The following is a 72,089-nucleotide window of genomic DNA, read 5'->3' as shown; positions in this document are numbered from 1 at the left end:
AAACTGTTATATTGCTTATTACAGGCACCTTAACAACTAGCTACAAAAAGCTTGTGTTTGGGAGAAAGAGACCAGGTTAGGATAGAGGAGAGAAAAACTGGGTGAAAGTGCAACGGAATCCCATGTACTTCAGTGGTTTACGTCCGGTATCGACATCTGCAAACCGTTATTGTGTCGCGCTGAAGGGACCCTTATGTTAAAAACAAACAAACAAACAAAACATCGATTTGTTGCCTAAAGGAATATATAAGTATGGTTTTAAAACCCCAATAGTTCTATTCAAGACAACAAATTTCACTGACACGATTACGACCAGCTAACGCTAGATTGCCACCCGGACCAAATAACTGACGGACCCGTGTCTAATCCAACACATGGGACTAGAATTTACTTACAACAGCTTCATTAAACGTTAGCTGACTTGTGTCTAATATTACTCGTATAATGTACTACAAATGTACTAAATAAGTGAGTTACTTAGCGAAACACGGACTCAACATTTCTACTTCAATCTTAAAATTCCACACTGGCATCGGAGATAACAGGCATTCGTCGGAATTTGTATACAGAGCAGCAGATAGTACATGAAGCTTCTTACCTGTGTCTGAAGTTAACTACAGCAATGAAAAGAGTCACTACTTCGTAACTTGTTTCTATCCCAGCAGTACTTGTCACTCCGGTAAAGTGTATTTATATATGACGATGACAGAGCAGCGTACACCCTGCACTTCAGCACTTGGCTTCCTGTCCAATCACAGCTCACGGACGACATGCGGCGCTACCAAGTCCCGCAGGTTTATGGCCAATCGAAGATTTGGAATCACAACACGCGCCAGAGTTGTACCGGCGGTCCAATGGTGTGAGATGTACGATGTCTGGTGAGATAGTGGGAGCCAATCATAACAGGAAAGTAATTCCTGGCGCGGTAGACACTGCAGTGGCTAACGCTTGAATTACGGCACAGCGTGCCCATGGCAACAAGCACTCATTCATACAGTCAGGATGAGCAGGAGCACTACCCTGCCTTTTAAACAATTTTCATACAGTTTCCGGTGATGACCATCGGTGGCCAGTAACTAATACTTAAAGCACTCTATTCCCAAAATGAATTACTAAATACTATAAATAACCATACTATTATATAGAATTACATTTTATGTAAACCCTTATCGGTTGATTGCAGTTGCACACCTTGTGGATTATATTTAAGAAGCCCTATCTCTTGGTCTATTTATAATTTACATGTCAGGCCATTTAGAAACATTCAAAACAAACATCAACTTAAGTCATACACCTTTTACGCTAGTTCCCAAGTTATTTTAGTTCTACACATCTGTAAAATGTCACCCAGTACTTAAGTATTAGCTACAAAATATTATTTTTCATTATTGTTAAGTATCAATATTATATATATTATATTAATATCATTTATATTAAATTGCAGGATTCTAATGCATTACTGTATAATGTGTAGAACATTCACTACAGACAAAAATTAATACCAGTAGCAGGGTCTTCAGATGAGAAATCCTGAATACCAGCAGAATAATAGACTGTGAAATTTTGAAGTCTTTGGTTTGGTTTTGTGTTACCATAATGAGAGTGAGCCCTCAAATAAGTCTGGGATATTCTGTGCGTTGGTGGATTTTGTTTCCTCCAATGGAGTATTGACAGCTCTCCATGAGTATGCCACTGTTTATACAGGAATTTCAAAAACTGTGCAGAGTGAGATACTGGGTTGTATCTTGTCTGTTGTGAAGGAACACATTATCAAAGGATCCCAGAGCAGTTATTTTGTTACATTGTTACAGCACTAAAAGTGAGTGTCTTGCTGCCATTCTTCCTGAGGATCAGAAAAAGTAAGCTCATCTGCTAGTCATATGATAGAGCCAATGTGATGAGCGGTGCCACTGCAGGTGTTCAGAGGAAAATACAAGATGAGTACCCAAATGCTCACTACACCCACTGATACGCACGCCAGCTCAACCTTACAATGCAAAAGGCCACGTCCTACATATCCAAAGTGAGATTTTGTTTTCCAACCTTGATGGATTTGCCAGCTTTTTTTCCAGATCACCCAAGTGGACAGGTGTTCTTGATAAACTACTGGCCCACAGACATCAATACCGTGTTTGAGGACAGAGAGGACATTCATTCACTGTTTTGAGAGCACACAAGACTCAGGTGACTTTGACCTCAATATCGTCAGAGAAGCAGGAGCTCTCTCTATGCTACTGGAAGTTCAAGAGTTCTTTCTGCAGCTTTTTCAACACACCATGCCACGTGTGAACTCCCTCTATACCAAGCACCAGAAGAGGAAGATTCAATCCATTTCAGTGGGTGCATCCAGCAGTTCCAACAGGACATACAAAAGATGGGGGAAGATCTGTATTCCTGTTTTTGATATGATTCATTATCATTCACTTTCTCTCTTTTATTATTATGCTTCTCTTTCCTTTATTATTATACATTCTCTTTGTCCTTCACAGAAATTCTCTCCATTCCATGGTTGAGCAAAGCAGTGGCTCTCAACCAAAAAAGAGATGTCAGCCACTCAGTCCAGGAGACCACAAAATGATTGCAGCAGAGGTGAGTTCATGTGGTAGAAATCAGTCACAGTCTATGTTACACTAGAGTGTAGTATTTCTATTTCAATATCTGTGGAAGGATGTCTGACAATTTTTTACCTACTTTGTGTTCACTGTACACTGAGAAATTTGAACTGTAACCGCAAACAGTTGAAATCGCATGAATTTAGAGCTAAAAGCTGGACAGTGAAACATGAATATTGTCAGGGGTGCACATAACTTTTTTTAGTCAGGTACTCAGGTTGATTACTAGGAGACGGTATTTGGAAATTAGGTCATAAATAGTGTTGTCCCAATAAACACAATCTCCCTCACTATTTTTTTTTCTTTTTTGTGAGTGGGTGTAATATATTTATATATATATATACTTTTTTATTCTTTTATTCTTATCTCTGTAGGTCTGAGATACCATACTGAAAAACGCCAGGGACTGCTTTTTCCTTCACAAACCAACTTGTCAGTAGCCTCTTGCCGCAAGGGGGACAGATTTGAACAGTACAAGATGCAAGATTGAACTGAGCAACATCTTGAAAGGCAACCTAATGCTTTGCAAGTAGTTTTGTTGTACAAATGAGCAAGCAAGACAAAAAACACTCACAAACTGTTGAACAAAGTGAATTTTAAAAAAAATGGCTTGGTGTGCAATTGTTTATTAAGTGCAAACATTTCTGTGCAAATTATGCTGCACAAACAATGCCGTGCAAACTGTCCACTTAATCCGTACACAATATAAAGCAATGAATATTGGAGCACAAAACTGCAGTCCCTACAGGCAAGTTGGATCATGCAATTGCAAACAAATCACAGTTGACCCTTTTCATTAAAATTCTGTGGGATTGAGAAAGTCATTATGCTCACTAGAGGAGATGATGTTTTAAAGAAACTGGCCCAAAAAATAAATGTCTTGGATATACACACTCAATACAAAATGGACACCAAATGGACTGAATGATGACTTCATCTTAAATTGCATGTTAGGATCGCTTGTATCTTTTGAAACCCAGAAACTATGAATATACTGACCACTATAAAATACAGGATCATCCTTGGAAATCCCAGGAAATGAATGTATTTCATTCAAATGTCCCTTTACTGCCATTTAGTGTATGGTCCAGATAGTGAATCAATGATGGCTAGAAACAGTGTTTTGTGGAGCTTCATATTGTATGTAAAGGGATTTAAACTCACCTCACCACGTGGATGAACAAAGACAGGCCTGCATGTAAGACCAAAAGTCTGAACAAAGGCTCACAGGTAAAAAACAAAGCCTGATACAAAGAAAAAGAAATGGTGTTTTTGTTTTAGTTTGTTGCTTTGTCTGGGCAGAGACAGGTTAATGACAGTGTGTTGAGGTAACAGCTGGTTGTGAGGGTCAGTGCAGGATTCAACTCTTCACTGTTCACCTGATAAATGTGAAATGGTATTTTAAATGTTGGTATTTTAAGTGAACAGCCCTTTATCCTTACTATGTGCTGATAACAAACTTCACATCCCCCACTACTCATCTTAACAACTTAGCTGTAAAGGTGGTGGAGACTGTTTTGAAATTTAAGTTCTTGTTCTTCTTCAGACTGCTCCAGAAGACAAACAGAGTCTCAGCAGAGAAAGAATCATCCCTGCAGAAAAGTTGAATGGCCCTACCTCTTTCTTTGGTGTTGATATAAGTTTACTTTATATTTTGGTCAGTTCCCCAGAGTTGAGACGCTTCTATGGCTGTGTGATCTCCCCCTAGTACTCAATGACAAACATTATTTTTTGCACTAGTTCCTTGTGTGATATTTTGTTCAAGATTTCTGGCCTCACCCTGCATTCATAGCTGATAAGCACTTGTAGAAGCTTATCAAGACCAAGAGAGAAAAACGACCAGAAGCAGATTGAGGACAATCTGCTTTTGGCTGCACAAACTGAAGAAAGCTTGTGTTCAGGTTCTGAAATCCTTTCAGAAGAATTCTTTGTCAGACCACTACACCTTTCTACTCATTGTCAGAAAGCAGGCATCTAACTTTAAATGTTTCATTCAGAATCTCACAGTCAGAAAATGTCTCTGTCATTTCATGGAAGCTGTTGAGACCAGAGTTATTTCAGGCAAAATATGAAGCGGGCTTTGATGAATTCATCACATTTAATAGATCAGTGTTTCACTGAGCTCAGGGTAATAGGTATCTGCTTTTATTGCTTCAGACAAAGTGATGTGGTCACTGATTACATTGAGAAATGTGCTTACAACATGACATGAGCTTGCAGGGTTTTCTCTGGTTACTGAAGACTTGGTGCTGATTTCTTTTGATCACCTTTGGAACAGAGTTGTGAGGTTCATTTGACGAGTCTTGCTGATAATTTCTGCCCATTGTGAACTAATTTATTGACATTTCATCACGTAGCACTAAATCAGGCTCAGAGACAGTCATCACAGACAGGGTCATCATCATGCCCTTCACTTAGCACAGGTTTTGGTTGAGTTGTTATGAAGCACAAAATTGAGAGTTTGACAGTGTTGTATATGACTTCAAAAGAAACATCCTAGGGAGGAGGACTTTCGTGTCCAAGTTCAAAACATCAAATTCAAAATCAGATTAATGACCTTTACTAGATCCTCCTTCTGGAAAGAATAGGGCATTGTCTTGTTTTAGTATCTCATCAAATCCCACCTGAATCATAATTGTGGCTTTCCTTGTCAAGCAGAAATGTTCACTCAATAATAAAACAAAGTATTATATACCAACACATCAGCAGCTGGTTGCAGGTTGGTTGCTTTGTACTGTGGACAGTTTAGTCTGTTCTCAGTAATTAAAAAGATCAAACGTAGTTACAAAAACTGACCAGCAGGTGCTGCACTGTGTGAACCTCCTCATCATAGTACTGTATGTAGATTTATACACTCAAAGTAATTCTCCAGACTGGTTAGAGCTTCATTCTACCTGATATGGTATAGTAAAAAGAATCTCCTAGTTTTCATTTCTACTCAAGCAGATTGACTATGTTTGTACTTGGCCAAATCCCTGAGTATGAAAAACAAGGGACACTAGACCTTTGAAGCCCAGTGTATTATCAATTAGCCAATTAGGCCCGTAGCTACTACCCAAAAATTGTATTTAAACATGCATTGAAAAATACAATTGACACACATCTTCAAACAGTATTTTTAATTAATTCAAAGGTGAACGATGCTGAACACCCAACAGAAAAAAAACCAAAACAAAACATGAAAGCACCAAGCCTGTTGAAAATGACTGTTTGAGACCAGACCAAGGTGTGAGTAAATGTCAGAATGCATCATGCTCACCAGGGGCCTGTTGCACAAAACCCGGATAAGGGATTAAACCGGGATTTGTTGGTTATCCTGGATCAATTTATCCTTGATCTGGTTGTTAGTGGGTTAGTGGGATAGGGGGAAGTGGGGTATGTTTTGACATAAGTTACCATGTAGATATATTCTGTGGAGTTAGCCTGCTCCAGACCAGGCTAAATTCCAGGATCTATTTAATCTCATCCCTTATCTCAGTCAGCAGTTACCACAAATGGAAACCAATATTTATTCCACCTCCCACTACACATTCAACGAGACCCACTGTCATTATTGAAACATTTGTGATCATTAATTGCAATCATATATTATATATATATGCATATGCTATGCACACTATGCAAATAATGTGTAAAGCAAAGAATAACTTACTGCCAGGTAATGTTGAGAAACTGTTTTGTGATAGAGAGGGATGTTATAAATTAATGGGTGAGTTAAATTTTAAGATTCTTGTGTTATGATCTGTGGAGTAAAACTATGGAACAAATTGTGTGTAGAGATAAAATATCTAACATAATTACGTTTAAAAAAAGGTATAAAGAATTGATTCTTGCGAGATATAGTAATGACTAATAGGTATTTGGGTGTGTTTTGTGAATCACAACACTTTTTTCTATACATAATGTAACTGTCAGTGTCTGCATACTGTGCACGTTATTTATTGGTAATTGCTGAATATATGGATCATGTATAGGTTGAGGATGAATCAGGATGTTTCAGTCATGAGTTTTTTGATAAAAATGTAATAGTACTTAAGGAGTAGGGTTTAACAAGTTTACACTTCCTCCTACTCCCTTTCGCTCATGTAATCTGAGATCAGCATGAATTGAAGGTGACTTTTTTTTCTTCTTTATTTTTATTATTATCGCTTTTTGTCTGTTTGCTTTGTTTTTTTCATTACATGTTCAAAATAAAGGAATCAATATAAAAATACACATCATACAGTAACATGATGACATGACGTTCCTTAATTGAATAGGATAAATCAAAGCAAGTAATCCATCAGTTCCTTTCAAAAGTGAAGTCACACAGTGCTCTACAAGATAGAAAGCACAGAATCAAAGCAGATTATTCATCACAAGAATAAATACACATTTTCAAAGGTCTGTATATAAAACACCCTGCATGTCTGCACACTGGAATAAATCCATACTTACCAAATGAACAGACAAATGTCAGGCCTGTACACACACAGTACACAGCACAATAGGCCAAATGAATAGAAAATAACAAATTCCTCTGCTAGTGCAGGCCATATTCAACTTAAATGTTCAGAATGCACTTTAACTGAAATCATTTAAAACATATTGGTCTCTGATCAGCCGACCACTGCTGTCATCTGATGGCACTCTCCTTCCTCAGGCAGGCCACATTATGGAGGACAGAACAAGCCACAGTAATATCGCATGCTCTGTCTGGACTGACCCTCAGATGGTGCAGACATTGGAAGCGTGCCTTCAGGAGGCCAAAGGTCATCTGGATCCGAGCCCTTGTCCTGGCACGGGCATGGTTATATGCCTGCTGTGCTCCCAGAGGGTCTGCGTAAGGTGTGAGGCAAAAAGGCTCACAGGCATACCCTCAATCCCCCAGCAGCACACCAGAGAATTCACCTGTGAATTCAAAATGTCATCAATAGAGGGACAGTCATGACACAACCTGGATGTTAAAAGTGGCTGTTAATCGAGGTCATGTGGCTCACCTTGTGACAGGCGCCGATAGACTGCAGAGGCGCAAAAGATTCGGGAATCATGGACTGAGCCGGGCCACTTTGCCACAACATTGCTGATCAGGTAGTCAGCATTGCAGACCATCTGACAGTATAAGATGTAGACTATTAAACCAATCAATGCACATCACAAGCAATGTACAGTGTTCATTAATGTCATAAAGTCATGTTCACCTGAACATGAATGCTGTGAAAGGATTTCCTGTTCACAAAATCTCCCACATGGGCACCTGAGGGGTTAGGTCAGCTAGTGGTGACCCACCACCCGTGCCTTGCTTGTAGGTTGTTTTTTTTTTTTTTAATTGCTATAAGTACAGACAATATGTGAGCAGGCACCCTCTGGGTACAAAGTATGTACATGCATAATATTGGTCAGGGCACTTACCGTTCTGCAGGATGTTCTTGTACTTGATCTTGACTTGCTGCCAAGTTCGTCAGTCATGTTTAATCTGAAATTAATAAATTAAAAAAAATGAAGGACACACACACACATAATGAATGAAACAACAGAGGAGCATGAGCCTGAACTCCCCCAGGTGCCTGTTGCACAAAAGTAGGATTCAGACATCCAGGATAAGTTATTGAGCCTGGCTCAACCAATCCAAAACAACAGAGTTCAGGCTTAATTGGTTGCACAAATGCCAAGCCAGGATAAGTAGACACAGATTCATCAAGCCAGGTGAAACCAATCCTGGATTAGTTGCAACACACAGCTCCTCAAATAGGGCCCGCAATCAATCACAGATTCACTGATTCACCATGGCATCTCGTGCAGCTTACTTCTCCCCGTTGGAGCATGAGATAATTATGGAGGCATATGAAGAGGTGAAAGACCAAATTAAAAAAAAGGAAACACCGCCACTGCCGTAAAACAACGAGAGAAAGCGTGGCAAAGTATTGCAGATCGCTTGAATGCGTAAGTATTGCACAAACACACACTCACTACTCCACTGAAACCGTCACAATTACAATCCAAATAGTTTATCAACATCCCCAAAAACGTAGTTGTATTCTGATTATGAAACAGCTGGAACTGCCAGTGAAACTGACTGCAGATGTGAGTGAAATCATGTAAATGCAGCTCCGTATTTGCTCCTCAATTAATGATCACAAATGACAGTGGGTCTCATTGAATGTGATAAGAATGTGTAGTGGGAGGTTTGAATAAATATTGGTTTCCATTTGTGGTAACTGCTGACTGAGAAGTCCTTAACTCTGGTTTGAAAATGTCTTGGTTCATTGTTAACACCAATGTCAAGTTCATAAACGTCCAAATAATGCTATGCAAATTCTTGTTCAGATGTTGTCATGTGCTATACTATTATGGGTTTCTGCCAAACAGTGACACTCATGTCAAAGGGTATCTCACTTCCTGATCATAGCAGCCTCTGACAATAGATCAGCAGGCATTTATTTTGGGCATCCACCCAGAGCCAGATGATTGGTACATTTGCCTAAATAAAACAAGCAAATCAAATCGTCAGTGGCCATTATGTGTAACATAAATCATGCAATCAGACCTCACAGTGTCTTTAACAAATATTAGGTAATGTCTATTGCTGTATTTCATAACATAATGGTTTTGATAAAGAGGCACTAATAATTTCAAGGTGATAACCAAACGTGTGGGGTCAAATACAACCATTGCAACAGCCAAGTTTATCAGTTTAACGCAATGCAAACTCTACCAGAAAAGCTATTATATACAGCGCAACACATAATCGTCGGTAATGTTGTTAGATTCAGGACCCAAAATGCCACACTTTGACAGAGAGGACAGGAAATCAAAAAGGTTTAAAGCCATTAATAATGACTGATAACAGAAGCAGCAGTAGTAGGTCAGACAAGTGTAGATCCAATCCTTTCCAAAAACAGACAGACAGGGCATGGATGGAGACAGGCAAGGCACCACGTGGATAAACTGACGATTCAACGAATACTGAGTGGAGAGCCAGTGCTTATATACAGTGGGTGGATCTCATTTCTCAAAATTGTCGTTTCCTCGCTCCTCCATCCTCGCTCGAACCGGAAGTACTTCTGGTCCGCCATCTTGCCGGCCGTCCCAAAGTGAAAATTGCGGCTCTGAGGAGCGAGGATCGAGGAGCGATGAGGGCCCTCGGAGGAGCTATGAGCGAGGATACATCAGTGCATCCTACCCGGAAGTCTGTCAACTGAACGGTATGAAGACTCCGTCCCCACAGCTGGCACGTTTGAACGAGGTGGAGGAGAAAAGTGCGCTAGTGTAACTATCCTGCAGTGAATGGCTGTAATTCAGATGAGCCAAACAACGCTACATTCTCCAAAGAGCGATAATACAAGAACATGAGGATCCGTCATGTTTCAATCACGTAAGAGATGATGTATAGTGAGCAGGGACGATAGGAACCTGCTCACTATTATCCAGCTTAGAACTCTGCTCACTACTAAAGCATTCAATATAAAGTGACACAAAATAGTGATTAAAACATATTTTATTGATTTAAAATGAGCCTACTCTCGTCTGGCATCGCTGTCACTGCGCAGCGGCTCTGAAAGTAAACACGCACGTTGCGCAGCAACCGCCTCTGACAGTGCGCAGGCCGACAGGCAGGAAAACTTATTTTTTTACAGCTGTTCAGCCAAATCATGTCAAATGTGGAGAAGTGACGGGATATCCCAGACCTGAGAGAGACGTAGCTGGAGACAGAGTTTGGTTTACCGCTGCTATTTCTACTGATGGATAAAAGTCCCGCAGCAGCTGATTTCTGCGTTCAGCGTCAGACATTAAAACATCTGTCTCCAGTTTTGTCTCCACTCAGCAGTCTTTTATCTACAACCTGTTCTAACACTAACACATCAGCCTCTCATCACTTGTTCTGCGTGTTATCTGAGTGAAATAATGTGTTTCATGGCTCGTAGGTTTCTCTTCACTGACAGATCTGAAATGTGTCTCATTGAACAGGGACAGAAGACACAGCGAGGCTGATAAAGTTCAGGTCAGAAAATGACCACCGTTCACCTGGAAGAGACGTCCAGCCAAGAATGAACTCATTAATTCTCATGTGTGTTAATAAAAGTGCTTCATATTTATTTGCTAGTGCTGGAGACTTTTTTAAATAATGTAAATATAAGTATAAAATATAAATATATTGAGGGCGGGGGGTGGTGGGGGTGTGAATATAACGGTAAACGCAGCAGATCCAGCTGTGTCGCGTCATCAGAAACAGACGTCGCTTCACGTGACGCTTCAGAGGAAAGGACGTCTCAATTCTCATAAAACATATTTCCTCGTTTCTTCTCTCCTTGTGGGGTTTCCTTGCGTCCTCTCATGCATCCCCGGTGGGAGGGACTAAGACGCAAGGAAAAGACGCAAGTGAGGGAAACGAGGATGCAATTTTGAGAAATGGGATGTACCCAGTGGCAGTAGGTGAGTCTTGATTGCATGATTGAGTGCAGCTGCGCTGAAGGGAGGAGCAGGCCATGGAGCCTGTCAGCCACACCCTGGGTACATCTCAGTTCTCTTAATTGTCATTTCCTCCTCACTCCTCCCTCAAACTGGAAGTTCTTCTGGTCCACCATCTTGCAGGCCGTCCCAAAGCTCTTATTCATGTTCTGAGGAACGAGGAGTGAGGAGGGATCTCGGAGGAGCCATGAGCGAGGGTACGAGAGTGCATACTTCCTGGAAGTCTTTCATCTGTACTGCATAAAGACTCCACCCCCACAGCTGGCACATTTGAACGAGATGGCAGAGAAACTGCATCCTGCAATTAATGGCTGTAATTCAGATATGCCTAACTTAACGTCACGTTCTCTATAGAGCAATAATACAAGAATATGGGGATCCGTCATGGTTAATTTAAATTTATTTCATCCACATCCAATTTTGTTACGTTATAAATCTCACTAACAGCAGCCTCCGAGCATGTGTGGAACATGAGAGATGTCCTGTCCTCTGAAGCATCACGCAAAGCAATGTCTGTTTCTGATGACGCGACACAGCTGGATCTGCTGCATTTACCATTATATTCACACTGACAAAAACAACCCCCACCCCCCTCAATACTTCATTTAGACACATTTGCTTATATTTACATATTATTTATATTTACTTATATTCACCAGCACTAGCAAATAAGTATGTAACACTTTCATTAACGCACATGACAATTAATGACTTCAAAGCCCTCCGAACTGCCAGAGCAGCCTTTTACTTTTCGTTAATAGAGGAAAATAAAAACAATCCCAGGTTTCTCAGCACTGTAGCCAGGCTGACAGACAGTCATAATTCCATTGAACCACGTATTCCCTTAAGCCTCAGTAGTAACGACTTCATGAGTTTCTTTAATGAAAAAATTATAACTATTAGAGACAGATTTCAGCAACTACTGCCCTCAGTGGGATCTGATTTATCCACAAATACAGAAACCATAGCAGTAGCTGTTAAACCTGTCGTATTTTTAGACAGCTTCTCTCCTGTCAAGCTTTACAAACTTATTTCAACCATTTCCTCATCAAAATCATCAACCTGTATCTTATATCCCATCCCGACCAAGCTGTTTAAAGATGTTTTACCCTTAATTGGATCTTCTTTATTAGACATGATCAACCTGTCTCTCTCAACAGGTTATGTACCACAGTCCTTTAAAGTAGCTATAATAAAACCTCTCCTCAAAAAGCCTACTCTCAATCCAGGGGTTTTAGCCAACTATAGACCTATATCTAACCTACCCTTTCTCTCTAGAATTCTTGAGAAAGCAGTTGCTAGTCAGCTGTGCAACTACATAACAATAGTTTATTTGAAGATTTCCAGTCTGACAGACTCCTCTGTGTACACTAAAGCAAGTCACAGAGTTCCGCAGGGTTCTGTGCTTGGACCGATCCTTTTCACTCTTTTTATGCTTCCTCTAGGCAACATAATCAGGAAACATTCCATACATTTTCACTGTTATGCAGATGATACTCAGTTTTGTGTATCAATGAAGCCAGAGGAGATCAATCAATTGATTAAACTCCAAGTGTGTGAAATAAAGACCTGGATGACCTGCAATTTTCTGTTATTGAATTCAGACAAAACTGAAGCTATAGTATTTGGGCCTAAACACCTTAGAAACTTACTGCGAAGAGGGATTACTGCGAAGTTGTTTGTTTGGTCTTTGATATCTGTCACGATCGGTGCATCAGAAAGCAGTAAAGTATTGTCATGTTGCAACAAGCGCTGCCTGTGGATTATTGAAGAAGCAACTCAATCGCAGTACTCAAAGCGAAGCGCGTCGACCAGGTCACACCGGGGGAAGACATCTCAGGAGTTAGCATTGGGCTAACCCCTTCACAGACACTTCCTGTCTTAAAATGATGCAGAAAAGGTAGTCCACGCTTTGTTACTCCCAGGCTGGATTATTGCATTTCCTTACTATCAGGCTGTCCCAATTCGTTGCTAAATACTCTCCAACTAATCCAGAATGTTGCGGCACGTGTTCTGACAAAAGACAGGAAAAGAGACCATATTTCTCTGATATTAGCCACTCTACACTGGCTGCCTGTAAAATCTCGAATAGAATTTAAAATCCTTCTCCTTACCTACAAAGCATTAAATGGTAAGGCACCATCTTAAAGAACTTATAGTACCCTATTACCCCAGTAGAACATTGCGATCCCAGAATGCAGGCCTACTGGTGGTTCCTAAAGTCTCTAAAACCAGAATGGGAGCCAGAGCCTTTAGTTATCCAGCTCCTCTCCTGTGGAACCATCTTCCAGCCATTGTCTGGGAGGCAGACACCCTCTCTAAATTTAAGAGCAGGCTTAAAACTTTCCTCTTTGATAAAGTTTACATTTAGGGCTGGCTCAGGCTTGCCTTGAACCAGCCCCTAGCTATGCTGCCATAGGATTAGGCTGCAGAGGGACTGAAAAAAAACTCTGTTCTTCTCTCCCTCTCCATCTGTATGCGTTCCTGTCCTACCAACTTGGCTTCTTCCCAAGAGTCTTTGTGCTTTCTCAGTCCAAAGGGAGAGCGGCTGAGCCTGGACTACTGAGATCACCTGCCAGACATCCACTGCAACCTTCATTGTTATTAGCCATGCTACTTTGCTGCTTATTAGATCATTAGTGCCATACTATGTTCATATACTATCTGCTATTGATATGTTAATACAAAATATATCACATTGACTTTGTATACCTATAAATCTATTACAGCTGTCAAAATTGTGATTTCTGTCAAAGCCCAAACCTCTCTCTACATCTGTGTCTCTCTATCTCTTTCTTTCTCTCTCTCACCCACCCAACCAGTCGAAGCAGATGGCCGCCCACCCAGAGTCTGGTTCTGCTCGAAGTTTCTGCCTCCTAAAAGGAAGTTTTTCCTCGCCACTGTGGCCAAGTGCTTGCACATGAGGGAATTGTTGGTTTTCTGTAGACAAAGAGTTTGGTCTGTACCTGCTCTATATGTAAAGTGTCCTGAGACAACTTTGGTTGTGATTTGGCGCTATATAAATAAAACTGAATTGAATTGAATTGAATTCTTGGCTGGATGCCTCTTCCAGGTGAACAGGTGGTCATTTTCTGACCTGAACTTTATCAGCCTCACTGTGTCTTCTGTCCCTGTTCAATGAGAGATTTCAGAGCTGTCAGTAAAGGGAAACCTGCAAGCCATGAGACACATTATTTCACTCAGATAACACACAGAACAAGTGACAAGTGATATGGTTTAGTGTTTGGTTTATATATCGGTGACATTTCTGTAAACATAATATGGGTAGCCACGTGAAGGCTTGTAATCATAATATCATAAATAACAAAGTGCTGGAGTTTATATATGATCAAATGTGTTCCACACATGCTCAGAGGCTGCTGTTAGTGAGATTTATAACATAACAAAACTGGTTGTGGATAAAATAAATTTAACTGAAACATGACTGATCATCTTGTCTTATTGCTCTTTGGAGAATGTAACTTTAAGGTAGGCACGACTGAATTAATTGCTGGATACTTACACTGAAACAGTTTCTCCACCGTTCAAATGTGCCAGCTGTGGGGGCGAAGTCTTTATTCCATTCAGTTGAAAGACTTCTGGGAAGGATGCACTCGTGTATCGTCACTCATGGCTCCTCCGAGATGACTCCTCGCTCCACGGAGCCACAATATGCCCTTCGGTACGCCAGCAAGATGGCAGACCAGAAGTACTTCCGGTTTGAGTGAGGACATGACAGTTAAGAGAAATGTGATGCAGTTTTGCATTTATGTTTAGTGCAAAGGATGAATTGAGGACTCTCACAGCCTGAGGAAAGAAGCTGGTCTGTAGTCTTTTGGTACGGCAGCAGATACTTCTGCATCACTTGCCAGATGGCAGCAGGGTCAACAGTCTGTGGCTGGGGTGGTTTTGTGTTTTTGTATCATTTAGGCCCTGCACGGGCACCTCGCCTCACTGATGCTGATGCTCAGTCAGTTTGTAATGTTTTCAGTCAGGGTGCTTTCTATTGCTCTCTGTAAAAGTGAACAAGAACTTGGCACACGAATTTTGACTCTTTCAGTTTCCTTTTCCTTAAGAAATACAGTGACCTATCTTTTCTGGGGTGGAGATGTCTGATGACCATGTCTGGCTATCATAGAGCAGTACTGTAGAATCTATTATGGTCACAATATAAAGTAAGGTAATGCATGTTATGAATTTAATTTAATGTCATTGCTCCGATATTCAAGCCAATACAGGTCTGGTGTTTACTGCTGCTGCTGTTTCTGTCCCTTTCTGGTGGACACTGTATAAAGAGTTTTGGAACTCCTATGAAATCACATGAATGCTTAGCCTCTGCAGTTAAATCCAATGTGCTGGAGTACAGAGCCAACACCACATATAATGTGCCACTGTAGATGAAACATAGCCTATATGTTAGGAATACTAATTGTGTAAAAAATAATAATAGTAATAATAAGCAAAGCCTAAATACACCATAAATTATCAAATGGCCTGGAATGGATTATTAAACCACACAAAAATAGCCTGTCATCAGAATTCGTCTCTCTAAAAAATGTCAGATAAGCAGATGTCTGGAAATCAGATGCCACACACTGCAGCATGTCTGAAATAATTGTGTATTGTGCCAGCAAATACTGTATATTTTGCAGTGTCATCAAAGCAAGGAAGGGTGTGGCTACAGAGGGACAACTGTTCCCTGACCTTATCCTCTCAGGAGATATTCACTCATGTATGTTGTCAGTTCTTCAGCAGCTCTGGCAATCCCCAATCTGACCATAACCTCTGGCTAATCGTAACAACCCATAACCTAAATGATTTTATGGGTAAAGCTTTTTGCAAGAAAACACAAATTAAAGAGAATGTCATACCTGTAAGGATAACTCGGGGAAAAATCCTTACTTCACTCGCTACATGTTCAGCAACAGAACTTGGTATTTCAGCCGGGGGCGGTGTCTGTGATCTGAGTGATAATCCAGGGTGTTGTCCCCCGTCGAATATTGTCCCACTCCTGTCCGAATTACGTTTACTATGGTGCCACCCACCGACAGGTTAGGGCTAGGGATACGCTTGGATGCAGGATAAAGGTGGAAACATAGCTTGATAGGAAACAGACGTTGACACAACAAGATGGACTAAATTATGTCCAACAACAAAAATCTCCTCAGAGAACTGTATTTTCATATCAGACTCAGTTTCCATGTTGTAAATAGGTGTGAGAACAAACATCTAAATAAAGGAAAACATGAATATTATATTCCATATGCCTTCATACTTCACATGCATCTAAACTGATATCATATTGTATGCATCAATTATTCAGCCTATGTTGCCCAATATTTATATATCCAAGCTGAGAGAACAGAACTATTCTGTTCTTTATTGCTCAGTCCAACTTCTCAATGCCATCACACCAAAATAATTCGGGATTTTTGTCCGGCACTCTTACAAATGTGTACGGAGGTGATCATATAAAGTAGCCAACAATAAAACTCAATGCAATTTATTTTTCATAGTTTTCCAGGTCAACGACCAAGTATACTTCACCTCCTTTACTGACGACTGAGCACATCACGGAGCTCGCCGAAGCGTGCACGGCTCTGAAACCACGGTGAAACCACACCCATCCGGGTGAAATGCCAAGGTTTAAGGGAGCCCCATTGAGCACCAGGTGCATCAAGCTAGATGCAGTTACCGTAATTGTATGAGACCATATTTACTTCCATTTACCTTCATAATAAATTTGCCATTTATGTTTCGGTTGTTACTGTTACAGTTTAACATATAGATTCAAGGATGAGTAATCATGCTGGTTTTCAAATAATTGAACGTTTTAAATGAATACATTGTTTATATACGATATTCATTTAAAGCTGTACATTTTAGTGAATTTTAGTGCTAATCAGTGGTTAATTATAAAACTAATTATTAAAACAAATAATCAGGAATCATTAAGCACATTCCCCAAGCATACTGTCAAACAGCTTGCTGTTGAAAATTTGAAACTCAATACAATTAACACTTGATTTTAGAAAGCGACAGAGCAATGTCAGTGATATTGCTCTGTTGTCATGGAGATACAAAAACTGTCCACTGGATAAACTTCATCTGCTGAGCTTGTAAGTAGACCTTGAATTAACATTTGGTGTCATAATTATTTTTTCAAGACGATCTTTCACAACTCCAATGTTGTTAATGCACAAAATTAGTTTGACTGTCTGACAATATCTGACAGAATTTACAATTATAATTATACATGTAATATAAAGTATGCTGTACTTGCAGATACAGGGCAGTAAAAAAACAAAAACAGAACAAAAACAAAACAAAACAAAAATCCATTTGATTCAGGGTTCTGGAAAATTCACACAAATAAATTTTGATAGATGTGTATTTCATTGTTAAGCCATTTATCCAGTAAAACTATCAAACATTTGCTAGATATGGAACAAGGGAAGCATTTTAAGACCTTAGCTTGGGCTATAATGATGTGATGAGCATTTGTCTGTATTTTTATTGACTATTGATTATCACTAAAATTCACTAAAATGTAGTTTTAAATAAATATCGTGCTTTTATTTTGAAGACTGAGATCGGAAGTTGCATTGTACATCCTGTCTGACTTGACTCCTCTGAAATCAGCGGTCTATTGAGCTGCAGCAGTGTCGCAGTTTGATTCAGAACAATTTCGTAATTCATCGGCATCGTTAAAGAAGGAAGTGCAGCCATGGCGCAGGGGCTCAAAGACAGATTTGAAAAGTTTCTCCATGAAAAGAATCTAATGACAGATGTTCTGGCAAAAGTCGAGGCAAAAACTGGAGTAAGCAGGACGTACATCGCTCTTGGTGAGTGTTGACAGGGACGGGGATGGAAAAAAGCGAAAACAGACGGAGACCGAGTGTATCACGGAGGACAGGCTATGTAAAGGACGGATTTAGCGCGTGGCAGAGGCGGCTACATTTACATTTACTCACAATCCACTACAAGAAATGAGATATTGCTTTAATCAGTATATTTTAATCGGTGTTAGTGGTAGCTGTTTATTGCAATCAGCAGTGCAATATGTTCAGTATAGTATATTTGTGAAAAAAGCGTGAGAAACATGTGATTTTTTCCCCCCCAGCTGTCATCGGTGTCATCGCAGTTTACTTGGTCATTGGGTACGGAGCCTCCCTCCTTTGTAACCTCATCGGCTTTCTTTATCCAGCCTACATATCGTAAGTGTATTATTCTTAGAGCAGTTCCGTCAAGGAGGGGCCTGCCCAGCACCCCACCTAACACACACACACACACACACACACACACGCACACGCACACACAAGCACACAAGAAGGTTCCGTTTCCGATACTTTTGGGATACTACTCTTTCATTTCTTGGTGACTAACCTAACCATAACTCCCACTACTATCTAGTCCTACTCATAACCCTTACCCTAGCCTTAACCCAAGTCTTCATCCTAAAAATGTAATCATTTACATCGTGGGCACTTTCACTTTTTCCCCTTAAGTGTGATTTTGTAAAAAATATTCATGTCCCTACAACATGCATGTTATACATGTGTACACACACACACACACGCTCACAGAGTCAACTTGTTTAACTTACACATTTAAAATATGTATTTATATTGTTCATTATCACTGTTACATGCTATTTTAATCTCAAATGAAAGTGAGAAAGTAGTGAATGTAGGTAGCATGCTACTTTTGTTTGGAGTAGTCACTGATTTAAAGAATGGTTTTGAGCCATTATTTCAGTATAATACACGGTTTTCTTTTAATCACCACTTGCCTGTGTGTTCAACGTTCAAGCTCCTACGAATACATATACACTTCACATTTTTGCTGACTGTGTTTAAAGGAATGCTGTACAGTTTTAGGTTTTTGGATGATTTTTTCCCCACTGTTGCAGGCACTTTTTATCAGGATTGTCTTCTCAGACATGGTAAAGCTCCTCCAAAGCTGCAGAAGACATGATACAAATGTTTTTAAATGAAGAGTGGTAGCACCCATTACTGGTAAACTGATCCTCATGTATGAAATTTGTGAAAATTACATCGGATAAGCTTGTGATCATGACTTTATTATATCATTTTCTCAGATAACAATTTATTTCTGTTCTCATATAATCAAGACTAGTACAGAGAAAACAATCTCACCATCTTTACTTAAGTTATGACACATTTATCAGTGAGTGGTTCTCCATGTCGTCAACTCATAATCAAATGTGAGACGACTTCCGTTCTCCTCTGTCATTTTGGCTCTGTTTTCTTCTCAGACATCGGTTTGTCTCAAGAATGTGAGGAATGACTCCATGATGATCATCAGCTTTGATACTTTGATACTGTGATCACAAAAATAGAACACTGGGTGTCTTTGGGTTCGGGGTTGGACAGAAATCATAGTTTTGACAGCTGTAATAGATTTATAGGTGTATGAAGTGCATATGGCATAGTATGTGCCTATGTGATATATTTATGTATTAACATATTAATAGCAGATAGTATATGAACATAGTACAGCACTAATGATCTAATATAATGGTAGCATAGCTAATAACAATCAAAGTTGCAGTGGATGTCCGGCAGGGCCACGGCAGGAGATGCAGCTGTAATCAGTAGTCCAGGTTCAGCCGCTCTCCATTCTGACCTGCGAGACAAGAAAGCACAAAGACTCTGGGGAAGAAGCCAAGTCAGTAACATGCCTTGGTAGGACAGGAATGCATACAGATGGATCAATAACCACAATGTTTACTTCCATATTGATGCTGCCATGCTGTTTGAGTTTCAGAAATCACTGTTTCGCATACATTGAATTATTTGTGGTAGCCCACTGCTAAAATATTGATTTTTTTTTTACTATTCAAAATGGGTAAAATCTTATTTCAGTGTAGACCTGCCGTGTGCCTTGATTGATTTAACCATTCCTTGCCCCTCTCTCTCTCTCTCTAATATTTGATTATTCTTTCTAAAGCAAAAACATAGGTTCAACCCATTCAAATATCTATTTTTGTACACTAAGCCCATAAGAGCCCAAAATAATACAATGAGAGACATATTACTTATTACATGAAAGTGACATGTGCAGAGTTTCCAGTTGATGCCAGTCCACATGTCCTGGAACATTTGAGTGTCTTGGACTAATGGAAACAATTTTTGAAATTGGTTCAGTATTTAGCAGGTACACTGCAGCCGGCAGTCACAGAATCCCTCAGTTTGTGCACCATCAGTGTATGTTCAATTAAAGTGTTTGTTTTTGCCACTGACATGAACATATTGTTATTCTAGACATTACATTATGGAAAGGATCCCGAAGTGATACCTTTCTTAAGAAAAAGATCCTTTTTGTTTAACCGGAAACAGCCGGCATATTGTCACAGCCAAAGCCACCAGACTCATATTGCACAAAAATACAATTTATGTTTGTAAAACACTGTTGGAACAAACATGTTTTCTAGACCAACTGAGGCAGAGGTGAACACAGGTACATTTTTTAAATGAAGAAAGGCAGGCAAAAGGCGCAGGTGGTGGCGGCAAGAGACTGGCTGGCTTGGGAGCTTGGAACGATGTCTTATCTGGCAGCTTATCCAGCTGAACACAGGAAAAAACACTGGAGCACGGAGGCGCCCATGGCCGGCACCGGCAGCAAGGCACACACTGGAAAAAACATAAGAAGTGCTGGTAATATTTCAGGAGAAAACATGCATGAAGTAACACTAGAAGCTATGGCATTGGGAACGTGTGACTCTACCGTACGGGACGGAATTATCTGACACAGGAGTGGAGTCATGACCCGGGTTATATGCAATGTTGATTAGTGGGAATTGCAGTCAGGTGTGTCTTGCCTGCCGACTCTCAGGGAGAGAGTGAGTGCCAAACCAGCCTCGCCTCCTGCCACACACACCCTGCATGGAGAGAGAAAAATCAGAACAGGGAGAAGGAGAGAAACAGAAAAACCAAAACAAACCAAACACAAAACCCAGACCACAACAGTACCCTCCTTCTGATGTATGGCCGAAGCCCCCAGTGTAAGACAAAATTCCTTCCACAGGTGAACTGGGGACCTCTGTAAGAGACAATGTCCTAGGGAATACCATCTAACCGGAAAACGTCAGTTACAAGGAGATTGGCAGTTTCCAAGGCTAAAGGTAATTTTGGCAGGGAAATAAAATAGACTGACTTGGAGAATCTATCAACTATGGTTAGAATTGTAGTGTTACCTTCAGGTGGGGGTAGTCCAGTTACAAAGTCCACAGCTTTTTGTGAAAAATGGTTAAGGGAAGGAGGAGGCTAGATGATCCAGAGAGATCCAGCTTTGAGAAGATAAGAGTCATGCAGTGGGCCAAAAGCAGAGTCAATCAGAGGGAGAGGGTATTTGCTTTTCAGTTATTTCATTTATCCCCTGATAATCTATGCAAGGGCGCAGGGCATTATCCTTCTCAACACAGAAGAAACCGGACCCCACTGGAGAAGAGGAGGGATGAATGAGGTCAGCTGACAGACTCCTTAGTGTTGCTCTCCATAGCCTTCTTTTCCAGCTTGGAGACGTTGTAAAGTTTTTGAGTGGGCAGAGGGGCACCAGGCAGAAGTTCAATGGCGCAGTCATAGGGTCTGTGCGTAAACCATTACACCTCCAGCAGCAGCCTGAAAAGTTGATACAAGGCAGGATGGATCCATGCTTTCATGTTGTTGACGCCAAATTCTGAGCCTACCATCTGAATGTCGCAGCTGAAATCGAGACTCTTTAGACCAGGCAACATTTTTACAATCTTCCATTGTCCAATTTTGGTGAGCCTGTGCGAGTTGTAGCCTCAGTTTCCTGTTCTTAGCTTAGAGGAGTGGCACGCGGTGTGGTCTTCTGCTGCTGTAGCCCATTTGCCTCAAGGTTCGACGTGTTGTGCATTCAGAGATGCTCTTCTGCATACCTCGGTTGTAACGGTTGGTTATTTGAGTTACTGTTGCCTTTCTATCTGCTCAAACCAGTCTGGCCATTCTCCTCTGACCTCTGGCATCAACAAGGCATTTTCACCCACAGAACTGCCACTCACTAGATATTTTCTCTTTTTCGTACCATTCTCTGTAAACCCTAGAGATGATTGTGCGTGAAAATCCCAGTTTCCTTTCCTTTCCTCCCCATTCTGATGGGGACTGCAGCAGATTGTTTTAACCATGTCTACATGCCTAAATGCATTGAGTTGCTGCCATGTGTTTGGCTGATTAGAAATGTGTTAATGGGGGGGGGCGCTAGCGAGCAGCGACATGTGAGGACGTGTTTGTGCAGAGCTCCCGACCGGAGCGAACCCTTTTTTCAAAATAATTTCTTTATAAACAACTTCAGATGGACCATATCTGTCTCTGTCAACTGAATAACACCAGTGCATCATATCGATAGCCCCATCTTTTCACAATATTCAATTAAGCGACAAAATGCCCAAAGGAAAACGCCACAAGAAGGAGGCCTCTGCTAAAACCGCGGACTTAGCTGAAACCGCATCCGCGAATGAGGAATCATCAGATGAGGAGACTCCAGACCTATCTGCTGTCATGGCTGCCATTGCAAGCAGCGAAAGCAGGATTTTGGCACGTATAGACTCAAGTACAGCTGACTTGAACACTAAGATAGACGCGGTCTGGGAGGACATGGCGAAACAAGAGACCCGCCTGAACGAGTTGGAGTCTGGCCTGAATGCATACTCGGATAGGGCGGCTAGCACTGAAAACGAGGTCGCCATGTTAAAAGCGGAGGTCACATCGCTCCGCTGGAAAGTGGAAGAAATCGATGGGAGACAGCGCCTTCTCAATGCACGTCTGGTCGGGGTAAAAGAAGGTTTTGAATCTTGTGAGGGACAGCGGCCCACTGCGAGCATCGCTAAATTACTGCAGGAGCTGTTGAGCCTTAATTTCACCCCAACCCTGGATGCAGCATACTGTGGCGCCTGACGTGCTAACGAGGGGGGGGCCCCCAGAGTCATCGTGATCAGATTCCAATCAGATTCTGACCCTGCATGACAAGAGAGTGAGCTTATTCCCAGACTACACGGCGACAGTGGCGAAGAGGAGAGCCGCCTTTGCTGAGGCTAAACGTCTACTCCGGAGCTGCCATAATGTTAAGTTTGGTGTCCGGTTCCCCGCGGTGCTGCGCATCACCGACTCGACTTGCCAGGAGAGGCGGTTTGAGGATCCGGCGACGGCGGTGGAATATATTAAAAAGAACTTGAAGCCTAAGGACACTGTAAATTGATTTAGCCAATCGGACAACGCGGACTAAATGTTGATAACGAGCTGTTAAGCCCAGATGTGAAAGACTTTTTCACCCATTTGTTTATTCACTTTACCTTTTCCGAGGCTCCCAGGTAACATTTTATTTTTTTATGGACGCTTAGGGCCTGGTGTTTAAGTTTCAATACACAGACTTTATTCCTCTCTCCTATTTTATTTCTCTCTGTGTGCTCATATAGCCTTTGTGGGTATGTGGGAACACATATGCATACCATTTGAATACGAAGCCCTCTTACCCAAAATGTTTATTACTATTATTGTTACCATTGTTGTTATTATTACCATTATCATGTTTTTTCTTCTTCTTCTGGCGAAATTTAAAATCTGAAACCCTTAGGGAATCTTGCCACTCTAATCCAATGCCTGCTATATAGTGGTTTTTTTATTTTTTAAGCACACTCGAGTAAGTATTCATGGCCCTTTGTGCCTTCTAATTTATATTAGACACAGATATATAATAGAGGGTGAACGATTTAAAGGAGAGAGGAGGGGTACACAGAGGTATCTTGGTTTGTTTTCTGTTGTTGGCTATATGCAATTAATTTGCATTCTAAGTTCAATTAAATCTATATATATCGTGGTTCGCCCTGGTTGGGGCCTGTTAGGAGGATAGGTTAGATGGCCATCTGCAGTACAATGCTAGAAGAGGGGTGTGCGATCTCGACAGGTTTTGTAGATCAGCATAGGGATTTAAGGCTCAGTTTAAGTTTAAGTTTGGTAGTTAGACAGGGACTCAGTTTTGCTTTCTTATTTCTCTTATTTACTTTAGAAACACAATGTTTGATGTACAGAAGCCAGGCCATATTCGTTTTTTGAGCTGGAATATAAAGGGAATCCATAACCCAGTGAAGCGAAGTAGGGTGTTTACACATCTAAAAACATTAGGAGGTGATATTATGTTTCTACAGGAGACTCACTTACGATCAAGTGAATGTACTAAGTTAAAGAAAGCTTGGATAGGGCAATTATTCTGCTCAAAAAATGATGATAGAGCACGTGGTACAGCTATCTTGATCAGAAAGGGTGTTCCATTCACCTTATCACAGACTGTATGTGACCCCAGGGGTAGATTTGTCATTGTAACTGGTAAATTGTATGGTACTCAAGTAACATTAGCTAATGTATATGGACCCAATTGGGACGACCCCCTTTTTTTACTAAATTCATAGCAACATTACCAGATCTTGATAACAACCAATTGATACTGGGGGGTGACTTTAATTGTGTTCTACAACCAAAATTGGATAGATCAAACCCCAAACTTAATTGTAAGATTTCAAACTCTGGTACAGTTATTCAATCATTTATAGACACATATGTGCTTTTTGACCCTTGGCGGAGAGACAACCCGACCACTAGGCAGTACTCCTTCTTCTCCCCAGTTCACCACTCTTTTTCCAGGATTGACTTTTTCCTCGTGGATAGCAGAACCCTCTCTATGGTTAGGGATTGCCGGTATAACAGTATTGTTATTTCTGATCATGGCCCAGTACAGTTGGATATATGTTTTCCAGACTACGTCGTACATGGCGGTTTGATCCCCTGTTGTTGTGTAGAGACTCCTTCAAGAAATTCATTTCTCAACAAATTGATAGTTTTTTGGAATTCAATCTTACACCGGATATGCCACTAACCACAGTGTGGGAGGCCCTTAAGGCCTTTCTCAGGGGCCAGATAATATCTTATACAGCTTATGAGAGAAAGAAACGTAAACAACGCTTGAGCGACCTATCTCACAGTATAGCAGAGGTTGACCGTAAATATGCTGATGCTCCAACACCCGAGCTCTACAGAGAAAAATTATTATTGAAAACTGAATTTGATAATCTCTCCATTAAAAAAACAGAACAGTTATTTTTTAAGTCAAAACAAAAATTTTATGAGCACGGGGAGAAAACTGGAAAACTTTTAGCCCACCAAACTAGACAGTCCCCAGCGGCAAGCACTATTCCTGAAATCCGAACAGAACTGGGTGAGAAAACTACTAATCCTAATACAATAAACCAAGAGTTTAAAAAATTCTACATGGATCTTTACAGATCTGAACCACTGGACAACACATTGGACATAATTACTTTTTTGGAGGGACTGACCATTCCAATGGTCTCCCCGGACAGTTTGCAGTTAGACAGACAGATTACAACAGACGAAGTTATGCAGGCAATTAAATCAATGCAGAGCGGTAAGGCCCCGGGGCCTGACGGGTTTTCAATCGAGATATACAAGGAATTTGTTGATAAACTAGCACCAATACTTAGCCAACTGTATCAGGACATTTTTGAACAACAGAAATTGCCTCAAACTATGACCCAGGCCATAATCTCAGTACTGCTCAAAAAAGAGAAAGACCCTTTATTATGCAGCTCATACCGCCCAATAAGCCTTTTAAACTGTGACTATAAAATTCTTACAAAAATACTAGCCACCCGTATAAACAGTGTAATTCCAACAATTATTGATCCAGATCAAACAGGCTTCATTCCAGGCAGACAGTCATTTTATAATATGCGTAGATTATTCAATATCCTGTACACCCCGCACTCGGCATCCAGGGGGACCACAGAAGTGGTGATCTCCTTGGATGCCGAAAAAGCATTTGATCGCGTTGAATGGCAATACCTGTTTGCTGTCTTAGAAAAATTCGGCTTTGGTTCATCATTTCTAACATGGATTAAAATAATATATGACACACCCACTGCGGCTGTACGGACCAATAACAATATCTCTGACTACTTCCCCCTTCACAGGTCCTGTAGACAGGGCTGTGGCCTCTCCCCATATCTGTTTGATCTCGCGGTTGAACCTCTTGCTATAGCCCTTAGGGCAGAAGAGGCTATCGCCGGTATCTCTCTTGGCGGTAAAGCCCATAAGGTGGCACTATACGCGGATGACCTGCTTCTGTTTATATCCAACCCAACAGTATCGATTCCAAAACTATTGTTGATGCTAGAACACTTTAGACACCTCTCAGGTTACAAATTAAACTTTTCAAAGAGCCTGCTTTTCCCGATCGACCGCACAGACGGAGATTATTCCAAGTTTCCATTCAAACTAGAACACAATATGTTCACATATTTAGGAATTAAAGTTACCTGCAAGATAGAGGACTTGGAGAAACACAATTTTAATTCATTACTGGATCAAACAAAACAAGATTTTGGGAAATGGTCAACTTTACCAATTTCGTTAGCAGGCCGCATTAACATAGTTAAAATGACAGTCTTGCCCAGATTTCTTTGTGTTCCAGATGATTCCTATATTTATCCCTATGAAAACATTTAAACAGTTGGATAGATTGATTTCCTCATTTATATGGAACAATTCTAACCCTAGGATGAAGAAGACGTACCTGGAGGTTCCTAAGGACGCTGGTGGGTTGGGATTACCCAATTTTCTTTGGTATTACTGGGCTGCTAACATAGCAAAACTAATTCATTGGATTTATACATATGAAAATAAACAGGGCCCAGACTGGGTTCACATGGAACTATTATCCAACCCCCTACCGACGCTCACGTCATCGTTACCACACAGCTGTACTATACAGTTCACAAACCCAGTTGTCAAAGCTTCGCTTAGAATATGGTTACAGTTTAGGAGACACTTTGATCTAAAGCAGTATAGCAGGTACTTCCCAATAGCAGATAATCACTTCTTTCTTCCATCTGGGTATGACAATGCATTCCAATATTGGCATAGAAATGGGTTGGTGTTTTTCTGTGATTTGTACCCTGATAATGTGTTTATTTCATTTGAAACACTCGAAAATGACCACAATATACCCAGATCACATCATTTTAGATTTCTCCAGATACGCAGCTTTACCAGAGAAAAGTTCCCCTCATTTCCTTTCCTGCCACCCAAGGAGCATTTTGATGCAATTCTAGGATTAGATCCTTATGAGAGGAAGCGTGTATCTGTCATTTATAATATGATTGGAGACCTCAAACCAGTATCATGGGATAAAACTAAAACGGCATGGGAGAGGGATTTGGGGGTTGAGCTCTCTGATGATATGTGTCAGCATAGTCTAAAACGTATTCATACCTCGTCATTGTGTATACGCCATGGTTTAATTCAATTTAAAGTACTCCACCGTCTGCATTATTCAAGGGATAAGTCGGCCAAACTTTTTCCCACTACAGATCCAGGCTGTCCGAGGTGCAGTCATGTACCCACCACAGTTGGACATATGTTTTGGTCATGCACCTCCCTCGACGACTATTGGAGACAGATATTTGATGTATTTTCCAAAATCTGTGGCCAGTCTATAACACCTGACTATCACACAGCCATTTTTGGCGTACCACCACCAGGCTGCAAAGTCTCAAACCTGCAAGCAAATGCTTTGGCATTTGCTTCCCTGCTCGCACGCAGACTCATACTTTTTAATTGAAAGTCAAATTCAGCCCCGTCATTCCTGCAGTGGTTGAGGGATGTGCTATCTTTTCTACCTTTAGAGAAAATGAGATACAAGATATGTAAAGCCCACAGAAACTTTACCTTGACCTGGAGTCCCTTTATAGAATTTGTAGAAGGCTTTTCTTTTCAATGATACACCTTAATACAAGTTGTATTGGATAGTTAAAGCCTCTTTATTATATGCTCAAAACATCACATCATTGAACGTGAACATATAATGAGGGGTTCCTGTCTGACTATTTCTGTATTTGTTTTTGTACTTTTTCTGTTTATTTGATTTAATTTTGTTTACGAGCCTTGGGGGGTGGGGGGTGGGTGTTTATGTTCGGAAGTTGTATGTTTGTTAATAGACAAATGCAAAATAAAGTTGGGGAAAAAAAAGAAATGTGTTAATGAGCAGTTGGACTGGTGTACCTAATAAAGTGGCCAGTGAGTGTAGGCTGTGAAGAAACATGCATGAGTTGGAACTGCTGTCCTTCAAAAAAAACAATGAGATGTTGAGTAGGATGATCTGGGTTGAGAGAATGGAGTATTGTACCTCAGCCTGCCTGTCCTTTCACTACATCTGAGGCGATTAAGTGGGTGGCTAGCCCAATTGAATTAGACTTCAACACATTTCCCTAGTTATATATTCAAATTTGTTGACAGCTGTAGTACCCATCTCTTCTGATATTTATAGTAGACCAGAAGGTCTGCATCGTTGAAAAAAACTTCTCCTACAACTCCATATTAAAATGTGTAAGGAAATAGCAGGTGGGGAATGCAGATAGCTTAAGAGCATGGTGATACTGTTCACACACCGTCCTCAGAAAAACCAAAAAGCGAAGAGAAATTAGTAAACAGCCTGTCCTTCCTCGAACATCCTCTACACACAGGCCTTCTATGAATGAACAGCCTCCATGCCCACAGCAAAGCTTTTTGCAGCTTCTCGCAGACCTTTAATCATAGATGCCGCTCATTTGCATGGATTGACATTCCTCCAACCAATGTATGCAATTTTCATTGGCATTGCAACTTTATCCCCTTTCATACATGGTCGAGACTCTTCTCCATTTTGGACTCAGTTATGCTCAGATTTGGAATTTGTTGGGACCTGAGTAGATGTGCTTACTACAGCCTTGCACATTGATGTTACATCACTTAAGCCTTTAGGTAAGGTGAACCTGCAAGATAGATAAGACTTTATTCACCCCCAGCCGGGGATATTCAGGTGTTACAGGCAGCAGGCAAAAAAAATAAAATTAACATTAGGCACAAAGAACTATATTACCATAAATATATACTGCCAAAAATGCTATAGAATTTCAGTTTGTACAAAAACTACACATTGTGGGTACAGATAAAGCATAGCATTAACACTATCATACAGTAATTAATATGCATAGGTTGAGTACTTAATGAGTGAAAAAAATATTGCAAGGTAATTTGTGTATGATAAATCACATCAGTGCAAAGACAGTATGAATATAGGCCCAGTACTACATTAAGCAATGCTGGAGTATATAGGCACCTGATATTATCTGTGGATGACCTTTCCTTTATGAATCCCACTTGATCTGTGACGCAAGTGTGCCAGAGAGCAGGCAAGCAGCACTCGTAGTCGGGGACAGAAGTCTGGTGGGTTCACCGGGCCGGAAAGGTTACGCAAAAGTCGGAGGCGAGTTGGGTCGATAGCAGGTAAGCAGTCTGGGAATAAGTGCTGGAGAGCCAGGCACAAGAGCGAAGACAATCTGGCAAAGAGTGAGTGGAGTGAAGCTGCATATATACTGGCTTGATTGGAGATGGTGAGCAGGTGACAGCGGCAGGTGAAAGCAGTGAAGCTGACAAGGGGTGTTGCTGAGCAGCAGAGCAGGAGAGGGGGAGAGCAGACTGTGACACTAATAGGTCTAAAACTTTCTGGATCAGTGGGATCTGTAACTTTTTTTTTAACAATTAGAGAGATCAGAGCTTCATTGAATTGAATTTCCCAGTGAAAAAGATTCTTCATACACATTTGTAGAACGGGAGCAAATTTGTTGATCTATTTTTTATAATATTCTGAGGGAAAAATATCTAGTCCAGGCAAATTTCCAGACTTCATTAAAAAGATAGCACTTTTGAGCTCCTCTACTCTTATGAGCTGTGATAGTGCATAAAAATACAAATACACAACCACATTTCTGTAGGACTTCACAACACTACAGTTTTTCAGTTTTTTAAATCAGTAGGTGGCAGACAGATGTCAAAACAAACTGACTGATTTCTGTTCATTTCAATTCTGCAGCATATGATTTACATACAGCGATAAGCTTTACTGTTTGACAGTTGTGATCTTTCCATCATCAGTACAGTATTGTAGAAAATCTAGTATACATTATTTTTGATCATACTAGATCATTCTCCAAGGGTTTCTTAATTTTCAGTCACAGGATGGCATTTTTTTTCTTCTGTCTAAAGAAAGAAAGAAAAAAGAAAGGCTACTGATATAAATGTAACTGTGCTTGCCTCAGATCAAAATGTTATAAAGAGAGCTTCAATGTCTGAAAATAGTAATTCTTTAGATCTCTACAAGGGTAAAATGTCATGTATACATTGCAGAGATGTGTGTGTTCTCATCAGAAAACAACACTGACTTGTTTACATTCAGTTTCAAAAAGTGGCAAAAGCATGAAGTTATCGAGACACAAAAACCCTGAGAGAGGAGAGTGGGGTTGATGTTTGTAAATATTTATGTGTGCTAAGAATGTGATTTAAACAGTGGAGATTGTATTCTGGTTCTCATCTCTCAACAACCGTGTCCTTTAGTTCCCTAACCAGAACCATGACTTTAGAGGTCACAGAATCACTCTGAGTGATTCTTGGTACAGTTAAATCCCCCATGTTGGAAGGCACAAATAAACTAAACTGTCATTTGGGTAGGAAGACTTGTATTGAGAGATTAGACAACTCATTCAGTCTCATTTACAGATAAAACACAAAATCTGTTAAATGTGTAAAATTGTACTGCAACAAACTCACTGAATTAGTTAGGAGTGTCCTGCAAAGAAGTTGAAGGACAAAGGGAAGACAATACAAGATATAGCCTCAAGAAGATATATATGTAGGAAAGAAAGAAATCAAGAAGAAAGAAAGGGGAAAACAAATGTGGGATAGAAGTTAAAAAAACTGAATGAGACGACCACATACTGGACCGGATTTGCAAGAGCGAGAGTATTGTTGACCTTATATATGAAACCATTTCACTTATATGTTGTTGCTATCTCTTTCTAGGATTAAGGCCATTGAAAGTGCCACCAAAGAGGATGATACTAAATGGCTGACCTACTGGGTGGTGTATGGAGTCTTCAGTGTGGCAGAGTTTTTTGCTGACATCTTTCTCTCCTGGTTTCCATTCTACTATATTGGAAAGGTAATCCACCTTGGATCTGTTATGCTTGTTTGTGTTTCAATCAATCTGCCAGCAAATGTACTGAAATATAAGAGGAATGCTGAGAAGTCTGTCAACAGATTCACCAGCAGCCAATAATGCAGACAGCCTGCATTTGCTTCAAGGAATGTACAATATATGTGATCATCTCTTCCTCATCACAGAGGGCTGACATGCAGGGACCCCGAGACACAGTGTGAAAGATAAATGTCCCCTCAAAGCATTGGGGCTCTTTTTTTCTCTTTTTTTTTTATTTCTCATGATCTTGAGACACATTATAACAATATTTTGATGTGGTAATAATTTATAATATGTAGCCATGGTCATTGGAGTCAATAAAGAAATGATTTGTATGGAGAAATTAATGTGATCTCCGATCAATAATTTGTGTTAGTAACAGAACATAACATTTTACATATTACAGACATTTGAACATATATATTAAAGGCAAACAATCAGTTTATTTTGCCCTCCATCTGGATACTCAGTATCATATATGCAACTGACAGCAACAATATTGCTGAAACAACATCCAGCGTAGCATCACAACTGAATTAAAGTGATAAAGAGACAAGGACACATGGAAAGAAACTGGTAGCAATATTACTATGAAGGAATAAATTCAACATTTGGATGTTAGGCACCTCAATACAAGAACACAGTTTCTAGCCAGCTCTACAAGAACTTATTATTTTCTATTGTATTACAAATATATTATTCTAAATCAGACTGAATAATATTGCATATTTTTGCTTTAGGGCCGACTATTAGGATTCCAACTTTATCCTCATTTAACCTCAAGAAATTATTGCTCATCCATTTATTTATTTAAGAACTATGGAAACATATTTTGTGCCCTTTAATCAAAAAGTGGCAGCATGTATAGTGAGAGCAGAGCAGTAATGGACCAATGCAACTCCTTTGTGCAACCCCAAAAGAGATGTTTCTCGAATGTATGAGATAAGATAAGACTTAATTAATCCCATAATAGAGATCCCATAATAGCAGTAGAGTTGAGACAGAGGATACCATGGGCGATGGTGTCAAAAGACTTGTACAGACAAGTCCTGATGCAATTAGAAGGTAATTTGTGACTGTAACCAATGCTTTCTCTGTGCTATGATGCACTCTAAATCCTGACTGGAAATTGTCAAACAAACTGTTGTTATGTAGAAAGTCGCACAGCTGACTAGCAACTACTTTCTCAAGGATTTTAAAGAGAAAGGATAGGTTAGGTATAGGTTGTGGGCTAAAACCCCTGGATCAAGAGTAGGCTTTTTGAGAGGAGGTTTTATTACATCTACTTTAAAGGACTGTGGTACGTAGCGTGTTGACAGAGACAGGCTGATCATGTCAGCTTTGTCGGGATGGGTTCTTTTGTCATTGCCTATTTGCACAGTTGTAATTTATTGTTCTTATTTACGCAGAGATAACTAAGGAGTCTGACACTGTTTTTGCATATGTACACACAGACTCCACATTAATTTTAGTGACCTCCGATTGGCCTAATCGGGTGTCATTACCGCTGTCGTAAGTAACAATCTTACTGTATTTATGCATATCTTTAGCCAGCAGTTTCGAATTTGATTCAATGCCACCCGCTATGGATACATTTGACTATGGTTGCAGGTGTCGCTAACTTCACGTTTCTGAAAATAGAGCTGCTAATAACCAAAGTTGGTTTCTCAGCATGTGTGTCACTGAGTAGGGAAAAATCTGTTAGAAACTTAAAATGGCTTGTGTTGAACCGTGGGCTTCAGCTCTGGACTGTGCTTCCATCCGTAAGGCACCCAGCCTCCCTGGTTTCCCGGCTGCTTAAGAGCTGCCGAGGTACTGCTAGCAGGAGTTACACTTGGTCGGTCGGCACCGGCTATGAGGGCCTGGCTAACTATGCCTAAGGATTGAGTTTCCATGGTGTAGGGTCGTGCTTCCAATTCACTAAGCCTTGTCTCCACCGCAGCAAACAATCTACATTATTACATGTACCAGTATCACTAAAGGAGGCAGAGGAATAGCTAAACATCTGACACACCGAGCAAGAGAAAGCAGGGGAGGGAGAGGGAGTTGCCATCGCTAGCTACTAGGCTAAGCTAATGTGGCTAGCAGAATGGGCAAGTGTGTAAATAAGTGAGACTAGTTGTTGCTAGAGAGATAGACCTATGAATGCTTGACCAGAACTAATGTTAGGTTAAATAGCAGGTGTAACCCCTGTGATAAAAGAGCAACATAAGCTCAGACGAGTGAGAGCAGCAGAAGTATACAGCTACGAATACAGCATCCGGAAGCAGGAAATGGGACAATACACTTACCTCAGCACGTCCTGTGACTCCTGCCTCCCAGCGTCAGTCTTGTCACGACCCTGTATTCCAGGTGGGAGCGAGATCAATGGAGCAGTTAGATGAGTGCATCTTCCACACCAGTCCCTGGTTGATATGCAAACTGTAGGGGGTCAGGCTCACTGCTCACCAGGTGACGGAGATAGTGAAGTATAATCCTCTTCAAGGTCTTTATCTGGTGAGAAGTTAAGACTACCAGGCAAAAGGGGCTGGGCTCTCTGGAATGCACAGTCTTTGGAACTGGAACCACACAGGAAGTTTCCACAGGGCTGGAAGTCTCTCCTGACTGAGGCCCATGTTGAAGATGTACAGAACAACCCTGCAGAGCTGATCTGCACAGTCCCTGAGTAGTCTGGAGCTGATGCCATCAGGGCCAGTAGCCTTCCACGACTTCATTCTCCTGAGCTCCTTCCTTACCTTATGGAGAGGCCGGGGGGGAATCAAATCTGTTGAAAAACGGATTCAGCTCATTTGCCCTTTCCTGATCTCCATATTCAGGGCCCCTGCCACTGTCACTGCTGTGGCCTGTGATGGTTTTCAGGCCCCTCCAAACCTCTCTGGTGTTGTTTGTTCCCCTGCATGCGCTCCTCCAGCTTACTCCTGTAGCTGTACTTGCCTCTCCTTATTTTTCTTTTCAGCTCCCTCTGCACCCCCTCAGCTCAGTTTTATCCCCAGATCTAAAAACCTACTTGTCCTCATTCAATAGGGCGTTTTTAGTTCAGGAGACACCCAGGTTTTGTTGTTTGGGAAACACCATACCTTCCTAGTAGACACAATGTTGTCCACACAGAAGTTATGTAGTTTATGGTGCAGGTTTTCAAACTGTTGATGTCCTCCCCCACTTTGGTGTGGCATTTGACACTTCACTGGGTGAAGGTGGGGAGAATTGAAGACAGGGAAGCATGACCGAAGTCACCAGAGATGAGGAAGGGAGGCCTGGGGGTGTGATGTTTGCAGCTGTGAAACTAGTTTGCAGGAGCTTGCATGCTGCTGCAGCATCGGGGGGAATATACACCGTTACTGCGATGACGGACCTCGTCGATTTTGTTGGTGAGAGACCTGGCGTTAGTAAGGAAGAGACTGGGGAGAGCCGGTCTGTGAGGGTTAGCTTGTAGCCTAGCACGCACGCCGGCTCTCTTGCCACGCTTTTGTTTACGGTGCCTCCTCCGTCTCCTTGGCAGCAGTGGGGGGATGGTGGTGGGCTCTGGGGTCCGTAGCAGCTCCGGTGGAGTAAAGTCCAATTTAGGGGTGTGTGGAGTCCGAACTGTACTCCAAAGTTCAACAGTTCGGACCTGCTGTACTGTGTCAGAGCGTCCAGAAGAGTAGTAAAAGTGGAAACAAGTAAAAACAAACAAACAAAAACGTATACACGGGAGCTATGAGCCGCTGCGTCTGCACGCGCCGCCATCTTGGTTTTATAGTCCTCTGAACCTTTCTTAGTGAATTTCTCCATTGTGAGATTAATAAAGTCTTATCTAATCTCTCTACCACTGTAACCAGCCCACTCAGCCTCTCAGTCCCACTATAATCAAGCAACTCAAACTCTCTGTCCCAGTGTAACAAGTCCACTCAGTCTCTCTCCCCCACCATAACCAGTCCACTCAGCCTCTCTTTTCTGCTATCACCAGTTTACTCAGCCTCTCTGCCCCACCAAAACCAGTCCTCTCAGTCTCACTTTCCCACTTTAACCAGTCCACTCCAGCTTTCTGTTCCATTATAACCTGTCTACCCAGCCCCCCTTTCCCACTATGACCTGTCCACTCAGCTTTTTTTTCTTCTGTAATTACTCCTCTCGGCCTCTCTCCCCCACTACGACCAGTCCATTCAGCCTCTCTGTCCCGTTATTACCAGTCCACTTAATCTTTCTGTCCCAATGTTACCAGTCCACTCAAGTTCTCTGTCCCAATATAACTAGTCCACTCAGCCTCTCCCTCCCAGCAAGACCAGTCCTCTCAGCCTCTCTTAACAATTTAAGACAATGCGAATTGTCTCACCAGTGCAGCCTGTAATTTAACTGTGACGTCTGTGTTTTGTTCTAGTGTGATCAGAGAGCTCTTTTCCTCTTTCCCAGTGTGCCTTCTTGGTGTGGTGCATGGCCCCGACTCCCTCTAATGGATCAGTCCAGATCTACAGCCGCATCATTCGACCATTTTTCCTCAAGAATGAAGCCAAGATTGATGATGTGGTAAAGAACCTCAAGGACAAGGCATCAGAAGCTGCTGACAAGTTCAAAGATGAGGGTGAGTTAATCAACAGGTTTATGTCGTGTTCACTGTACACAGAACCTGACCCCTACTTCTTAAGTGAAGCAAAACAAAATCTAATAACTTCATATCAGCTAAGAACAAGTCTCAAATTTTGTCATAAAGGATGTCACAAAATTTGGGGATGATGACAGGTGAGTCACATTACCAAATTAACTTTTCCTCTTTATTTGGTCACTACAATGACATATAATATAGAACAATCTATAAAAGCTTTTCATTCTCAAGGATGAATAGAAAAACCTTAAAACCACTTGGGGGCAGCAGAAACAAGTGAAGTTTATATGTTGAATTGTTAGTAAAGCATTTCTGTCCAACATTGGTCTCTACCAAGTCCTGAGGGAAATGCCTGTCTCTTTAGCCATTAAGTTCACCAGGTAATCCCCAACTGTTCTGCCTGCTGTTTGATGCTAAGCATGTAGTGTACAGTGGACACAATGGGAAAATTCCAAAGACTGATGGTTAGGTGACTACAAGCAAGATTTAGCATGTAAATAACATTAAATTCACCTGAATTTATTAATTGACTAAAATTATTCAACTTAACTGCAGTGAGAATTAGTCATTTATATTAAATTGATTTATATCAGAGACAGGCTTTTATTTATTCATCTGCAATTTCCCAGCTTGGGATAAATAAAGTCTATCTATCTATCTATCTATCTATCTATCTATCTATCCATCTATCCATCTATCTATCTATCTATCTAATTACCTGTTTCCTGCACAAATCATTTACATAAAAAAGCTTTCCATTGTAACGCTTTTTCCATTCCATTTACTTACCTTTCTGGTAGGCTTCACTGAAAGTAACTCAGTATTGAACAAAAACACTGCAAATTGGAACATTAGGGTGTTGCTATCAGACTCTGGTTTACAAAATAAGACAGCAGCCATTTGTGTCTAATTTGTCCACAGCCAAGAGAGCCACAGCAAACATCATCTTTGAGGAGAAGAAGAGCTCCTAAGGAGGCTTCCTGTCCACACTGTCATCTCTGGAGCTGACTCTGTTACAGATGAAATGTTGCCTTGCTTGTTTTTTAGAGATTGTGTTCAGTACATATCCTTAATCTTCATTTAACCTGTATTAGATGTTACATGTCATATGTATCAATTAAAGCCATTCCCCGGGTCAATTTACTTATTTAACGTTGCCTTCTTGAGGGCTGTCAGATACTGTAACTGTACTCTCACCCTGATACGCTTTATTAACCAAATAAAAACAAACTTGATGAAGTGGTTCTCTGTTTTTTATTTGTTCAGTCTATTTTGTGCTGCAGGTACAAAAATGGCATAATAAGCATGGATTATTTTCTCCAAAGCTTCTTCATAAATTGATACACTTTTTCATTCACAGACATTATAAAAGTTTTATTCAAAGAAAAATTGGTTTAGTAAGGTTGTTTACAAGTACCCCCAAGTAGAGCATTTCAGACTCTTGGAGTTTACAAAAGGCCATGTCCTAAGATTATATCTAGACTTTTAAGTCATAAACTGTAAAGAACAAGCTGCCAAAGCTGTTAAGAATACAATAGAGATAATTGCAGATTTAGGAGGAGATACTCCACAGACCTTGTTGTGAGCAGTTTCATGTAGGACCTAAATTTTTTCTACCAAGCTACTCCCCTAGCCTTTGTCTGACATTGCTATATAATTGAGATTAGTCTCTAGTTAAGTGTAAACATTAAGTGTAAATATTACAGCTTGGCCGAGAATGATAATTTTAATGTTTACACCCATTGTGTCACGAGCACTAGCCTCCTGTCCATGACCAGATGCACGCTTCCTTCTGTGCAGTGATGAGGTTGGTTTAATTTGGAAGAAAGAAATTAGTCTCTACATGAAACTTCTGTGGAATATCTTGAAATAACTGGGTCATGATTTCTGGAAAGAGACATTGCTATTTAGGTTTTCAAATGTATTCTTTAAGTGCCATCTAGTTCCATTCAGGAGAAGGCACACATCATCTCTACAGCCAATATCTCCAGCACTCAGCAACTCACACCAAAACAATCTTGTAGATAAATAGCATGACAGGTAAGAGGGAAAAAAAATATGCTGGAGCACACATACATTTTTAGTCAGGTACTCAGGAGAGTACCAGGATATGTGTTGGTGTTGGTGTTCGGTACTCACCGCATATGTTGTACATAATAAACACTATCCTCCTTGATGTCTCCCTCACTGTCCTCTACTTCAGGTTCCTGAATGGTAGCTGATGAAGATGCACCTCCCAGTGCCTGGTTAAGTCTCAGATTAGCCGTCTTCATCCACAGGTTATCAGATGGTGGACTGTCTGTCTCTTTAACAGGTGCATCAGGGCTGAGAGACAAGTTATGTGACAGAGGAGAGATCTGTACTCAGTTAATACTATGTTGAGATGTGAAAATCCCCTCTTACTTGCATGTTTGAGACAATTTAACCACCTTTTTGATATTGGAGTAACAATCTGGATTGCTTATATTTACTACTTGGACCAAATCATACACAGAGGATGCTTCCATGTAATTTCCTGCTTACTTACATTGCATCCCTTCTCTCATAGTGGAGATTTTTACAAGTTGGCAAGTGTTTTTTGTGATGTCCTTCAATCCATCAGAGAGCACAGACTGATAATTTGTGCAATACTGTATTATCCATGTTCCCCTTTCACGTCAATATACACCTCCGACATTCGCTCTTAGTGGCTTCGATAAACCAAAATCCTCAGCATGGGACATGCATGTTTTATGACATGCTAGGAGAAAAACATGCATGTCCCATTCTTTTGTAGAGGTCACGTTCCAGGACTTTCCTAAGACACGAGATGAGAAAGCACAAAAACTCCAGGGAAGAATTAGTAACATGCCTGAGTAGGACATTAATGTATACAGATGGAAAGGGAGAGAAGAACAGAGGAGCTTGGTTTATCATTGGAAGTCTAATCCTATAGCAGCATTACTAGGGGCTGGTCCAAGGACAGTCTGAGCCAGCCCTAACTGTAAGATTTTCCAAAAAGGAAAGTTTTAAGCCTACTCCTAAATGTAGAGAGGGTGTCTGCATCCCGGACAAAGACTGGAAGATGGTTCCACAGGAGAAGAGCTTAATCGCTAAAGGCTCTGGCTCCAATTCTGGTTACAGAGACTGTAGGAACAACCAGTAAACCTGCATTATAGGAACGCAGTGTTCTAGCGGGGTAATAGGGCACTATCAGCTCTTTGTAGGTAAGGTGAGGGATTTTAAATTATATTCTGGATTTCACAGGGAGATAGTGCACAGCATCTAATATTGGAGACATGTGATCTATTTTCCTTGTTTTCATCAGAACAAGTGCTGCAACATTCTAGATCAGCTGGAGAGTATTTAGCAACGAATTGTGACAGCCTGATAGTAAGGAAATTCAATAATCCACCCTGGAAGTAACAAATGCACGGACTAGTTTTCCTGCATAGTTTTGGGACAGGATGTGCCAGATTTTTCCAATGTTACATAGGCGGAAAAAGGTAGTACCTTGAAATTTGTTTTACATGGGAGTTAAAGGACATATCCTGATCAAAGATTACTCCCAAATTCCTTACAGTGGTGCTGGAGGCCAGTGCAATGGCGTCCATAGTTGCTATACCATCAGATAGTGAGTTTCTAAGGTGTTTAGGCCCAAATACTATAACTTCAGTTTTGTTTGATCACGGATTGGGCACATTCCGCCACCCGATGGAACATTTTAGTCAACTCACGATAGACTGTTGAACCAGTCCTAACAAAAAATGCATATTGGTGGTGGATTGGTTTAGCAGGTAATCCTACAGGCAGTCCAAATGCTAAGTCAGTAGTCAAACACACACACACACACACACATAGATATATATGGGAAGTATTTAACCTGTGTTTAGTTACATTTACACTATACTACTTTCACTATAATTACATATTTTTATATATAATATATTTTCATATGTAATTATAGTGATTGGGGGTGTACACCATTATATAAAATATATATTCTTGTGCAATTTTATTTTTTTGTGATTGTAAGTGTACTGTAAAACATAATGATTACAGTGGCGCAGGAATGTGTTGGATGTCTACTCCCATGAAGATATCAGTCATTGAGGAGGGTGAACACCATTAAGTTTAATAGAGCAGTGGAAAGCTCCAAAATTACCCAGACAGATTAAATAGCTTGACAAACTAAGCCAGGCCAAAGACAAATAATGATGAGAGTGTGTTTAGATATTAGCGGAGGAGTTAAGAGCCAGTATAAATGAGTGAAATTTTTGTTTTCTGATTCAGTCGCTCCTCGGACCAGCTCAGGTTGTTGTGTACTATTTGCATTTGCACAATAAATGTACCACATGAGACTCTATTGACTACTTGTAATTATTATTGTCTTTTTGAATTAAATGCAAAAGGACCTGAGCGCATCTGGCCGGGCAAGGGTCTCTTACACAGTGAACCTGCAGCATTAACAACAAGATGATCAGTTTGGAATGGACTAAATTTAACAAAGGATTCCTCCGTTGTGTATGTCTGCATAAGTTGCCTTATAGCCTTATAAGTGTGACTAAGAATGGCAGATTCAGATCTCAGATTTTGCTATCTTGGCTCAGATCTGAATTCTATAAGGGCTGGATTGTAGTTACAGTAGAAACAGAAGGGAACTGGCAATAGTTCAATGACATCTCGCAATGCAGAGGGTATTGCACAATCTGTAGTTTTTCCTGCAGTCCCTGCAGAGACAGCATTGTTTAGTGGAGTTACGTTTGCAGAGGTTAGAGACAAAACAGAATCCCAAAGAACTGACTCAACCCAAGCGTTCACTTTTAATATAGGAGCTACAGTCGTTGCTTCACAATTATCTGGTACTCTCACTGATTTAGTCTTAGGGTAAATACAACAGATGTAAAAAAAAACCTCAGTATTGTGTGTGAAAACTCACTATCTTATGTATTTCAGAAAAATGTACAACTGGGGTTTGGTGATATCGATTACCTGCTACAACAAATTCAGCTACCTCTTGCTGTGAGTCTGGAAGAGAACCAGAAAATAGCAACCTTCATTTATTTCAATAAATTACTTACTCAAATAATACCAGTCAAACTATCCCCTATCTGCTTTAATTAATGAAATTGTTAGCAGAGTAGTTAGCATTTGATGGGTGCAATGAGGATAGCATTTGGCGTATCAAAAAAATAGACAAGTTTCTGCTACTGGCCTAATCTATCATCATTTACACTGTTAAATTAACTGTATCATAAAAGCTATGTTTCCTGTGTACTATGTTTTTATCTTCTGATTTCCAGTAACAAGTGTTGCCTTTTTCTGTGAGGCTTCATTGGTCCCACGGTGGTCCTATCACCCTGACTTTAGAAGTGATAGGTGTTTCCTTATCAATATTAATTCCCTGCAGATGGCCGAATCTGGCTAAACCTTAAGATTGACATTCACCTTGTTGAGTTATTCAGGGCACATATGACGGGACCCATGCTGTCTCAACTATTTATTTGACGGCACAGTAACAGACAGGTACAAGCAGGTATATCCATATTAGAAATCTTTTTATGCATATGGAAGTGGTTCTATAAATGAAGCACAAATGTACTAGTGTATTTTTCATGGACTCTGTCTCAAACTGCATAGGGCAGATCGAGCCAGGCGGGAAGTCACACGCAAAAACAGTATTGAGAATCAGGTAATTTTCAAGATAAAACATCCTGTGCAGTCTCCCGATCGTACAAAAACAGTAAACACATAACAGACAAAAAGAAAGGAATTTAACTACATAGCTCACTTATTCAGGGTAGACGCACAAACATCAAGGAAAAATGACCACATCAACAAAATCTAAGCAAGTCAACAAAATCAGGCAGACAAAACGTTCCACTTCTGACAAGTTGTCGTTGGTGTATGAAGCCTTGTGGAGGAAGGAACAAAAACGAATGTGACGCAGCCATGGGTATGGGTTTACACTGGGGTTAGCTGAAAGCTCAGTGTGTCTCATTCAGATGCTGAGGGGCATGACAAAGCAGTGGTATTTTATGCTCTGAGTTACCCATGTGTGAAAAAAGGCCTATGAAAAAATTGTGAATAACAGCTTGGTTAGTGTGTGTCTTGGTTAGAAAGTTTTAGTGTCCTTTGTCACGCTGACAGTTCCTTGACTGTCCTCACTTAAGCAATGATGAAGGGACATGCAAATTTTGTGGCAGATGTTCTCATTGATGAACTTTAGTTTTGTAACAAATGTTTTGCAATAATGATGTAATGTTGACTCAATGATTCACATTGTGCAATACAATATAACCTGATGTGATAATTCAGTGTTTTGAAGAACTAACTTCACTATGGTCCTGGTCTAACACATAAGCACACTACACTCGTACTCTGGGTACACTCGATTGATGACTTTGTTCCTGCTGTGGCTTTTGCAGGTGACCCTGGAGGGGGTACCACTGAAGTCTCTCATTTCATTCAAACAAAAGTCACGACATAGCAACATAAGCAAAGTAAAAATTATTTGCAGTGATTGTGTCTTGACAGATACTGCCTAGGATTTTGCTTGTCATAGCGAAGTGTAATGAAATCAAACTACCTGATGTTCTTCAAAATTGATTTTTAGTAGAATCAAAAAGTTGACACTTTGTTGAAGAGTTGGTAAGAGTGAATACAGTGATTGATTTTAATGGCTTCATAAACAACTATATAAAACAGTTCATAAAAATTCATGCACTTTCAGTGTAAATTCATTTTGAAATATAGAGGAAATTTATGTACAACAATGTGAACCATAACAGTGACTTCATTCAGTTGGGTGGTTCACCACAAATATACTTGGCTGCATAGAAATATTGACATTATTATTGCCTAAGTAGAAAATAAAATGAAAGGTAGAGAAACAAATATGTAAAAAGTCTAAGTTTATTTAACATCTAACAGGTGCTTCTATTGAAAGACAAATGTCTACTTTCAGACTGTGATTTTAAGTCAGTTCCTTTCAACTCACTGATTTCTACACACTGAGGCAAAAGAACTAAGCAGCTAGTGAATAAAACTGAGTTATCGTTCAAGAACTTTCCCTTTACCAAAAGTTACATTCTGAAAGCATTATCATGAAAGAACTATTATACAGAAACTCACTTGTAGAACATCAAAAAAGCCTGAGTTGATGGGGAAAAGTAGAGTCATAATAAATCCCAAAAGCCTGAGGAAAAAAGACCACTGATTTACTATTTTACAAAAATTTACAACAGTATTATTGAAGGAAAAAAAACATGAGACAAGTCACTCAAAAAAAAATCAAACTTTTTTTTAAACAGCTAAGATGTTATTAAATAATTCACACCTGGTGGAAAAAAAAAAACAGAAAACCTGCTGAGAAAATGAGAAATGCTGTAAATGAGGTACTTAAGGTGGTGAGCCTGAGCCCAGACTGGATTCAACCAGACACCTTTACATTATCTTGTAATATGATTCGTGTGACAACTGACATCTCATTGCGTTAACACTTAAATTAAGGTAGATAATCACATTAAGCATGATATAGAGACAGAGACAGACAATCGAACATAGAGAAACAGTCAAATACAGGATCCAGTGTCATGGGTTGGTGGGAATAAGAGGCAGCACTCAGGGTCATTGTGTCCATTTCCAAGGTTAAAAAAAGTTTATAAAAATAACAAAACATTGTGCTGCATGCTGCTGAGATTACACAACAACGCAGCTTTAAACTCTTCAATACAAAAATATGCTTTGATTTTTTTTCTCTGCTGCCTGGTTTGAGCCGCTCCCGAGTGTTAATCTCCCAGGTTCCCGAGATGAGCTGCAGCTGAAGCGAGGAGATGACAGCCATGCTGAACTGACTGAAACAGTGCTTCAGAAAGCTGTTAGTTTGAGTCCACAGTCCCTGTAAGGCATTTGCTGTGTTGCTGAGTCTATGGCTGCTACTAGCAGACCCGGGCAGCTCCTGTTATGTTTTACGGCTGCTCCAGATCTGCTCTGGTGTGCTCTTATGGTCTGATGAGTAGTCAAAAGGTGAGCGGTGTCCCATGGGTGACCGGGAGTCGTAGGGTGAGCGCTGGTCTCGGGGAGAGCGGGGCCCACTGGCTGAGGCTCGCTGCTCTGTCTGCCAGTCTGAGTGATAACGGTATGAAGAGCGATGGTCTAAATGGGAATGATCCTTCATGTCTGGCCGATGGTCTCTGCTGGAGCGGAACTCCTCTAGCTTCCTGTGTTTACTGTCATTGTAGTATCTGCATGTACACACAGCATTAGCATCAGCATGACTGAGCAACAAAGGAAAGATGGAACTTAAACGGCAAAACACTTTCAATGCTAGAGTACAGGTATTCTATATACCAAGTTCATATACTCTGATATTTGATTTTATAAAGACTTTAACCTTCTTTGCTGTATTCTGGATGATGACTGTAGACAATAATGAGATGTGTAGGTACAAAAAAAAATCTGAACTGCTCACATTTCAGTAAATGAAAGTTATCGAATCACCATTGCCGAACCCCAACCTGAAATTCACAATACTTTTAAATAACTAAAACAGGGCTGGTCAGTATGACGCATGAGCATACATTATTTTCATGCTTAAGTGCTTTTCATTGCCTGTCCTGGTTAGACCAGTTTAATTACAATCTGACCATTAAATATATTAGGCTGTTCGCTTATCTTCATTATTCATTTATAACCTGAATTACTTTTTTGTTATCAACACTAATACAAATAGTAGCCTACAACTTCAAGACTACACAGTATTTTTGTCTTTGATGATGGTCACCATGTTAGTTAAAGTCCTGCTGTGTCACATAAGAACCCGACCAATCGCAGCATGTGGACAGCTGTGGATGCACTCCTGGGTGGTACAGAGAGGACAATATAGGCAACAGACTTTTCTTTTCTTTGTTCTTCAGTCTCAGCTAAAGAAAAATAGGAGAATGCTGAAATATTCTTTTCATTTTTTCCAGGACATTTTCTTTTGTTTCTCATTTTCCATAACTGAAAAACTGTTTTCCAGGATGTACCGGATGAAAAGCTGAAACAATATTTGTGAGTGTTCTTAAAAGATTTATCTTTTAAAAACTCTTATCTTTTAAGTTTAAGTTTATTTACTTTATTGATCCCAAGACTGGGAAATTATTCTCTGCATTTAAGGAGATTTAGAAGGAGCAAATGGATTTTGAGGGAGAGAGGCACAGACAAGCTAGGGAGATCTGACAGTATTAAGAGACACGTCTTTGCTTGGTGTTTTTGTGGAATTTTTTTGACAATAACATTATTGAATAATGACAGCTTTATCCTTCAAATGTAATAGTCTGTGGCTTGACATTGGTAAGCTGACATCAGAGGGTAGATACTGTGACATAATGTTCCTGGAAGCACCATTTAGCCAGTCCTTGTCCCTCACCTGTCCTGTCTGTCTCTGCTGTCTGGTCTGTAGTGGTCTCTGTCTCTGTGGTCTTTGCCGTTGCTGAAGGAGGAGTATGGTCTTTTCCTCGACTCTCCTATGGTCTTCCTGTGGGACTCTGAGCTGTGTCTCTCCTTACTGCTCTCATGGTATCGACCTGAAGGCTGATGCCTGTCCGAGCTGCAGCTGTCCCTGCTGCTCTCATCCTGGTGAGAGTTGTCTTTCAGCCTTTCTATATCTAAGGATGAAGACCACAAATTAGTCAAGTGTCAATTTGCTCATCTTTTTATTTAAGTGCAACAAAGGGAAACTGACTGTACCTGCATGTTTATAGCTGTGGGTGTTTATATTTCTAGTGTTCTGCTCTAGTGCCTGAAAAAACAGAATCATCATCAGTCATCATGTACTTCTAATGTGAGCACAGGATATCGTATTGTATCATCATATTGTAAGAGTTACTGTAGGGCCTTCACATACCTGGGCATTCTCTTGTCTTTTCTTGATTGCATGCTTATATAGTTTATGTAGTTTCCTGGCATCAAACTCAGTGAATTTGGAAACAAATATCCACAGGTTTCTGTAAAAGACAAACACCACCAGCTTAACCATACTGTGCGTAACAGACAAAAAAAAATGCAAGTCTTACCCCATTCAAACTGACACAGGTATGTCGATGGCTAATTTAACTTTGTGTGGAACTTGTATGCAATATTTGTTAAATGCAAGTATCACAAGAAGAGACGGTGTATACTAACTTTCTCCACTGTTTGATCTGGTCAGGATTCGAATATTCCTTTAGACACTCAGTGATATGGTCTCCAATCTTTATGAGGCACTGTCTTGTATGTTCGAGCTGCTCACGCTCTGACAGTCCTTTCTCTGGTCTGTCCAGCTGCTTCAGTGCTGCTTTAACTGGCCGCATCCTCTCTTTACACTGCAACAATAAAAAAAAAAGTAAACTCCAGCAACTGCAACCCAAGACTTTATTACTATTATTATTAAACATTCTCCATTATCTTAGTCATCACGGTCTGCTTTAATGGTGCTGCTATTCCATTAGTCTTTGACATGTTATTATCGGTTGAGACAATTTAAGCCAAAATAAATCGCAGTGTATATATATATATATATATGTTTTGCCATTAGCTGAACATTTAACCACACACTGCATATAGTTTATCTGAAGATTAATTATTAATTGATACATACCACACTGAAGGTCCTCTGGTCAAGTTCCTCAGACTCCTCAGATACTGGCACATTTTCTCCACTTGCAGTTATATGGACTGGCACGTCAGAGGCTTTCTTTGTTCGTTCTCGTACCTCAGTTTTTACTTCATTCTGCTGAGTAAGATTTGAGAATTACCTCCAAACCAAATTATTGTTTTCATAAATCAAGTCTATGGTTCATAATAGTACAGAAGTATAACACATATGGAATTTCTATTTTACCTTTTCCATGTTCTCCTCTTGTTTATGAACTGCCTCCAAAGGCTTTGTTTCTTTTTTGTCTTTAGGCTCCTTGGTCTCTTTAATATCCCAACTTTCCTCCTTCCTCTCCTTTTTTTTGATCTCTTTTCCTTTGAGCTCCCTCTCTCCTGATGAAGAAACCTCCTCTGGCTCATCTTCTTCTTCTTCTTCTTCTTCCTCCTCCTCCTCCTCCTCCTCCTGCTCCTCCTGCTCCTCCTCCACCACCACCATCCTGTCTGTTCGGCCCCGTCTGCTCAGTGCCTTTACTGGTGCCACCACCTGAAAGGTTCCAAGCACATTATACATCAACTCCAATTGAAAACAGGAAACATTGATTTCATTGTACAGCAAGAAAACTGCAAAGTAGCATCTAAATTTACCTTTTCCTCCTCAATTTCATCGTCTTCATCTGACCTCTTGTCCGATGAGGGATCTGAGGATGTGCTTTTCATCACCTCATCTGTCTTAGTTGGCTTCAGAGTTTTGCTCTTTTTACTTCTTGGTTTTCTTTTTCGTGAACTGGCCTACGTACAAAGAGGCATGGTAGATTGTGGTAGACATACACGCCAATATATCCTATATCAAATTTGACAGGCATTCTAGTTAGTGATGCAGAGGAGGCTTTATGTGTAGAGTTACTGTAAGACTTACTGCCCCTGCTTGTTTCAGTGCTTCTTTTTTGGCCAGGTCCTTGCTCAGCAATTTGATGAGGTAGTCTGCTCTGGTCTGTAACTGTTTTGCTTGTGGCTTCTTGTCAGGGTCGTCTGGTAGGAGCTGGTCAGCAATGGACACAGTAAACATTATTATGTAATTTTCACAGAAGAAGATAACAGTGCTGTGAATCATTAGGCAGAAAGAATTCACAGTAAACATGACAATAATGAAGTCTGATGTTGCTACTATGCTACCGATAAACATATTAATGTTTTTGAAGTGTATAAAAAATGAGATAACAAGCAGGTTGAGAATCTATTAGTAGGGGTCAAAGCTCTGAAATCCAGTATTTCTGTTGGATAGCCCTGAATTGCACTGAAGCTGTAATTATAGTTACTTTTCCAATGTGTCACACTCAATCACATTACATTTCACTTGCTTGTGTACTGACATTTGAAGACATTGATACAAAATATTAAACAAATATTTTCAGATAGAGGTGAATTGATTTGACTGGCCTGCCTACATGAAGTGGTGAATATCAGAAACACAATTAAAATAAAACTGCAGGACTTCACCACAGAGACAGACTTCTGAAAATATACTGTACTTGCTTCTTCAATAATTCATTGTTATTATTCCACCCACTCTGCCCTCTCTCGTGATTTAAATTACTTTTTTTTTTAACCTGCTCTATTTTCCATATTTTTGACAACACAAAGAAGCAAAATACAGTATTTAACTGCACTCAGAGTCTCCTGTCTTTCATGATATAATAATTTGGGCAACAAGAGTTAGTCTAAACTAAGTACCATCACCATGGCAAGTGCAGTTCAACACACAAAGCTGATTTATGAACAGTTGAATAGACTGCTTCTCTGAAGTCTGTGGTGCTCACCAAACACTTGACTGACATTTCTGTCACACTGCTGCCACATATGGTTTCTACACTGCATTCATTCAGCCTTTATTTAAAATTTCCAAGAATCATTAAGGGCAGTTAAAACAGAATAAATACACACAAAAATAATGTGAAAACAAACAGCAAAACATAGTTAAAAGCAGCTACATTCAAGAGTCAAGTAGCTTTAATCATGGTTTTAAATTTAATTATATCTAATAAGTTTTCCTTGTGTGTGGAGTTTCGTGTCAAATTTAGTGTTTGCATGCAGGACTTTAAGAATAAGTCAATGACATGAATGGGTCAAATAATGACTATGGGACCAATTTCATAAGGACGTGATGCATGATGGCATGTTGCCATTAAGGGCATTAAAAATAAACAGAAAACAACACCTGTTATGTCTTACTGTTGGAGGTGACCAACCAACCTTTTCATATAAGACTCAATGGTGAGTAGAAGAATGGTGGAGTGATACACTGAATCTAGGGGGTTATGAGTCAGGGCAGAGGCCTTTCTATAGACGATGTCACCATAATCCAAAAGAGAAAAGCAGACAGCCTCAATTATCTGATTCCTACTGAGCACAGGATAATTAGCTTTGTTTTTGTGGTCAAAGCATGCTGACAAGTGTGTAATTGTGAAAGTTAAATATAACTTTTTGATCCAGCTAGATAGCTAGAACTGCTTTCCAAAATTTTGCCAGGTTTGTAAAAGAGCTACATATTAATTCCATGTGATAATTGGCCTCTGTATTTCTCAAGGAGGATGTGTATTTTTTGAGTGGTCTAAAAGTCAGCCAGTGGACTGCTTCACCAGTACTAGACCCCTGCCTTGAACATTATTGATAATTCTCTGTAGAACCAGGGGCTTCATCTGTCTTTAACTCTATGCTATTTAAAAGGTGTATGTCTATCAATGAATTTATAAAAAATTTAAATGCCAATTCTACACCTGGTATTTCAGAAGTGAGTTGTATACTGTCTGCAAGGTCAGAGAAAATCCTGTTCATAATTTCTTCTTACACAAGCAAGCTACCAACAGATTTTGCTAATGGGACAAATAAATGAATTGTTGATTGTGAACAAACCAGGAAAGCCCAGTCTGAGTGTCAGGCAGACACAGTTGAGAGACAGTGGAATCCATTCAATGTTAGAGAAAGTGGCCCCTAAAGACACGAGATATACAGCTGAATTAAGTTACCCTTTTGTGAACAATGAACAAGTGATGAGGTAGGTACCTGAGGCAAGCAAGAGGTTGTACATCTTCGCTATTTTTTTTTGTTGGAACAACTACCATTACTACACTATATCTTTACATAGCAAATAGTTGTTTGCTGCTATATTGATGTTCAAATCTCATTTATTTTTGACCTGCAAACATTTAAACCTTTGCAGGTCAAACAAGCACGCAAACTCATCAACTTGAACCAAACATGCTAACCAATTTAACAATATTCAACCTTTTAAAGCTGGGAAGAAAGACATGTTACCAGCCAGCAGTGACTAGCATTTTCATTTGAGGGATTTAATAGTAAATTTAATTAAACTTAAGTTGTCATGTCATTCAACCTGCGTGTGCTGCCATGTGATGTTACTTGGGAGGTGTGCACACTGTTTCCACAACATAGCCAAGAGTAGCCTGTTCAAAATACTTTCATCCATAAACTTCCATTCACACAGTAATGTGATCCTGAACATAACCAAACATATCAGGTGGCAACGTTCTCTGATAGATAGAGCCTTGTACAATTAATTTTCCAAGACAACACAAATTTTTGTTTTTAAGACTGTTTTCGGGTTTTTTTGTGCCAACAATGCAGATTAGTTTCCAGCAATTCCAGCAGTGAAGCTAGCTTCAGCCTTTCTTTAGTCATCAGCAAGGTAATTTAGTATCAGTTTCTCCAAGATAGCATCTTTGCAATTTCTTCAGAAATGGTATTATCTTGTTTACTAGGCTGTTTTTCACAGTACATACATTAGGACTGTAAATGAATATTTTAAATTCCGATGTATATTCAAGTTGTAAAAATTCCACACATTCAATTCCGCACCTTAATATTTCGACTGTGAAAAAAGAAGCAGCACAGCCACCACAGCTGCACTGAAGATGGACAGGAGTCACAAAACAAGACTTTCCTTTGTGCAGTTTTAACAGTTTTTTTGTTTTACCGGAAAAATCTGTTGAAATACAACAAGTCTCCACTGTCATAATGTACTGTGAAAATACCGTATTTTCTGGACTATAAGCCGCTACTTTTTTCATAGGTTTTGAACCATGCGGCTCATACAAAGGTGCGGCTATTCTGTGGATTTTTCTTCCACCGCTAGGGGCGCTCTAACTGAAATTAGAATCAAAACTAAGACAAAATAAATGCAAAGGAGAATACGCTACTTCTTCTTTAGCAGATAGAAGTAGGTAGGAGCAAATAGAAGGACGACAAATTACAGATTTTCTCACCCCTTCATCATGGAACCCACACGAAGAAGTTTGTATGATGCAAGTTTTAAGTTGAAGGCCAGCGATCTCGCTATACAGGAAGGAAACCGCGCTGCTGCTCGGAAGCTTAGCGTCAATGAGTCTATAGTGAGACGTTGGAGGAGGCAGCGGGAAGAGCTCATGCAATGCCCAAAGTCGAGGAAAGCTTTCAGGGGACATAAAAGCAGGTGACCTGAACATGAAAATGTCCTGGAGGACTGGGTGAACACGCAGAGAGCAGGTGGCCGAGGTGTATCCACTGTACAGATCCGACTTAAAGCCAAAACCTTTGCCCGCGAAATGGAAATTAACGATTTCAAAGCAGGGCCGTCATGGTGTTTCAGATTTATGATGCGTAAAAACCTGTCCATCAGGGCACGGACCACTCTCTGTCAGCAACTCCCCCCTGACTATGAGGAAAAAATCAAAAACTTCCACAAATTCATTGAAACAAAGACACAAGAACACTCCATCGGACCAGATGAGATCATAAATATGGACGAGGTACCTTTGTCATTCCCTATTTAGATGTGAAAAAATTCTGTCCACATGCTGTTTCCCCCACTGCTTCTCTGGTGTCTGCCCTCTCTCTGGCTTCTCTTCCAATTCAGTGAAGTAAGAGTCAACCAAACCAGAGTTGGTGATGATTGTTCGGCAAAACAGCAAGAAGTAAGAAGATGATCCAAAAAGGTCTGGGTGAGTTTTATCTTTGTTTTTGTTGCAATTCAATGTCTTTCTACAATGGTAAAATCATTGTTTCTGTGAATGGAGTCTGATGGTTTTGGCCAGAGCAATGTAACAGCTGGGATAGGATGGGATCCTTTCCATCCAGTCAGTGGGAAAATCAAACATTCTCGGTGGACGTACATTGACGGTGCACATATACCCGCAGGGAATTGCAGTCTGTTTCGTGGCTGCCAGCTGCAGCATTCTCATTCAATGTTGAAAAAAACGTGGGTAAACAGGGTTCATTATAAGATTATATTTAACCAGAATTCTTCCCGTTTGTGCACAATGTCACTTTCATTGATTGAAAATATAAAAAGCACATAATTCAACAACACGGTATATGACATTATTTTATTTGTTTATTCTTGATGTGTAGGTATGTAGAGCTTTTAAAAGACATGTTTATGTTGAAATAAATACACCTATACATGTAGTATGTCTCTCTCTTGTAGCCTATTGGTTTACCATTTTATGGGCATAATGCACGGGAATGGTTTGACCCCCATGTGTTTTTTCAGACAGACTGATCAACCAATGTTTTTCAGAAGGACTAATCAAGCGTAATTTTTGGTCAGTTCTGACAGCCCTTCTAACTTCCTCCTTTTGGCTACTTAGAGTTAAAGCTGACAAAGGCAACTGCAGGCAAAGATAAAGATAAAGATAGACAACTTCACCGCCTAATACAACAGAAAGGATTACCTTAAACGTGATAACCTTCACCCAAATCATGTAGGATCTCATCTTTTAATGATTCCTGCAAAGCATTCACTGCATGACATTTGTTTATTTTGTAATGTGGATGTATGTAGCTCTTTTAAAAGACATCTGGGTTGAAGCAAAATTCAAGTAGTATGTCTGTCGTATTGGTTTTCCTTGTTATCTACATAATCCACAGATATTCGAATGGTTCGAAGACATGTGGGTTTTTTAGAAGAAATTATCAAACTTAATTTTTGGCTTATTTTGACACCAAAATGTACATTGTTTGTATGTAATATTAACAGCAAGACAATAGTACAATACACATGACCCGCTAAAGATCATACAAAGAGATAACAAATGTATTGTGCCTGAACTCACCTTGTGTGTGAGATTGAGGTCTGGGTCCATCTTGATCATCTCCCAGCTGCCATAACCGTACTCATAGATTCCTATGAGGAGGCTGGAGTCATCCTCCTTTCCCCACTCAATGTCAAAGTGTGCTGCCTTCGAGTGGCATGGAATAATATACCTATGCAAATACACACCTTTAAAAACTAGATATACAAATATATTTGGTCATGTCACATAAGGTACAGGGTTGACTGATATAAACTATCAGAGTATGTGCCATTTACTTATTGCATATCACAAAGATATATAAAAGCAAGCAGGTCTGTCTCACAAAAATCCTATCATGTGTATTGGGGGCCCTACTTCTTTCTCTCCTCCGGGTCAGCAGGAATGGCCTTGTGGAGTGGCGCCAGCTCTTCCTCGTGGGAGATAACAAGCTTGGCATTCACCTGTACTCCAGAGATCCTGAATGTAGGGCCTTTCACCTTCCCTCTTCTGCCTCCTGACGATCGATCAAGTGGAAAATAATTAAGTTTTCACTTTGTTTGTCATTTACTCATGGAATGGTATGAAAATGGAGCAAAGTTCATTTGCTGTAAAATTTGCAAACCTGTACTATGATCAGATGAGGATAAAATTGATTCAAATTCACCTAAAGCAGAGAATTCTGCACTAGAGTAGGCATTCTCTTTTCCAAAGCAGTATTTATTTATCTATAACTATTAAGTATTGAAATAAGCCACTGATCTGTATGGTTACCTGAGGTCTTCTCTTGTCCACAGGGATTTTCTCGTAGTGTTCTCACACAGCCATTGTGAACCGTCTCTGCCAAGCGTTTCAGGTCATGTTCAGATTTATCCACAAGTTCAGCATCACGAGCAATAGCATCCAACCTGAGTGAAGACCACATGTGTTGAGCAGACTGTGGCAGATTGTTCTTGTTCATTTCTAAAAACAATTTAAAAAAGTCTGATGCAACTTACCGTTCCAATGGTCCTCCAAATTTTTTATAACTCTTCACAAATCTGTAAGTAGTTGACACAGATGTTTATAGGAATATGTTAGGAGGAGTAGATAAATAGCCAAATTGAGAAATCGGTCAATATAATCACCTCCGGATCTCAGCATCACTGAAGCCCTTAATATTTTCTCGTGGAATGGTCCGAGGCCGTCCTCGTTTCTTTGGCCTCTTTCGGTCTGAGGGAGAGTCGCTGTCAGAGCCAGAGTACCTCCTGTTCCTGTTCTGCCGACCCTCACTAGCATTAAAGCTTATCTGTTAACAAAAACCAAGAAAAATCCCCTCGAACTTCATCCAGACCTGAAAACACGCAATACCACTCCATAGCACACAATTTAGAGACTTTTTCTGAAAACTAACAACCTAAATCATGAGTCCTTATTATATTTGGCAGGACTATGTGTGTACCTGTTTAGCACAATTTCTCATGCGTGGCAACAAATAGATTTCCTCCAGCTCCTTCTGTCTCTCCTCCTCCTCCATCCTCCTCCTCTGCTCCTCAGGAATGATTTCGTCCCAACTGCGCTGACTACGCTCAGAGTCTATGTCTATTTCCTCATCCTCCATCATGGAAAAGTTGGCCACCTGCACAGGTAAGGTCATTAAGAATGCATGTTTACTTGGGATACCGTTCAACCAGCTTCTGAAACGAGGAACAGATTTTTGTTTTGTTTTGTTTTTTTCACCTTGAACTGGGACAGCAGTTCTTCTCCCACTGTGGAGGGTCCAGGGTCATTTTCCCTGGTCTCAGCTCTTTTGAGAATCTCATCAATGTCCATTTCCTACAGAGCAAAACAGGCCATGACATGCTAATCCAATATATTTCAGAAAAAAATGATTATGTACATACAATCAGGACTTCCGTTTGATTCCAAGTCCCACACAAATGGGAAAGTTCCGGTCAAATGTAATCTGTGTTACTGATCTTAAAAACACTTGATAGGAAAGCTATATAAACAATGACATCATGGTTTAAGAAAAATGTTATGGTTTGCTTGTTTGACCATCCCTCTCGCATGTTGCTGTAATGGTGGTTAGGCAGGTTAGGAACATGCTTTATCAAAGTGATTAGTGATAAGTGATAAGTCATTATGATCCAAGAGATTTAAATGCCAGACTTCAACAGACAGGATTCAACTTATTACTGCATAACTGAAACACAGCATACAATTCAGTATATAACCGCATACCTGAGGCTCCTGCTCCTCACCCTCTGTCTCTTTGAAAAGCTCTTCAGCACCAAACTTCAGGATGGCAGACAGCTCCTCCTTGTTGAATGGTGCAGAACTATATGTAATGAAAACACACTCAATTGAGACAACAACAACAAGTATAGCAGCAACCTTTGAGAAGAGTGCAATACTACTATCGGAAATAATGTGATTTGTTTTTTTGCAGCTCTGTCAGTAATAAGTTTTAGTACTAGAGGGATGTAGGCAAAAGGAGTCAGTCGAGCAGCAGAAAGCAGTATTCGTTGCTTGCCTGGAGGGAGCAGCACCGGTATGGAGGACAGTTTTCCCTGTGGTGTCCATCCTTTGAATGACAAGGTGGTCCAGCACCATTTTCTTCTTTGCCCTCTCAATGATGTCCTCCTCCACTGAGCCCTTTGTCACCAGACGGTAAATATTCACCTGCCATTCCACAAGCAAACAGTGGGATACAACAACATAATTTATGACTACTAGAGAAATTCTAAGTAAGGTCAGAAAGGTCATCACATTAACACAGTTATACAGGAGAACTGTGATGACTGCACTGGGGAAATGTAATTATTTACAAGTACTGCACTAAAGTCATATTTTGATGTACTTCTTTTTATGTGACTTTGTACTTCTACTTCACTACATTCCAGTGGGAAATTTTGTAGTACGCGCACGCACACGCACACACACACACACACACACACACACGAAAAGTTATTCATTTCATTCTTTATCTATCTTACACTCAAATTTTGTTTTGTATACATTTGCTATTCCATTTCTGATGTTGTTCACAGAATCAAACTGGAACATTTATCACAAGCAGTGATTGGCGGCTCCCTCAAAGGCCTCCAATGTCATTTGTAATCAGCTGGTAATACTGTATACTGCGGGTATATTTGGGGACGACTAAACAGTATCAAAAACTGGACACGCACACAGTCACAATTCTCATCTTTTTTGCTCAAAACACCACCACAATGGATTTGAAATGAAACGAACAAGATGTGCTTTCAGCTTTCATTTGAGGGTATCCAAATCAGGTCAACGGAGTAGGAATTACAATAGTTTGTTTATGTGCCTCCCACTTTTTAAGGGACCAAAAGTAATGGGACAAATTAACAATCATAAATCAAACCTTCTCTTTTTAATACTTGGTTGCAAATCCTTTGCACTCAATTGCAGCCTGAAGTCTGGAACACATAGACATCACCTGATGCTGTGTTTCATCCCTGGTGATGCTCTGCCAGGCCTCTACTTCAACTGTCTTCAGTTCCTGCTTGTTCTTGGGGCATTTTCCCTTCAGTTTTATTTTCAGCAAGTGAAATGCATGCTCAGTTGGATTTGGGTCAGGCGATTGACTTGGCCATTGCATAACATTCCACTTCTTTGCCTTAAAAAACTCTTTGGTTGCTTACGCAGTATGCTTCGGTTCATTGTCCATCTGCACTGTGAAGCGCCGTCCAATCAGTTCTGAAGCATTTGGCTAAATATGAGCATACAATATAGCTTGAAACACTTCAGAATTCATCCTGCTGCTTTTGTCAGCAGTCAAATCATCAATGAATACAAGGGAACCAGTTCCATTGGCAGCCATACATGCCCATGCCATGACACTTCCACCACCATCTTCAATAATGAGGTGGTATGTTTTGGATCATGAGCACTTCCTTTCCTTCTCCACACTCTTCTCTTCCCATCACTCTGGTACAAGTTGATCCAGAACTGTGAAGGCTTTTTTAGATGTTGTTTGGCAAACTCTAATCTGGCCTAACTGTTGTGAAGGGGTTTTCATCAACAGGGAATGAATTGTTCAGTCATCCACCACAGTTGTTTTCTGTGGTCTTCTGGGTCTTTTGGTGTTGCTGAGCTCACCAGTGCGTTCTTTCTTTTTACACACCTAATGTTCTTGCTATCTCTCTGATGGGTTTGTTTTGATTTTTCAGCCTAATGATGGATTGCTTCACTGATAGTGACATCTCTTTAGATCTCATATTGAGAGTTGACAGCAACAGATCCAAATGCAAGTAGCACACTTGAAATAAACTCTCGACCTTTTATCTGCTCCTTGTAAATGGGATAACAAGGGAATAACACACACCTGGCCATGGAACAGCTGAGCAGGCAACTGTCCCATTACTTTTGGTCCCTTAAAAAATGGGAGGCACATATACAGACTGTTGTAATTACTACACCGTTGACCTGATTTGGATGTAAATACCCTCAAATTAAAGCTGAAAGTCCGCAGTTAAAGCACATCTTGCTAGTTTCATTTAAAATCCATTGCAGTGGATGAGAATTGTGTCAATGTCCCAATGTTTATGGACCTCACTGCATATATGAGTGTGTGTGTTTGTGTATTAATATAGACGCTAGCCGCTTTCCTGCAGCAAAATAAAATGAAAAACCAATGGGTTAAGGTTTATGACAGCTGTTGCTTACCTGTCTTTTCTGTCCAATTCTGTGGGCTCTGGCCTGGGCCTGTAGATCATTCTGGGGGTTCCAGTCTGAGTCGAAGATGACTACTGTGTCAGCTGATGCCAGATTGATACCCAGACCACCGGCACGAGTTGATAACAAGAAGCAGAAATCCTAGGCACACAAGTGGATGTTCACTACATGTTACAGGCCTGGTTCGTACCAGTGAAACACAAACTGCATTTGCTGTAGACAGAGAATCGAACTTACCTCTGAGCCCTCAGCATTAAAATGATCCAACGCCTGCTTCCTCATCTCCCCTTTAATAGAGCCATCTAATCTCTACACAAATTTAGAGATTTCAAGATCAGATTTCAAATTCAGAATATTTAACAGAAATATGTAGATGACATTTCATATTTTCTGGTTAGGTGGTACAAGATTCTCAGAGTGCTTGTGTTGGGTATATCTGTGTATTTACAGTATCAGTCAAGTTTGGACACACGTTTTTTCTTAATTTTTGTTTTCTACATTGTAGATTAATCCTTATCAAAACTATGAGAGAACACATGATGAGTTACGTAGTAAAAAAAACAAATCCATCAAATAGTTCACAATAATAATTGTATCCAAGAAGGTACACTCCAGTCATCCTTTGCATGCAAGCCAAGCACTGCTAAAAAAATAAACCCAACAACAAAATTGTGGATGAGCGTGATAATGACAAAGAGATTAAGGGTGCTCCATCGACTTTTAGAGCTGATGTGAGGCACGTTTTGGTTTTCCCTTTTCAAGAACTGAGAAGGGCAAAAAGGAAACTGACAAATGCGAAACAACTTGCAAAATACTGCCAACCGGACTGAGATGGTTGGGGATGAGTTGGACCGCAAAGTACAGGAAAAATAGCCAACAAGTGCTCAGCTTAAATGGGAACGGGTTCAAAATTGCTGGAAAAGCATTTCAGATAACTATCTCATGAAGCTGGTTGAGACATTGCCAAAAGTATGCTGGCATCAAAACAAAAAATATATTTTTATGTTTATCTTTTATGTGGCATCCAAAGCAAAATATATCTAAAATATATTTTGCTTTGTATGCCACAAAATACCTGTACCTTCTTCTATATTGATCTACAATGTAGAAAACAACAGAAACTAAGAAAAAACACTGAATGTGATGTGTGTCTAAACTTTTGACTGGCATTGTATAGATACTGTACTACTGGTCATGTGACAACAGTGTGTAGCTACCTGAAAGAGGAACTGTCGGCTCCTTAGGTATTCAGCCAGGATATCCAGCATCCGTACCATCTGGGAGAAGATGAGAACTCTGTGGCCTCGGTCCTTCAGACGCACCAGCAGTTTGTCCAACAGAACCAGCTTCCCACTGCTGCGGATCAGTTGCTGTAAGAGGAAATGATGGGCTAACAATTGCTTGTCTTTCCTCTCAAAGTAATATGAAATTAAATTTACTTTGTTCATTCGGTATGCTGCTGGAATTAAGTTTGTTGTTACAAAAATGCTTCAGTCAGGCTCTTTTGCAGATAAACATTTTTCAAGAATTCCCCCCACCTCCAACCATACACCCCAAACCCGGTGGTGGACACCGGAAGTAAGGGATGCCGTCAAGCTGAAGGAGTCCTATCGAGCGCGGTTGGTTCGTGGGACTCCTGAGGCAGCTGACAGGTACTGGCAGGCCAAATTTGCTGCAGACCAGGCAGTTGTGGAAGCAAACTCGGGTATGGGAAAAGTTCGGGGAGGCCATGGAGGAGGACACAAAGATATCCTGGCAAACCGTCTGGCGCTGGAGAAGGGGGAAGCACTACCCTGCCAATACTGTTTACAGTAGAGGTGGAGAGCTGTTGACTTCGACTGGGGATATTGTCGGGTGGTGAAAAGAATACTTTGAGGATTTCCTCAATCCCATTGCCTTCCGTAGAGGAAGCAGGGGCTGGGGACCCCGAGGTTGGCTCATCCATCACTCTAGCTGAGGTCCCCGAGGTAGTTCGGAAGCTCCTCGGTGGCAAGGTACCAGGGATGGATGAGATCCGCCCTGAGTACCTCAAGTCTCTGGATGTTGTAGGGCTGTCTTGGCTGACACGCCTCTGCAACATCGCCTGGCAGTTGGGGACAGTGCCCCTGGACTGGCAGACCGGGGTGGTGGTCCCTCTATTTAAAAAGGGGGACTGGAGGGTGTGCTCCAACTACAGGGGGATCACACTCCTCAGCCTCCCTGGTAGAGTCTATTTCAGGGTACTGGAGAGGAGAATTCGGCCGATAGTCAAACCTCGGATTCCGGAGGAACAATGCGGTTTTCGTCCTGATCGTGGAACACTGGACCAGCTCTACACCTTCCGCAGGGTGCTCGAGGGTTCGTGGGAGTTTGCCCAACCAGTTCACATGTGTTTTGTGGACTTGGAGAAGGCATTCGACCGTGTCCCTCGTGGCATTCTGTGGGAGGTGCCTCGGGAGTATGGAGTCCGGGGCCCTTTACTACAGGCCGTCCGGTCTATGTATGGCCGTGAGATTGACAGGGGATCGGTGCGGTGGCAGCAATAATGCGGCCGTTGTACCGGTCCGTCAAGGTGTAGAAGGAGCTGAGCCAAAAGGCAAAGCTCTCAATTTAGGGTGTTCCGGGCATGCCCCACCGGGAAGAGGCCCTGGGGAGACCCAGAACACGCTGGAGGGACTATGTCGCTCGGCCAGCCTGGGAACGCCTCGGGGTCCTTCCAGAGAAGCTGGAGGAAGTGTCTGGGGAGAGGGAAGTCTGGGCATCCCTGCTTAGACTGCTGCCCCTGCAACCCAATCCCAGATAAGCGGAAGAAAATGGATGGATGGATGGATAATATTAAAGCACCTACAGTACAATACAATACAGTACAATATTTGTATAACAACAATGTGAGGTTATGAAAGTTGTTGCTCCAAGTGATGTACAAGCAGAGTACTACCCCCCGAATCTGCAGATATACATTGAGTTTCAGCTCACTGTGGCCTATAACTTAAATATTTTTGTTCACTCTCACTGCTTGCATAGAGTTGATTTCAGTAGGCAGTGAAAACCCTCTAAATGCCCACTGTACAGTATCTGCTCAGCACCAAACAGTGGAGAGACACATTTAGAGATTAGTTGGTGAACAAAATGTAGCATTTAGCAGATAAAGAGGCCAGAATTTCCCTGCAAAAGTTGGAGACCACAAAACAGACTGAATATTGGACTTACATTACCCAGGTTGTCAGAATCCTGACTCCAAATAAATTCTCATATTAGAGTAGATTCAACTTTAAGGTACTGTAGAGGTATAGTATGTGTGGGGAGGGGGGAAACAGAAGTCAGAAGCTCTCTATCCTTTTTCCTTCACCCATGACAACATTCTATTCATATTCATATTCTCGTTTTATCAATTAGCATATTATGTTCCACAAAAGCAGGATATGATGTTTACATGTGCAATCACATACTATGGGAATTCCAAAATGATCTTAAATGTAAACGGGTAATAGATTCATATTTGATTTTGATAAAACTTAATTTCCAAACTTTTAAATAAATAAAAATATACACTTTGTCAGGGCTAATAGATGCTCTGATGTTGCAACACTTTAACATAAAATACACAGACCTGTAAGGCTTCAGCTCTATTGAGGAACTCGTTGTCCTCTGGGGGCTTGATAAGGTAACAGTGGTTACAACACTTCTTCAGCTCCATCATAATGTTTAGGAAGCCCGATGTGCTGCCTTTGGTACCTTTACTCAGAGCCTTGTAGTTCCTGGTCAGGATCCATCTGATCACAAATAGAAGACATGCACGCACCCATTACTGCAACCCTGATTGCAAAAAAGTGTGACCACAGAGTTTCACATAAAACAGAATGAGTGATAATTTGATAATCCTTTTTAAAATATACTCAATTGAAAACAGCACAAAGATAATATATTTACAGTTTTACCCCATCAACTTCATTGATCTTTATATATACACGATTTTTCTGAATTTGATAGCACCAACATGTTTCAAACCAATCGGGACAGGGGCAATAAAAAAACTCATTAAGTTGGGGAACACTCATAGCACAGATAGCTCGCTTGCTGCATGACTGTATTTTGTTTTTATTTATGATTTCCACAGCACTCCAACTTTCGTAATTGGGGTTGTATTGCAATGTTTTCTAGAAATTCTGCTACAAGGTCAAGCAGCAAAATCAGATCAACTAAAAATGTCCTCTTCCATAATGACTGACTCTTCTACACATCACTCAAGCAAGAGGTGAACACAGGACTAAAAAAGTTTCATGGCACTTACAGAGTAAGAGTTTTGTGTATGACGGGGGAAGTAAGGCCGTATTCAGACTAAATGTCCCTATATCAAAAAACTCCAGATCCTTACTTCAATACAGCCTTCAATAAGGCCTGCATTAGTGCAGTGAGAGCCTTACAGCTGGGCTTCCTGGTTCATATTTCATCTCCTCACCAGCAATGCATACATGCCACAACACTCAAACACTGTATTTTTCTAAGACAATATTGTTGGTCTAAACATTAACATAAACAAAACAAGATGTTCATGTCTTCATAATAAAAATAGTTATGTTTTAAAGTTTTCTATACATTACTGCTTGGCGGTCAGCACACATCACCTTAGGTTCACTCAAGTGGTTTACTTCAAAGGCACATAATAATGAGAAATCAAATATCTACATGCTCTCTTCAATAAGACCATAAAGGTAGTGTCCAACTCTTACTTGTAATACTGTTTCTGGATAGCACTCATCTCCACTCGGAGGATCTGCTCTACTTTGGCAGGAAGAGATTTCTCCACGTCCTTCTTGACTCGGCGCAGCAGAAAAGGTTCCAGCTCTTTGTGCAGACTGGTGTAACCTGAATCCCTGCCTTTGCCATGTTCCTCCTCAAACAGCTCCCAAGAGTGAAATCTTGAGAAACAAAATGTATAACATATATCAGTGAGGGCATAGCAATTCAGTCAACTCATGGTACAAGTAACAGAATAACATTCCTTCTATAATTCCTCCTTACTGCGTATATTTGTGACCACTGTCTCATGTTGCATATGTCTATGGGTTTATCCATCTCGTTTGCCAGATAGTTTCCTATTGAATTCGGGCTGAGCAATTCACCGAAATATCAAAATCACAATATGGCCAAGTGCAATATCTAAATCACAGGAACTGTACGTTTTTGATAAAGCAAAATGTCTTGCAATAAACCATTATAAATTAAGCGTTGTGGTGCAACAGAGTTGGTCTTGCCTACAAAGCAAATTCTCCAAATGAAAGAGAACATGCTTATTTAGTATAGACCCCTGCAAATACCATTCCAACTAAAAATGTGACAAACATCAAAACCGTCAAATAACTGCAATATCAGGCCTGGAATTAAGTAATTTTTACGGCAAGGCCACAAACATTGGCATTTTCTGGGAGAATAAATGTTAATGATGATAAAGATTACATTAATGATAGTGACTTTATGCAACTTTTTTCTACATGCGCATCAGCATTTCTTGAGGACTGTAAACACACTTTAAACTTATGTGTAACATCAGTTGCGTTCTTCTTTAACACTAAGATGACACAAATTATTTCTCTGACCTCTTCTGGTAAAATTTTAAAATCGTCAGTGCAGCAAGGAGAGAATGTAGTTGGTCTTTAAAGGTAACAACAAATATAGCCTACTTCTCAGGCATAATGAAGTGCAGCAGGGACCAGAGCTCTTTCAGGGAGTTCTGCAGTGGTGTTCCTGTGATCAGAAGCCTGTGATTGGACTTGAAGTCTATCATGGTCTTGTAGAGGAGGGAGTCATCATTCTTCAGTCGATGTGCCTCATCCACACCAATGAAGGCCCAGTTCACACTGCCCAAAAATGACTGAAGACACACACACATTTGTTATAAGTTTTCATGTGCTACCATCATATTGCACAGCTTTAGAACTGACTGTTTCACATGTATCATGAATAAAGGAGATTAAGTGACATACATGAGCAAGACGAAGAAGTAGCACTGACCTTGTCTTTGAGAAGAATCTCATATGTTGTAAGGAGGATGTTAAATTTCATTCTCTTGCTATGGACATGCATCCACTCATGGGTCCTGATCTATTAAATTAACACACAGGAGAAACGGAAACGTTAAAAATGTAAAGACAGTCATTGACAATCTGAAGTCTTTGCTGCTTGCATTATAAACACCATACCATGTTCCTGCTGCTGATGTCTCCCAGGTAGACCACAACATTCATCTGAGGGGTCCAGAGCTGGATTTCTCTCTGCCAGGAGGTTAGTGTAGAGAGAGGCACGACCAGCAAGAAGGGCCCATACAGTTGGTGCTCATTAAACAGGTAGTTAAGGAAGCAAATGGTCTGGATGGTCTTCCCTAAACCCATCTCATCAGCAAGGATGCAGCTGTTACCTCTATGAATAAAGCCAGAGTATAAGAAAGCAACAGTATAAGATCAGCTTGTGGGGCTCCTACACTGCTGAGAGCATCACATGACCATGGAATATGTTATATTCATATATGAGGTGATGTTGTAGTTTTGTGTGGATCCAGGGAAACATTCAGTTGTTTTACCCATTAAAACAGAATGGACTTTCAGGACAATGCAAGCTGAGAACTTAAGTATTGCTTGAGTCATACTTGCACCAGGAGTGAGCCATCCAGTTCAAACTGTCCAACTGGTAGTCTCGAAGCTCCAGTCCATCACCTCCTATGGAAGCTGGCTGCTTCTTCATGGGCACAAACCTCGGTCTTTGTTTCAGCACCTACAGGAAAGAAGAGCAGCAGTTTATGTCAATGCCGGATAAATATGGGTCATACTAAGGTTATAAAATAAAGGGCTGGGATAAGAAACCTGTGAAATATTTGGAACTTTTCATGCCTATAGACTTATCCACATCAGAAGAAATTAATTACAGTCCTCTCAAAAATGAAATTACAGTAGATATTAATAGATTTGATTCCATATCTTAACACGTGTAGATCAAGATCACTTTAGGTATTTACAAATCAGAGATTATGTTGGCAAGAAATTTCTAAAAATGACACAGCAATGGGAAAGGAAATCCTTGATATTTTTCAAAAAAAAAAATCTTCTGTACTAGTCCACAAAAGACTAACAATTTCACATCTTGTCAACTGTCACTCTGTGGCTTCATTTTGGAGAAGTGTCTACGGTGTCCTGGAAGCGGATTATAAAATGAAAATCAATTTTAAGTTTAAATCATGTACCTTGGTGATGTAGAAGATCTGCACTGTGCAGAGTAAGATAAATACTTGAGGGTATTGTTATTGGCAGGCTTTAACCTGATCATGGCTTAAGAAAGACATTCCAACCATAAAGGAATGGATCAACATAGTTTACAATATATACAGACAGTGACCCCAAATCTGGGGTAAAAAAAACAAACTGTCAATTTTGTGTGCCGTTACAACCCTAGCAGCTGGTAAAGTTAGCGTTTAAGTCAAAATTCAGTTTACTTCAGAATGGAAACTGACACAGACCACATCACACCAAGCTGGACTAAATACAAAACTGCACCACCTTACCAAGGTGTACCGTATTACCAATGCCAGTCAAGACTTGGAAGCAAGTTACCTTGCAGTCTCTGGATGGAATGGTCTTGGACTGGTTTCTGCTCATGTAGTCATCAATGCATTTCTGGAACTTTTTGGCAATCAGAGCCCCATCTTCCCAGCTGCACTCTGAGTATGGTAAACCCTGCCACTTGCACAGATAGTCTGGGTAACCAGCTGCTGACTTCTGGTTTGAATGTCCTGCACAAAAGCAATTCAATTCAATTCTGTTTAGCTATACCATTACAGTGGCATCAACTATATTCAAAGTAAGCCGTTTCAAACAAATTACAAGTTATGCATTGAAAGTGCACCTATGATTCGCTCTACAAGCTGGTACTGAGAGTGCAGGTCATCCATCAATTCTTCCTGGCAATTGAAATACTCTATGTCCTCTGGTGAAGCTGCCTTTAACCTAGGGAGAAGAAAAGAAAGCCTTAGAAACTAGCCAATAGCCTGTCTTCCATTTCAGTTGAACCAACAATTTTTTAGAGGGTCATGAATTAAATTGAAACTTCAGCAAATTCTCTTTTTCAGATGACTGGTTTGAATCCCTGTAGATGCTAGGAAAGTGTAGGTACTCACAAGATGAAGGGTATACCTTTAATGTCTCAAAACCAACACAATGGTCCCTCCGAAGTAGATCAGAGACACTACAGTTCAGAAATTCATTCAAAATGTATTCAAATTTTGGCCAAAAAAGCCATCAAACACATGGGGCTGAGGGTGGTTGAGGGCAGTTTTAGAGGTGCAATGAAGTTTTGTGGGGTCTTATAGCATGTCAGTTGCTTACACTGGCAGGCATACTGAATACAGATTCCATCTGATGACAATTGTTTTTAGCTTTCAATCTTGCACTGCACATATGGAGTTAACAGTGATAAGTGGCAAATTTACCATTGGAATTCACATTTTTTTTGAAACACTAGGCCTTCAATTAATTAAATAAATTAAAAAAAAACAGGCTTCTCATTTCTAGCTGACGGCCTGGATTTTGTCATTTATGATAATGACTCTCAGATTTTATTAGTGTAGTGAGCTAATGCATGATAAAGCTAATCTTAAACTCAAGGACAGAGTTGAGAAGTCTGTCTCCAGCTGATGTTACCATATGACACGTTTTAAAATAGGAACCCTGTAAAAGGGTCTTAAATGTGTACAATGATAGCTGCATACAAAATGTACTGCTAAAAAACTGAGGCCAAAGCTACACATCCCAGGCATAACATGAGATTTTTCAACAATTATTGATCCATGTATCATGCACAACGGAGCAGCATTTTTGTGTATTTCAGAGTAGAGCTAGTTCGCCCCATAAGAATGGTATTAAAAATAAAATATAAAAATGATAACATGTGGGCCAATTAAAATGGAATTCGTTCTAACATGATCCTTTGTTTTGATGCTTAGTATAGAAGAAAACATACTTAAACAGGCAATACAATGGTTAGATTTTAGATCTGTCATGGTTGTATCATATTTGTCCTAGCTGTCAGTGTGTAAAACTAGATATTGTATAATAAAGCGAGAAACTCTTCATGTCTATTAAACAAGCTCTCACCATTTCTTTTTCTCCTGGTCCTTCTTCTTGAAATTGTCCAGTTTCTTCATACCCTTGACATTCTGTAACTTGAGCGTCTCCTCTGTCTCCCAAGTGTTGTGGATATGGGCCCAGTTCTTCCACTTTATCAAATACTGGATCTCACCAATCTCTTTGTTGGAACTGAAGTTGGCATTGGGGTCCCCGTCTGCTTCTACAGCGTATACAGTGGTTGCACTTCCTGTTGCTGTTAGACAAAAAATAAAAGAATATTGTCTAAAATATGGATTTATTCAGCCTTAACAGGCTGAAATATCTTTTGTTTTGAGGGTGAACAGTATAGAGCAATGGGGAACTGCTTTTGTCTCACAGATGGTTCTAAGTCATCTCCCTGTTATCTCCTGACTTTCCCGGAAAAAGTGCAAGTCCCTCATTTTCCAGACGACTCTTAAAATTTGATAATAATCCTGAAATTCCATACTGGGATAAATGCTTGTCTATGGTAACAGTTAATTTGGAGTGGACTGACATCAATCTTAGCACTGTGTTTCTTACCTCTTTTCCTTCCTATCCTGCTGTCCATCACTCTCTCCAGGGTTTCAAACTCGTCCTCCTCGGGCTGGGGAACATCTTCACCCAGAACTTCCACGAGGTCATCTGAGTCAGTCTTCAGCTCCTCGTCCTCCTTGTAGCTGATGTTGACTGTGGCTTGCCGCCGTGGACCAGCAGACGCCACCTTCTTGTACTTTTCATCCTCTTCGTCAGAAGAAGAACACTTTTGGGCTTTCTTCCTCTGGGTGCTGCTCTTCTTCCCATTGCGAAAATTCATCCTGAGACATGACATGAGGTGAAGAGATAATTCATGAGTTGGATTAAACTGAAGCCACTCTGTATTCTTTCAGAGATCATAGGTCTTATGATCAATACCTAGACAGCTGAGATGAGCGACCACAATGAAAGGCAATAGTTGAGAATAATGCAACCCTGTGTACACAGGCAGCCATGAAAGGGAAACTGTCCTCTTACTTGGTTGGAGGCTTTCTGCTTTTGATTTTGTGACTGGGCTCATAGTCTGATGCTGTTTCATCACTGTTGTCCTCTGCTGATGAGTCTGATCCAGAACCACTCCCAGATGCAGAACCCGATGCAGAGTCGGAGGAGCCTGAATTTCTTCTCCTTTTGGATCCACTTGATGAGTCAGATTCATCACTACTTGACGAGTCCTACAGAAGATTATCATCAGAGAAAGAATGTTCATAAATAGTTCATGAACACATTTAAGCACACCTACATCTCCAAATGTTGGTGATTAGTGCACAGTCAAACAGCACAGAAAAAGCGCGTTGGGAATCAGTTTGAAACAAACCTCATCAGATCCGCCGTTTGAGGAGCTTTGCCTCTGCTGCTGTTGAAGCTGTTGTTTCCTGAGCATTGCAGATCTTTGCACTGCTAGGATACTTGGATTGGACTTCCAGAACTGCAATCAATGAGTGCAGTGCAGTGCAAGGTTAGCCAAAAAATGTGAATATGTTAAAAGCTTTCACATGACTCACAGTGTTAAAACACCTAAAAAGAGCAGTTTGTCACTAGCAGAGGTCATAGGTCAAACCATCAAACTTATTGGACTGTGTTTTTAAGCAGTTCTCTGCATTAGAGGAAATGCTGCTACAAAGACGCAAGGAAATGTACTGATCAGGTCTATTTTGACAGTGTCATGCAGCATTGACCAATTTGATGATGCTTATATAACAGCAGCTTTATTGTGAACATGTAATGATCAAATATTTCCTTGTCTGAATAATTAACTACACCTTCAGTTTGAGTAACAAACATGAGCCCATTGTCGCCAATTTATTTTACATCTTTTTTTTTTTTTTTTTTGTTTTGTTTACCTCAGCTCCATCGATGTTTGACTTATTTGGCTGTTCCATCTTCTCCTTGGATATCTCTGTGTCAGAATCTGACTGGCTGCCAGAGTCTGAGCCACTACCTGAGTCACTGCTTCCTGATTGGCTGCTGCTGCTGGAGGAGCTGGAACTGGAGCCTGAGCCGGACCCTGACGCTGAGCCTGATCCAGAACCGGATTCATCATCAGAATTACTGTGCCATGTAAAGAGAAAATCACAAACACATTTTTGTGCATTAGTCATTAATAGATTAACCATCCACAAATCAAATCAGTTTGACATGCTGGGCTCACTCAAAACATTTTATACCTGTTTTTATTACCCTTTTCTACACCACTCTTTTGCTAACTATCAACATGTTTTTCAACAAGAAAAATTACAGAGGGTATTCATCTGCTATTTGCATCCATTATGGCCTGGTACACAAAAATATATGATGGCACATAGATATGTGTGTATCTGTTGTACTGCATGCTTGTAGCTCATTTATTTAGACAATGGCAACATTGCAATAAGACAACTGCGTTAATGTAGCTGGAGTGCCCATTGCACAACTTTTAACACAAAACAATCCAGTGTTGTGTGGCAATGAGATACGTTAGCCAATTACATATGTGCAAGTACAAATTTGAGTAGGGTTATCTGGCATTCAAGTTTAACTTGCAATCAAGAGATATTTGTTGCAGCCATCACAACATTCAACATATGTAAAATTGTGCCCCATTGCACTATATACTACTGTGTAGTGTAAATAACAGTCAACAAAAAACAAAACTGTAAACAAAATAGACTTCAGTAAAAAATATAAACAAACTGGAGATGGCAGCATCACAGACACACAAATCAGAGATAAGAGGAATACAAAGCATTCTCCTCCAGTCTAATGTGTAGAAATAAGGGCCACATATACAGTTACTATTAATAATCTATCAGTGATATAATCTGAGATGACATTTTATTTAAAAAAAAAAATACCAATACCAACAAAACTACTCTGATGTTCTTTTGCGAAAGATGATTAGTTGATTTACCTTGATTCTCCACTGCTGTTGCTCACACTTTCATCCTCACTGCGTCCAGCCATGTTGAAGTCCAAAAATATAGACTTCCCCTGTGGTATTGTGTCCCACGTGGTTAACCTGTACACACATTAACAACATTATAAATACTATTTGGGAATACCAGGACTGTACCTTCATCATGGCTGACTACTTTCAGTAACATTATGCTTTCCCAGCATTAAGTATGAATGGGCTCTGATAAAGTCGTGGTTGTTAAAATTTTCACAACAGGGCAGAATAATTCACAGGTAGGCCCACAAATCCTCATGTTTACAAAGTAAAACGCATCTGCTGCCTCGTCCACAATCCCTGACCAACTATAGCGCGGCATCAAAGTTTAATTAATGGACTGTTTTTAAGAAGCTGTCAATATGGTTCCACGCGAGACTTTATCAAATGGGAACATTTCTGACATCATTCATACTCATATATTTTTTATTAATATCTCAAATTAAAACCAGAACAGACGGAGCTGTGCGGATGGCTGTAGCTAACGTTACACGTAACTTAGCTGTATTCGTTCCCTCATCACAGAGGCCTATAAGGCCTGCGCGTGTTTTCACATCTACACAAAGTTCCGTGGGCACTCTAAACACTAAATAACCGCATTTCTCTGAGCCAAGGCCAAAAACGCATTATAGTAAACGCTCTTCCGCCAACCTTGGTTTCACCAGGTCTAAGTATGGCTACAGTTTAGCTTGTAGCTAACTAGCTAATACCGGCTAATGACGCCAATACTAGCTATTGGCGGGGTACGGTTGCAGTACTGTAACGTTATGCATACACAGCCGACGCGCCAGTCAATATCTTGTCTCGAAATCTTAACTGAGAACAATATCACGCAATAGTATAATATCAACACCAGCTGCCTGATCAATGCTAGCCACTTCATTGCTACAGTATAATGGCTGTCCCCTATCTATAACTCATTACTGTTTGCTACCTCTTATCTGTAACGCTAGTACTACGATATTCTGTGTTTGAAAATCGTCAAACTTGTTAAACAATAAAAGCACCAGTTAGTGTTATAATTCTACAACATATAGCACAACTCTGTGTGTCAAACGTTATTAGTAGTGCCATTTTTTAAACGTCAACGTGGGTTCAATAAACATAAAGTGAGGAGAGGATAGCCCAGCGTTTACTGGGGTTGTCAAGGAAAGTAGCGTTAGCTAACAGTATAAAGCACGAGGCTAGCAAGGTAGCTAACAAAATGACAAAACTTTGCGCTAGTTCTTCTTAACAGTGAACCGCTGGAATGTTCACTTTCCGGTTATAACCGATACTTAGCTTTAATAGTCAACCATATTTAACTATGCAAATGTCCGTCTAACTAGTGGGCCACAGTAGAGCGGCATAATTATTTAGTATTCATTATCAAACCCACAAACCCAAATTAGCTAACCTAACTTCACCCTCTTCCATCTTGTTTTCATTAGCCGCTCACGTCTCGCGGCTTTTACATCAACATACAAGATAGCCTACAGTTTCGCTAAACTAAGGGATAAGTAGCTCCACGCTGTACGCTACCTGATATTATTTTATGTTACCTGGAAAACTCCAACAAAACAGCTGTCTAAATCCACCTTTCCACTTTAGACGTCCTTTCTTCTTTTATTTAACTAGTGAGCTAGCAGCCGCTTATAGCTAACGCTACGCTAGCTAGCTAGCAAGCTATCTCCCAGTTAGGGAGAGCAGCCTCGAACCACTCAGTTCGAAAGAACTGACGCAGTGTTGGTTTTCCTCTCCCTCCAAAAATCAAATAAGTCCCCTTTTTCGTTCTAAATGTAAGCAAAGTCTAGCGCTCGTCGGTCAACTGCGACTGTAGAAAGCTGGCATTTCAATCCAGGATCTTCCGACAACCGGCCTCCGCCATGACGCCGTAGGGTTCACTTCTCTAGGAAACCCCGGACAGTGACGTAACGACTGTGCTCCTCTATACACTGCAACAGCAGTAAACATCTGGCAACGGGTATTTTTACACAACATTTATTTAAAACAAACGGAATTAACGTTGTATGTAAAAACTTCAATCCCAACAACAGGGCTTTGAAATGTAAAATGGGAAGGCTGTGGATGGGCGTGGGCCTATTGCAGGAAAAGAGGTGAATTTTGACAATGTCGTTTAATCAGTGGCAAGGGAATCAGATGTACATTAACAACAGTAGATTGCAGTAAAATCACTGAATGCAAGAAAGAAGAATTCAGTATCCAGTCACAGTCAGTCTAGAACAAATGAAAAGGGGAAGAAAGCACAATTAGAGTGAAGAGTGGAAAGTAATCACTGAGTTAACAGATAACATTCCAGTGACATCTAGTGAAGCTCACAAAGGTCGTACATCAAGAAAATGGTCGTAGTAAAGAAGCACATGTTTTTCTTAACAAAGGAATGTTATTGATACATGCAGGTATTGTAGCCCAACAAGGCAAGAAACTGAAGGTGACGACCCTGAATGGAGTTGGAATTAAAAGTCATATTCCCGGGCAAATTGTTAGATTTGCGGAGTGATTAGTTGAGTTACTTTAGAAATCAGTCTGGAAGACCCAAAGAAAGAAATTAAAGGGGCAAAGTAACCGCAATTAAGCATCTTCCATCTCAATATCATGGTTAAATAGCATTTGTCTGTTCCTTCAATTTGAAGAAATCATGAAGACGGTGAAGATGGCGAATTACATGATGCGGAATGAAATCTTTTATAAAATTGTACAATATGGATATTAAAGTATGATATTGCATAAAACATTTCTTATTTGATTGTTCATTTGGGTTTGTGTCGGGAATTCAGTTTCAGAGAAGTACTTTGTCGAAAATGCAGCCCCTCAAGTTAGGACCAGATATTGGTAAGTCAGTTATTGCAGGTGATGGAGTAATTTAGAAAAGAGGAAGGAATACTTCATAAAATAAACTAAAAT

At 40.4% G+C, this 72,089-nt stretch overlaps 3 protein-coding genes across 7 annotated transcripts in view; 1 reads left to right on the top strand and 2 right to left on the bottom strand.

Moving 5' to 3' along the window:
- Positions 1–736, bottom strand: part of hmgcs1 (3-hydroxy-3-methylglutaryl-CoA synthase 1 (soluble)) — a 12,589-nt gene extending 11,853 nt beyond the window's left edge. Inside the window, exon 1 of one of the 3 annotated variants that reach the window (XM_041960855.1) lies at positions 599–736. The gene's annotated coding sequence lies outside the window, so the exon portion shown is untranslated. Of the gene's footprint in view, positions 51–128; positions 147–598 lie in introns of those variants that run through there. The other 2 variants (XM_041960859.1, XM_041960856.1) reach the window with 2 other exon arrangements.
- A 16,958-nt stretch (positions 737–17,694) lies between these two features.
- On the top strand, positions 17,695–36,998 carry reep5 (receptor accessory protein 5). The gene is made up of 5 exons (XM_041959933.1): positions 17,695–17,905; positions 18,184–18,277; positions 31,010–31,148; positions 35,574–35,742; positions 36,685–36,998. The coding sequence occupies exons 1-5, from the start codon at positions 17,788–17,790 to the stop codon at positions 36,732–36,734; spliced, it is 570 nt and encodes a 189-aa protein (XP_041815867.1). The 5' UTR covers positions 17,695–17,787; the 3' UTR covers positions 36,735–36,998.
- A 4,270-nt stretch (positions 36,999–41,268) lies between these two features.
- Positions 41,269–71,055, bottom strand: chd1 (chromodomain helicase DNA binding protein 1). 3 transcript variants are annotated; one of them, XM_041959691.1, is made up of 36 exons: positions 70,727–71,055; positions 69,147–69,254; positions 68,101–68,308; positions 67,575–67,685; positions 67,235–67,431; positions 66,764–67,038; positions 66,230–66,455; positions 64,983–65,083; positions 64,691–64,869; positions 63,733–63,857; positions 63,290–63,506; positions 63,102–63,191; positions 62,771–62,961; positions 61,820–62,008; positions 60,700–60,862; positions 58,328–58,480; positions 57,348–57,419; positions 57,102–57,251; positions 54,940–55,088; positions 54,648–54,744; positions 54,144–54,239; positions 53,866–54,042; positions 53,552–53,712; positions 53,423–53,464; positions 53,199–53,332; positions 52,803–52,941; positions 52,467–52,617; positions 47,276–47,398; positions 47,005–47,148; positions 46,607–46,903; positions 46,364–46,498; positions 45,910–46,088; positions 45,632–45,731; positions 45,475–45,526; positions 45,155–45,392; positions 41,269–43,988 (listed from the first exon to the last, which is right to left on the bottom strand). In XM_041959691.1, the coding sequence occupies exons 2-36, from the start codon at positions 69,197–69,199 to the stop codon at positions 43,706–43,708; spliced, it is 5,397 nt and encodes a 1,798-aa protein (XP_041815625.1). In that variant the 5' UTR covers positions 69,200–69,254; positions 70,727–71,055; the 3' UTR covers positions 41,269–43,705. The 3 variants fall into 3 exon arrangements, with proteins under 3 accessions (XP_041815625.1, XP_041815627.1, XP_041815626.1); XM_041959693.1 differs by having other exon boundaries at positions 46,364–46,495; XM_041959692.1 differs by lacking the exon at positions 70,727–71,055 and having other exon boundaries at positions 69,147–69,433.
- Between the last annotated feature and the right edge of the window lie 1,034 nt (positions 71,056–72,089).

Source organism: Chelmon rostratus, chromosome 19, assembly GCF_017976325.1.
Source record: "Chelmon rostratus isolate fCheRos1 chromosome 19, fCheRos1.pri, whole genome shotgun sequence".
NCBI lineage: Eukaryota > Metazoa > Chordata > Actinopteri > Chaetodontiformes > Chaetodontidae > Chelmon > Chelmon rostratus.
The sequence above is the reverse complement of the archived record's forward strand: the minus strand, read 5'-3'. Positions and strand labels throughout refer to the sequence as shown.

Bases quoted from the DNA above. Each gene is read 5' to 3' on its own strand.
- chd1 (XM_041959691.1), bottom strand. From the start codon at position 69,199: ATGGCTGGACGCAGTGAGGATGAAAGTGTGAGCAACAGCAGTGGAGAA. The intron at 67,039-67,234 runs GTAAGAGGACAG...GTCATGTCTCAG, and splicing joins AGCAGAAAGCCTCCAACCAA to GATGAATTTTCGCAATGGGA. The intron at 57,420-58,327 runs GTAGCTACACAC...AAATTTGTGTAG, and splicing joins GCCGACAGTTCCTCTTTCAG to AGATTAGATGGCTCTATTAA.
- reep5 (XM_041959933.1), top strand. From the start codon at position 17,788: ATGGCGCAGGGGCTCAAAGACAGATTTGAAAAGTTTCTCCATGAAAAG. The intron at 18,278-31,009 runs GTAAGTGTATTA...ATCTCTTTCTAG, and splicing joins CTTTATCCAGCCTACATATC to GATTAAGGCCATTGAAAGTG. The intron at 35,743-36,684 runs GTGAGTTAATCA...ATTTGTCCACAG, and splicing joins TGACAAGTTCAAAGATGAGG to CCAAGAGAGCCACAGCAAAC.